The sequence below is a fragment of the Hemiscyllium ocellatum genome, chromosome 16, assembly GCF_020745735.1.
Source record: "Hemiscyllium ocellatum isolate sHemOce1 chromosome 16, sHemOce1.pat.X.cur, whole genome shotgun sequence".
In the NCBI taxonomy this organism is placed as follows: Eukaryota; Metazoa; Chordata; class Chondrichthyes; order Orectolobiformes; family Hemiscylliidae; genus Hemiscyllium; species Hemiscyllium ocellatum.
Window position 1 is genome coordinate 25,894,400 of NC_083416.1, and position 72,089 is coordinate 25,966,488.

The 72,089-nt window shown below is 40.5% G+C and overlaps 1 protein-coding gene across 2 annotated transcripts; it reads left to right on the forward strand.

Annotated features, from left to right (window-relative positions):
* The first annotated feature begins 5,486 nt into the window (after positions 1-5,486).
* On the forward strand, positions 5,487-44,458 carry bod1 (biorientation of chromosomes in cell division 1). 2 transcript variants are annotated; one of them, XM_060837088.1, is made up of 4 exons: positions 5,487-5,607; positions 16,462-16,586; positions 36,719-36,918; positions 38,608-44,458. In XM_060837088.1, the coding sequence occupies exons 1-3, from the start codon at positions 5,488-5,490 to the stop codon at positions 36,915-36,917; spliced, it is 444 nt and encodes a 147-aa protein (XP_060693071.1). In that variant the 5' UTR covers position 5,487; the 3' UTR covers position 36,918; positions 38,608-44,458. The 2 variants fall into 2 exon arrangements, with proteins under 2 accessions (XP_060693071.1, XP_060693070.1); XM_060837087.1 differs by having other exon boundaries at positions 36,719-36,906.
* Positions 44,459-72,089: the final 27,631 nt, after the last annotated feature.

Consider the following 72,089-nt stretch of genomic DNA (forward strand, 5'->3'; position numbering starts at 1 on the left):
TTGCTTCTCTGTGCTGTTGTATTAGATCTGCATTTTTATGGTCATAAATGAGGTTTCTTTCCACAGTCTAAAGCTGTGCAAGTTAGGTGGACTGACCATGCTAAATTACCCAGTGTTCAGGGATGCATAGATTAGGTGCATTAGCTAAGGGAAATGTAGGAATAGGGAGATTGGTCTGGGTAAGATACTCTTTGGAGGATTGCTGTGGACTTTTTGGGCTGAATGGCCTGCTTTAACACTGTGGGGATTCTACTCTATATATAAAAAAGGAAGATTATGACCTTTTGCAGCTAAGACAGAGGGCTCTTCCCTTTGCATGAAAATGAATGGTCAATTTCATAGCTTTTCTAGCCTAATAAATTATTCCCATTCTCTTTAATAGATTTATCAAATAAACACTGATGCTTGATGTTTTAAAGATGAATTCCATTTGCTTAAAAGATTTCCCTAGATGAGTCATGCTGCTGGCGCTGCTGCTAATAATGCCATTTCCCTTCCCCAGGCGCACACACACTCCTACACTCACACATACACCCTCTCACAGACTTAGACCCCTTTACACTCACACATACACACTCTGTCTCACAGACACTCACAACTCCCCACTCCAATCACACACACACACACATACACATTTGTGGGGTGACTTTGTACTTGCTGAGTTACATTGTATTTTGCTCAAAAACTGCATGAATCCATTTAGGACTCTGTTAACTCATTTTTTAGATTAGAGTCAATCTAAACATTATGGCACAGACAACAGGACACAGGGGGCTAACACCCTCAACATCTTATCTGGGCTGACACCAATTGTTACAGTTAACCTGAGAATGTAACTTTTAAAAAAGGTTTTGTGATTTACATATGAAAGAAGTGAAGCTATCATACTCTTTTAAACAGATGAGAGACTTAACAATCAAGGTATTTTAAAATGTATAATTTCAGTTACATCACACTGTAAACTTTTGCTATAAATTCTGTCTGTTACAATTGTGTACTCCACAACCACCTGATGTAGGAGCAGTGCTCCGAAAGCTAGTGCTTCCAATTAAACCTGTTGGACTATAACCTGGTGTTGTGTGATCTTTAACTTTCCCTTCTAATTTTAGTAACCATTCCTATTCCCATTAATGGCTCCTCCAAATAAATCTTGGTTTCTGTGCCTTTAGTAAACTCTTCCTGCCTTAACCACAGCTTCAATTATTGGTCTTCCACCTGTAGTCCAAAGATGTGCAAATTAGGCGGACTGGCCATGCTAAATTACCCATTGGTCTCAACAGTCTCCTTATTTCCTTCCTCTGTTGGAATCTGTCCGCTTAGACTCCTAAATCATCCTTTTATCATTTTAATTCTGGCTCTGCGATGTTCCACGTGCTACAACCTCTGTTTAAATTACTTCTATGTACCTGTCACAACTCTGTCACATGATATCTGTTCATTATGGGTATTTTTTATTTTGATTTGTGAGCATGTTTTTCTTCTGGCCATTTTAGCCTGTAACTGCAAAGTTTATTTGAAAACTTTTTATCCTCCACCAGAGATTTTAGGTTGGAGGTAAAGTTAAGCTCATGATGTTTCTGATCACATTTGTTAACTGACACAACACAGCCTAACAAACAAATCATTTTAGCTTATTCAAATTTGATATCACGATAAGGCAATACAAGTCCAGGAGGAACATTTCATTCCTTTATTTTCCAATGAACTGATTGAGTTCATAGCAAGCAAGCAAAATTCCTTACCTATAATGTCAGAGCAGGCTCAAATGGCCAAATTGCCTACTCCTAATACCAATAATGACTGTGTAAACAAGTTGTCCTCTGCAAAGGACATCCAAGAAATTTCTTAAAAGTTCACTCAGGGAGCATGGGACATCACTGGCTGGACAGTATTTATTGCCCATGAGAAAGGTGGCAGTGAGCCTTCTTGAACTGCTGCAGTCCACATGCTCTCGATCAATGCATGATGCCCTAAGGAGGGAATTCTGGGATTCTGACCAGTGACAGAGAAATAACAGAGATATCTGTCCAAGTCAGAATGGTGAGTGCATTGGACAGGAACTTGCAGGTGGTGATGTTCCCACTTACTTCCTGTCTTTGTCCTTCTAAGTGGAAGTGGTCATAGGGTTGGAAAGTGCTGTCTCTAGATCTTTGGTGAATTTCTGCATGTGTATTTTGTATACAATATACACTACTGAGCATTGGTATTGAAGGAAGTGGATGCTTGTGGATGTGGTGCCAGTCAAACTGCTGTTTTGTCCTGAATGGTGTCAAGCTTCTTCAGTGTTGTTCGACTTGCACACATCCTGGCAAATGGGGCATATTCCATCACACTCTTGACTTGTATCTTGTAGATAATGGACAGGCTTTAGGGAGTCAAAGTGAAATAGTCACTGCAGTATTCCTAGCCTCTGATTTGCTGGCCTCCACTGTCTTCATGTGGCCAGTCCAGTTGAGTTTGGGTCAATGTAACCTTAAGGATGTTTACAGTTAGGGATTCAGTAATGGTAACATCATCGAGTTCAAGGGCTGGTGGTTACATTGTCTCTTCTTAGAGATTGATCATTGCCTGGCATTTGTGTGGTACGAATGTGACTTGCCACTTGTCAGCCCAAGTCCGGATATTGTCCAGCTGTTGTACATTGGAACATGGACTGCTTCAATACCTGAAGAGTCAAAAGTGGTGCTGAACATTGTTCGCTAATGATTGCACATCTTCCCTTCTGAGCTTATGGTGGAGGGAAGGTCATCAATGAAGATGGTGGGGCCTCAAACACTACCCTGAGGCCTTTTAGTTCAAAGAGATTTACAGATCTCAAATGATTAAGACCAGAATTAAGGTCAACAGTCCTCAAGCCAAAGATCTGCTATTTTTCTGCAGTGTTAAGAATACACCTCAGTACTGCTTCAATTTGCAAAGTCAAGAGAGTTGGTGAGGAATCCCAATCTATTGTCATAACTGAAGTTTCTCATTCCTGGATTATGCTTGCAATTTTTTCTTCACTCTCCAATGCATTCACATCCTTGTGTGGTGGCCAGAACTGTATATAATACTCCAGCTCAGGTCTTAAAAATGTTGTGTGTAACTTCAGAATAATCTTGCTGTGGTGCTCTGTGCCCCTATTATTAACCGCTCTTTCCATCTGCCCAGTCATTTTAATTGATCTATGCACATATGAAACCAAGTTCCTCTGTTCATTCACCCCCTTAAGTTTCGTACCCTTATTTTATGCTGCCTGTCCATGTCTCAATTTCTCACACTGAACTTCATTTGTTATCCATTTGTCCATTCCAGCAATTTGTCAGTCATTGTCTAGATTAGAGTGGTGCTGGAAAAGCACAGCAGTTCAGGCAGCATCTGAGGAGCAGTAAAATTGACGTTTCAGGCAAAAAGCCCTTCATTTAATCCTGATGAAGGGCTTTTGCCTGAAATGTCAATTTTACTGCTCCTCGGATGCTGCCTGAACTGCTGTGCTTTTCCAGCACCACTCTAATCTAGACTCTGGTTTCCAGCATCTGCAGTCATTGTTTTTACCTATTTGTCAGTCATTCTAAAACAATGAAGACAATTTGCTGGAATGGACAAACAGATAACAGATGAAGTTCACAGTTCACAATATTCCAAGTTTTATATCATCTGCAAACTTTGAAACTGTCCCCTGCACACTAAGATCCAGATTATTAATCTGTCAGGAAAAGCAAGATCCTAATTTTGACCCCTTGGAAACAAGACACACCTTCCCCAACCAAATACCCAGTAACCACTATGCTCTGTTCCCTACCACTCAGGTAGTTTTGTATCTATTTTGTTATCATCCCTCTTATTGCAAAAGGTGTAACTTTGCTCACAAGTCTGTTATGCATCACTGTATCAAATGTCTTTGAAAGTACATGTACGTTACATCAACAAAATTCCCCTCATCAAGCCTTACTACTTCAAAACACTCCATTAAGTTATTCAAAGATGATATCACCTTTAGCAATCCAGGCGTGCTTTTGCTAAGTTTAGTGGTTGTATAAAAATCTCTTTACGGATTATACTGACTCCTAACTTAAATCATGGGGGAGTAAAAACTTGTGCATATTTAAGTTTGAAAGTTGACTAACCGAATGTGGCAAAAAATGGTTTCCAGTAAAACAAACCACAACAATCTCATCATTCAAAAGTTAAACTGGGCATAAGATCTGGTAAAACACAGTGACAAATACAGGCAGTCTGAAAATTTGAGAAATTAGAGCTTCTATTGACTGTAAAATAGCCCACTCTCCATAAGCATGTTATATCACGTTGTCTGACAGCCTTTTCATTGAGAACAGAGAAAATTCACAAACTCATGTTGCAGCATTTACCCCTAAAACCTGACGAACTACTGGAATGGATTAGCGGGGGTGGAAAAGCACAGCAATTGTATCCATTGCTCCCGATGCAGTCTCCTCTACATTAGGGAGACTGAACACCTCCCAGCAGAGTGCTTTAGGGAATATCTCCCGGACACCCGCACCAATCAGCCACACCACCCAGTGGCCCAACATTTCAACTCCCCCTCCCACTCTGCCAAGGACATGGAGGTCCTGAGCCTCCTTCACCACCCAACACCTGTAGGAAGAATGCCTCTTCTTCCGCCTCGGAAAACTTCAACCCCAGGGCATCAATGTGGACTTCACCAGTTTCCTCATTTCCCCTTCCCCCACCTCACCCCAGTTCCAAACTTTCAGCTCAGCACTATCCCTATGATTTGTCCTACCTGCCTCGCTCCTTTTCCACCTATCCGCTCCACCTTCTCCTCCCTGACCTATCACCTTCATCCCCTCCCCCACTCACCTATTGTACTCTATGCTACTTTCTCCCCACCCTCCTCTAGCTTATCTCTCCACCCTTCAGGCTCTTTGCCTTTATTCCTGATGAAGCGCTTTTGCCCGAAACGTCGATTTTACTGCTCCTCGGATGCTACCCGAATTGCTGTGCTTTTCCAGCCCCACTAATCCAGAATCTGGTTTCCAGCTTCTGCAGTCAGTTTGTACCTCACCACTGGAATGCGTCAGCGTAAAAACGCGCATGCGCTGCCTTGGAGCCCATTCTCTTGCTGAGCACAAACATTTTAATTCGTTATCTATTATACTATATGGTCGGTTTCAGTTAAGTGACGCTTAAACTCATCAGGTTGTCTACATTCATCTACAAGCTGCGCGTAGGACTGCACTTCACATTCTCCCTCTCCTGACCCTGGAAAAGGAAAACCCACCCGCGGCGACAGTTGTTCGGCCATCTTTCAGCGAGCTGGAGGTCACGCCTGCGCAAGACGGACCTCAGATGAATATTCCAGTTCCTCTTCCGGTTCATGAGTCCTCGAAGGGTTATAGCTGAAACACCGACTTCACCACTTCCTGGTGCTGCTTGGCTTGCTGTGTTCCACTTCCCAGCAGTCCCAGCGCCGGCTCTGTACGCACGCGCACTGCTACTTTCCTGTTGCTGCTGCGCTTGAGCGCCATGGCGAAGAAGCTGGCGGCGGATGATCCGAATCTGATCGCTATGATCGTCGACCATCTCAAGAGCCGCGGCCTTTTCGATGAGTTCCGCAGAGACTGTCTGGCTGATGTTGACACCAAGGTGAGAGAGGGCGACGGCTTCCAGCCCAGCCGTGTACATCGGACCCGGATAGTCTCCTGTCGCCCTGTGAGGACCCGAACACACTGTGTCCGTCGCAGCAGCCGAGGCTTTTCAAAGGGAATGCAATTCCCAACTACCCCAAAAATGGTCCCATGTCCCGTCCTATAGAGATTGAGAAGTGCCGCGTCCCCGACTGTCGTTTTGAAAAGGGAGACCGAGTAAAAGAGAGAACCCCTCTGGCTTAGAGAGGGAAAAGTGAGAGGGGATTTCTCTGGCTCAAGGAGGGACAATGCAGTAGGAGACCTCTCAGGGAAAGAGGCAGGAGGCGCCTGGTCTAGTGAGAATAAGAGGGATGCACGTTCTCCCTGTGTCCTCCAAGCGCTCTAGTTTGTTTCCACAGTCCACAGATGTGCACGTTAGGTGGATTAGCCATGGGAAGTGCAGGGTTTGGGTAGGGGAGGTGGGGTGCTCTTTGGAGGGTCAATGTCATTCGATGGATCAAATGGCCTGCTTCCACACTGTTTGGTCCACAGAGAGAGAGAGAGAGAGAGAGAAAGAGCAAGAGAGGCCGGAGGTGTCTTGTCCATCCAGGCACTGAGAGGCTCTGGTCCACAGAGTGAGAGGGGATGCACTGGTCCAGAAAAAGAGCGTGAGATAGGAAGCCTGTGGTCAACGGAGAATTGCTATTGGGAGGATTGCTGTGCACCAGAGAAAGAGAGAAAACAAGAGGGGATACCTCCAGTCCAGAGAAAGGGAGTGGGAGAAGCTGGAACTCTCTGGGCCGAGAAGCAAGAGAGACAAAATAAGACAGACAAGAAACTTCTGGTCCATCCAGGGAGGGAGGACATCCCTGATCCAGAGAGACAGCAGGAAGGGATGTCTCTGCTTTATAGAGAGCACAGGAGGGGCTGCCTCTACTCTAAAGAGAGCAAGAGAGAATGTCTGTACTCCAGACAAAGAGAGAAAACAAGAAGGGATGCCTCTGATCCAGGGAGAGCAAGACGGAGTGTCTCTGGTCCAGAGACTGGGAGAGTGAGAGTGCGAGACAGGATACCTCTGGTCTTGACAGAGAGAACGCAAGTGGGAGAGGGGTTTCCTTTGGTCCATAGACAATGAGCTATGTGGCATGTTACTGGTGCAGGGAGAGGGTGCAGGAATAAGAGGGGATGCAACTGGCCTAGTGAGAGGGCACAGGAGAGGCAGGAGGCCTTTGATCCTGAGAGAAAGGGCAAGCAAAAGAGGAGAGCCTTCTAATTCAGACAGAGTGTGAGTGGGTAGGAGGGTGCGTCATTTGTCGGGAGAGAAAGAGAACATGAGAAGGGATGCCTGTTAGCCAGACAGAAATCAGTGCAGGGGGACCCTTTACTTGAGGTGGGCAGAACCTTCTGCCCCAGAGAGTGCACGAGTGCAGTTGGACCATGTGTCCAGAGAAAGCTTGTCTGCTTGCCAAACCCAACATAAGCTTCTCCATGCTCCACCCTCATGCATCCCATTCATATGTTTGTATGAGTGGTGCTGACCATAGGCTAAGGTTTTTCTTGTGGGCAAAATTTATTTAGAATAAGGGGATGACTTTGGAGTTGAGAGGAATCATATTGTACTGATGCTCAGCAACTTGAGAAAAAAATGATCAAAAACTGAAAATCACTCATGGACCAATTGTACTCAGCAGGGTGGTGTGAAAGTGGAAATTTTAATATCTAAATTCAATTGCATAGTTTGACTGAAAACTGACAACTGTAATGCTATTTGTTTAAACTTCACAGTTTAAGTATAAATAGTCTTGGGCTGCTGTTAATGACTTGGAATGTAGTAATCCAGTACGGAGTTCAGCTGAGACTTACTGTGCGTTGAGTAGAGTGTGGGAGATGGAGAGGTGACCCTTTAGAGTTTTATAAATCACAAGGGGCATAGATAAAGTTAATAGCAAAGGTCTTTTCCCCTAGGGTAGAGGAGTTTAAAACCAGGAACATATTTTTAAGATTGAAAAGGGGGTGAAGGGACACCGTTATCTCACACAGGGTGGTTTGTATGTGGAGAGAATTGCCAGAGGAAGTGGTAGATGTAGGTATAGTTATAATATTTAAGGCCATTGTTGTGGTTCTGTTCGCCGAGCTGGAAGTTTTTGCTGCAAACGTTTCGTTCCCTGGCTAGGGAACATCATCAGTGCTATTGGAGCCTCCTGTGAAGCGCTTCACAGGAGGCTCCAATAGCACTGATGATGTTCCCTAGCCAGGGAACAAAACGTTTGCAGCAAAAACTTCCAGCTCGGCGAACAGAACCACAACAATGGACACCCGAGCTACAAATCTTCAACCAGACTTTATTTAAGGCCATCTAACACGTATATGAATAGGAAAGGTTTAGAGGGATATGGGCCAAATTAGTCAAATGGGACTAGTTTAATTTGGGAAACTTGGTCGGCATGGACGAGTTGAACTGAAAGGTCTGTTTCCATGCGGTGTATAAACTGTTTTGAGCTTTATTGTTACAATTTAGCATTTCAACTCAATAGCTTTGAGGATGATATGTTGCCATTTGCTGACAACAGTCCAGGATCCTCTATATAATAGCATTTTTTATAGAAGATTTGTAGCTCAGGATGACAAGTCTGTAAGATAGTTCACTGAGCTTGAAGATTTGTTTTTAGACATTTCATCACCAGTAACATCATCAGAGAGGGTCTTTGGTAAAGCGCTGATGGTATGTCCCACCTATCTATTTATAAGTCCTGGTTTCTTAAGGTGGGTGATGTTATTTCCGTATTTTTTTTCCAAAGCAAGGTAGATAAATTCAGATTCTATGTGTTTATTGATGGAGTTCTGGTTCAAATGCCATGCCTCTAAGAATTCTCATATGTGTCTTTGTCTTGCCTGTCCTAGGATGTCTGTGTTGTTCCAGTCAAAGTGGTGTCCTTCTTTGTCTGTATGTTTGGAAACTAGTGAGAGTGGGTCATGTCTTTTGGTGGCCAGTTGGTGTTCCTGTATCCTAGTGGCATGTTTCCTGCTAGTTTGGCTGATGTAGTGTTTTCTTTTATACAGTTCTTGCATGGTATCTTGTAAATTACGTTAGTTTTGCTGGTGGCATAGAATGGATCGTTTAGGTTCATTAGTTGCTGTTTGTGCATTGGTGGGTTTGTAAGCTACCATGATGCCAAGGGGTTGGAGTAGTTATAGAGATGTACAGCATGGAAACAGACCCTTTGGTCTAATTTGTCCTTGCCAACCAGATATCCCAACCCAATCCAGTCCCAGCTGCCAGCACCCGGACCATATCTTTCCAAACCCTTCCTATTCATATACCCATCCAAATGCCTCTTAAATGTTGCAATTGTATCAGCATACACCACATCCTCTGGCAGCTCATTCTATGATTCAATGACTCTAAGTCCATACCGACCCTCCGAACAGTAACCCACCCAGTCCCATTCCCTTACCCAGTATTTACCCCGAGTAATGCACCTAACACTATATACATTCAACTATCATGTCTAGAAATGGTAGTCTGTTGTCATTGTCATCTTTTGTGAATTTTATGCCTGTCAGGATATTGTTGATGGTGTTGTATATTTCATCTGGTTTATTCTATTTTGTGATGATGAAGGTGTCAGCTACATAGTGGACTCATTCCTAGACATGACAGTTGAACATACATTTAACGGAGAGCTTCAAACCAGCATCTACAGAAAAATAACACACATACACCATATACTTAACTTCAGAAACAATCACCCTAACATCCACAGATGGAGCTGCGTTAAGACATTATTTCAAAGAGCCAAGCCATACTGCAGCACCCAAGAACTCAAAAAGTAGAAGAAAAATATCTATACAATGTTTTCAAGAAAAACGGATACCCAAAATACACAATCAGTCGACTCCTCGGAAACAAACTCAAATAGGCAGACACGACACAACCAAATACTCTAGCCACATTATCTTACATCAAAGGCATATCAGAAATGACTTTCAGACTATTCTGACCCCATGGCATCACTGTAGCCCACAAACCTACCAAGACACTTTAAACAGCAACTAATGAACCTAAAGGATCCATTAGATATCACCAGCAAAACTAACGTCATTTACAAGATACCATGCAAGAACTGTATAAAAGAAAACACTACATAAGACAAACCAGTAGGAAACTTGGCACCAGGATACATTAACACCAACTAGCCACCAAAGGACACAACCCACACTCGCTAATTTTCATACATACAGACAAAGAAGGACACCACTTTGACTGGGACAACACGCACATTCTAAAGCAGGCGAAACAAAGATATGCACAAGAATTCTTTTGGGTATTGCATTCTAACCAGAACTCCATCAGTAAACACAATGACTTAGAACCTTACCTTGAAGAATAAAGAATCGGAAATGACATCACCCACCTTAAGAAGCCAAGACCTATAAATAGAAAGGCGGAACATATCATCAGCGGTTCACCAGAGGCTCTCTCTGATTATGTTACCTAGTATGGTGACGAAATGTCTGAAAATAAACCTTCAAGCTCAGCGAGCTAACTTAGATTTATCCGCTATGCATGTTAGACATGCTTTTAAAGTATTGAACTCTTGTAGATATATGAATGTAGATAGTGATTGTTTTTAGCAAATACCGCAAAATTCTTTGGTGAACCAAAATGCTATACTTTGGCATCTTTTTAACACCAGTAGAAACTGAGAATTTTCAAAGAAAATTGACTTCCCAGACAGCTAACTAAATTTTTTTTTTGTTTATGACAATAGAATAACTTTAAGTGCAGATTTTAATAAAGAGTATCAAGAATTGTTATCAGGAATGGGGCTGCTGTGTTTACACATAGTCAGTTGTAACAAACAATAATTCAACAGTGTGAACCACTATACAAACTGTTCAAGGAAAGCTGAAGTGTTTTAAGAGTGTCAGCAGAGCCTAAAGATTAAAATATTACCTTGAAATTTAGAGCCAGCTGTTCTCCTCAGTTCGTTTCCACATTGTTTAACAAAGTCTTTGACGTAAACAATCCAGAAGAATCGATGAACATAGAGATGAAACAGAAGAAAACTAATTCTTAAACCGAAGTTCCCAGTTTCTTTGTTTTCTTTAGTATTTGGATTGTTGGATATATGGGAGATAATACTATTTCAGTTGGTAATACTAAAAATACAACATAAAAACTACAGACTGACTTGTCAGCTTTAATGAGTTATTTGTTTTGCATCCTGTCCTCATAGTGTTTTATTTATCGTTGTTTGGGACAGCTTTCACGTGTGTATATAAAACTATAAAGTCACTTTTGGACCCATTGCACAATGATGATAACCTGTCAGATGCGGCCTAATTCTGTCTGTGTTTACCCATAGTTGAGTTCATTGCCTGGGCTTTCTGTCAAACATTCATAAAAATTACTGGATGGTGACCAATGCAGTCACCAGGGAGCAGAGTTCCTACCTGGGATCTGTTTTGTAAAATAGAATTCTGTAATGCCTTCGTTCATTCCAGGAAATGAGTCTGAACTCCCCAAATGCATTTAAACCTTTAATTTGCATAATAAAATATTTTTGTGAAATGTATGCTGTACACCAAAACAACAGTCCATTGTTCTGCCCTTGGGTAGAAGAATTTCTTTTAAATATATCAAGACCATCTAGAACCAGAGCACTTAGTCTCAGAATAAAGGAGTGTTAATTTAAGACTGAGATCAGGAGAAATTTAATCTCTCAGATGACTGACTGTCTTTTTAGAACTCCTGGCCACAAAGAGCTGAGAGTACTTGTGTGTATTTAAGACTGAAATTGGTTCTTAAGTCGAGGAATCAAAGATTATGGGAGAAAACACAGGACAGTGGACATGAGGAGTTTCAGATCAGCCATGATCCTATCGAATAACTGAGCAGGATCGAGGCCAAATGGCTTACAACTGTTCCTACTTCTGGTCTTTTAAATTGCAAACAGTCTCTCATGGGCATTTTGGATCACTAGTTCAGGCAGTAGCTGAAGTGGATTCCTGGTGCCACCTTGACAGTTTTTGTCTTTTGAAGTATCTTATGGCTAAGCTGCAACTCAAGACAAACTAACCCCACTCTATCATTTACAATGAGGACTGCCTCTGCATCCAACAGAAAGAGTTTCCCCACAGACCTGCTTCATAAACTGATCACTGAAGAAGTTGTTATTGGGATATGAACCCAGCTATTCTGATTCAGGTAAGAATACAACCACTGAAAATGGTAGGAATCTAACCACAGGTTAAGTGGACACTGAGTATATACGTAGGAACCTTGATTATTCAAATACCAATTATCCGAAAGTCAGATTATCCAAAGGAGATTTCGAGGTCCCAATAGAAACATCACATCAAAGATGTGTTTCCAGCAGTCATCATGTCTTTTGTTTACATTGATTAAACAGGCACAGTCTCCAAATGACTGACCTCCCGCCCCTCTCTCTGTCCCCACACTTGCCCTGGAGTTCTACAGAGGGGTGTACCCTAAACCCCCCTTCCCCAGATATTATCTCTAACGTTGTCCTGTACAGGACAAACATGGAACCTGTCAAAAAGTTGCAATACAAAGTTGTGTGTGTGTTATTTGGAGACTTACCCCACAGAGGCGGCAGCAGCAGTCTTGTTGTTAGTGTACAGTCCGGCCGCCCCGGGGGGGGGCATGTATGAGTCTTCCAGAACTCATTATCCAAATTCATACATGTTTTTTACTGATTAACACCAAGGTCAGTGCCATGAAAGGACAATCTTTGGCTGAATTATACAAATAAATAAAGCCCAACCTGCTGCCGTATCTCTGCTCCCATTGATGCCTCCGCTGGAGAGAAAACTCTATTCCCTGGGATGTGGGGCATGCAGACATCATAATATACAAGAACAATAGGCTTGCAATAACTCCTGTGATGTAACTCTACTATTGGGAAGGTCTGGATTAGATTCATGCCTGGAAGCACAATGTCGCTTCAAAGCCGGTAAATCACAATAGACTGATCTTTTATGTCCGCTTCAAAAGAAGTAGAGTGCAGGAAACAACAATGCACCTTGTTTTGGTGGATCTCACTAAAGCATTTGTCACCATGAGTAGGGTAGGCTTCTATCAGCTGCTAGAGGGAGTCAGCTGGTCTGTCAAGTTTTGAGTATTTTTATCTCCTTCTGTGATAACAAGCATGCCACCTCTGGCCGTTTTGAGATCAAGAATGGAGTGAACGAAGACTATGCCAGAGTCTCTGGTACCATTTTTGTCTGCTGTCCTGATTTTGCCCATCCTTCTGTGGAGAAGGAAAGTGAGAATGGTAGATTCCTGAACCTTGTGAAGACGGAAAGACAAAAGTGTGGCATGTCCTGTTCGAAGCATTTCCGAATACTAATAATACTGTACTACATGCCCAGGCAGAAGATCAGCTCTAAGGTTTGTGGATCATCTGTCCTATGAACATGTCATGCTTGCCCTCTTCATCATCCGTCATGAAAATTGTAGCTATGGAACAGGGTGATGCTTCCACTTGTGATCAGACCTGACACACCACTGGAAGCAGGTAGTAGCTTCTGCTATCTTTGATCTACAATGACACACAGCCTGTGCCTTGACAAAGAGCTTAGCACATAAAAAAGCAGCCATCAACTTTGACAAACACAAAGTGCTGGAGAAGCTTTGCAGATCTGGCATCATCTGATCTGATAAAGAATCACAACTGGAAAGGTCAACTGTTTTTCTTTCGACAGATATTACCAAGCCTGTTGAGTTTCTCCAGTACTTTCTGTTGTTATTTCAGATCTCCAACAACTGTAGTTCTGTGTTTTTATGAACAGCAACATACTGACCTCCAAGACCAAGATACTTATGTTAAAGTCTGGAGATCGTCTTGAAGTTTGGACACCTTACAATTTCCAAGAAAAGTCAATAACTGTAGTGTCTATAAAGCCTTGTTATCCCGTGGAAGACCAAATGAAAAATGAAGCTGTCGTTTTGAGGGAAAGCATCACTGTTTGTGCTCACCACAGAAAGAAGATTCCACTAGTTTGGGCATGTGGATTAAGTATAAGATATTAGAATCATAGAATCCCTAGATCCAAGATGGATCAGCTTGGGCTGATTAAATGGATTTAACACATTTGTGCCATACAATTGGCAAACTGAGAGCAGTCTCCAACAAGAGAAAATCACACAATTGCCCCTTGATGTCAGTGACATCACTGTCATTGATCTAGCAACAATCTTGGTGATTGCTATTGACCAGCAACTGAACTGGACCTAAATAACTCATTATCTGTTTCCCCAGTGCCTATCCATAATCTAAGTGACACAAGTCAGGAATGTGACTGAGTACTCTCGGTTGGTGGGTGAGTACAGCCCCAAAAAAACTCTAGTATCTTGATTGGTATCCTATTCACCACCTTAAGCATTCACCAGATGGTACACACTGCTGCCACTGACATAACTCGTTCCTTTTAACAGAACCTTCTAAACCTGTGAACTCTTAACACCTTGAAGGACAAAGGAAGCAAGTATATGGGAACACTACCGCCTGCAAGCCACTGCCTCCAAGGCAAGCCATCATCTTGACTTAAAACTAGATCACTGTACATTTTACTGTTGTTGTGTCAAAGTCCTGGGGCTGTCTCTTCCTAAGAGCAGTGGGTGTCCCTATGCTCCACAGACTGCAAAAGTTCAAGAAGACCGCTACCAGCAGCCCTCCAGGGCACTTTGGGGTGAGCATTAAGTGGCTTAGCTGGTGATGCCCACATTTGTAAAAATTTTTTTAAAAAACTGTAAGGAACTACTTCATGGGTTCGCTATTCTAGAATCAGCATATTCATCCATCAAAAGAAATGTATCAGATGATCTCTGATCTTATCAAATACTGTTGTTCTGAAGTCATCTCTTATAGATTGAAGGATGCCAAATTTGAATTTGTGTCATTATGTAGGTATATTTATTTGTAGTAACATTGATAGGCAAGACATCATGAGGAATTTTGACAAAGTAAAAATGGTTGCTATCTTTTGATATCTAACCTCCAGTTTTTGTGCATTCCATTTATCCATCACTATTTGAAATTATAATCAGAAGCCTGAGTGCATGTGAGTAGTCCTCATTTGACATTGAAATTTTTCTTTCTGAGAATTGCTACTTTTAAGTGAAAAAAAACCTGTGTAAAAGCTGGTTAAATTTCAAACGACTATTACAAAAAATAGACTGTAAATTGAAATACCTGACATAGCTGAGTTCCTACAATGCTAAAGAAACAGCTTAGATGTGAATGGGGCGAGTGAAAATATTTTTAAGGTATTTAGCACACTTGCCTTCATTGCTCAGATTTTTGAGTGTAGGGGTTGGGATGTTATGTTGAGTTGCTACAGGACATTGATGAGGCCTCTTTTGGAGTACTGTGTCCAGTTCAGGTCCCCCTGTTATAGAAAATATGTTATTCAGTGAGAGAGGGTTCAGAAGAGATTTACCAGGATATTGCTGTGTTTGAATTATAAGGAGAGGCTGAATAAACTAGGACTATTTTATTGGAATGTAGGAGGTTGAGACATGAACTTGAACTTGTACAGGTTTATAAAATCATGAAGTAGATATCGATTAAACGGATATAAATAAGGTGAATGGCAGGTGTCTTTTCCCTAGGATGGGATATTTAAAGAATAGGCAACATATTTGTAAGGTGAGAGGAGAAAGCTTTTTAAAAAAGCCTTCTTTTGCAGAGTGCTCCAGGGGAATAGTGGTTTTGGACAAGTTACAATGTTTAAAAGACACTTGGTACGTACATTGAATACAAAATGGTTGGAGGGATTTGCAGCCAGGTTGGACAAGTTTAGGATTATGGTCAGAAAGGACTGGTTAGACTGAAGGGGTGTGTTTCCATGTTGTATGACTTGGCGTAGCTTTCTACTTAAAGAGAATTTGTCAAAAATAAAGGGCACCTTTCTTTTTCAATACCATCTCACTACTTCATTTCTTGTTCCGCTATGGCTACATCTTCAGCCATTGCAAGGTGCTGTCATTTCCAGGGACTCTTTCCTTCTCTCTTCACCCCCCCTTCCCCCTCCAAGTGTCTCGAACTGTTTAAGCTGCAGTGTTCCTGGAGTTGTGCTGAAGCTGCTAATAATCAATTATATGCTTTTGTTACTGTTGCTCTTTCCTCTTCGTGGCAGTCCTCATATTTGAACTTCGGCAATGGATTGGGGAGTAGTTGCAACTTAGCACAAGAGGCCGCAAGTAAGGAGTGGCAGTAGTTGGAGAGTTAGAGAATGGGAGAGGACGTGAGTCAAACATTAGAAGTGGGAGACGACATAATATTAATCTCCTCCTGATGCTCCGACTATAGGTCCATTAACTTTATAGTGTGAACGCAAAGTTACAGTAAACATGACAACAAAATGAGGGTTACTGATATTTGGAAGTATTCCAGAGTTGATGGGCTTGTTCAGGAAATTTTGGGATGAAGTTATAATGTTTTGTTCTGTTGGGATGGTTGTAGACTGTTGTCCTTCTGCAGTCGTTTATTTTGTAATTTTCACTCCTCTTCTGCATTGCCTTTTTGTGTGGCTGAGGAGATGTCAATATTACTTGGTTTTAGGCATCTTCCACTTAGTTGTCACAAGAGGTAAGTGAGAAGGTTTGCTGACTTTTGTAAGATTTTGTGATCTATCTGAAGTTCTTAGCTCAAAGGCAAGCACTAACTGTGGGTCAGTGAATTAGTGTCCATGTATAATAATGTATTGCTCAAAAAAGTGCCATTTGTATAAAGCATATATAAATTGGATTTTGATTATGTTCAATTTAGAAAAGGTATTGTTCACAACTTTCAAATTGTAAATATTTATTTGCCTTATTTGAATCTTTTGTTAACATTTCCAGCCAGCCTATCAGAATCTCAGGCAAAGAGTTGATAATTTTGTATCCAATCACTTGGCTAATCATGAGTGGAATCCAAGCCTTAACAAAAATCAGTTGCGTAATGAACTTCGACAGAGGGTCTGTAAGTGAGTATGCTACTTAAATACTTTTATGGTTTCAATGCTTTTATCCCCTAGTCTAGATAGTACAAAAATATCTGATTTGCATTTCCATCAAATTTTGAAGTGCAACTTTTCTGTTCAGTTTATGACCAAATTATTTGTTAGGATTTTACTACAGTGTTACTTTTAGTGACAAATGTTCAGCACTAGATTTTAAAAGTAGCTGGTTAGATGCTATGTAGATTACTGTTCAGTTTTGGACAAAGTACCTTAGGAGGGATAGGTTTGAATGATGGCCATACAATGCAGATTCACCAGAAGATACTGAGGTTTGTAGAGTTCATCATTAGATAGACAAGCAGGACACTGGAAAAACACACAAGCCAGGCAGCATCAGGAGGTGGAAAAGTCAATGTTTTGGTTGTAACCCTTCTTCAGAACTGGGGGTGGGTATAAGGAGATCTGAAGATAAAGGGGAGGGTGGGGAGGGGGTTGCGGGTTGGTGAAGTAGGGATCGGTGAATACAGGTATGACCTGGCTGGTCGATGGGAGGAATGAATCTGGTTGGTAACTGGCAGGGTCGGTCAGAGGAATGGAAGTGTGGGGGTGGGGCTGGAAAGGGAGTGGGCATATGGAAGGGAGGTTATTTGAAATTGAAGAACTCAATATTGAACCCTCTGGTCCGTCGGCTGCCCAGGCGGAAGATCAGATGGTGTTCCTCCAATTTGAGATCTGATTTGCTGTGGTATGGATGAGGCCAAGGATGGTCATGTCGGAAAGGGAGTGGGAAGGGGAAATAAAATGGGCAATGACTGTGGGCCCAGCTGAGATGCTCAGCAAAACGTGCCCTGAATTTACTTTTGGTCTCTCTGATGTAGAAAAGACCACATCGGGAGCACCCGATACAGTAAATTAAGTTGGAAGAGGGGTAGGTGAACCTCTGTCTCACCTAGAAGGACTATTTGGGGCCCTGGATGGAGGTGACAGCAGGTTTCGCATCTTTTCCGCTTGCAGGGGAAAGTGCCAGGGGTTTTGTGGGGGTAGTGGGGGAGGGGTTGGTGGGGAGAGTAGCGCAAACCAAGGGTTGGCGAAGGGAATGGTCCTTGCGGAAGGTAGAGGGATGGGGAGGGGAAGGTGTTCTTGTTGGTGGGGCCTAATTGGAGTTGGCAGAAGTGTTTAAGGATTATACATTGATATGGAGACTGGTGACGACAAAGGAAACCCTGTCTTTATTGCATTTAGAGGGGACAGGGTTTAAAGTAGTGAAGCAGGGAATGGAAGAGTTGCAGTGGAGTGCTATCTGGATTACAGAGGAGAAGATGAGCATTTGTTCAAAATAGGTGGACATCTGGGATGCTTGGAAGTGGAATGTCTGCTCGTCCGAGCAGATGTGGCAGAGGTGGAGGAATTGGGAGTTCTTGAAGGATACTGGGTGGAGTTATTATGGGAGTCTGGTTTTATAGTAAACGTCCATCTGGAAATGGAAATGGAGAGGTCAAGAAAGGGAGGGAGTTGTCTGAAATGGACCAAGTGAATTTGAAGGCAGGATGGAAGTTGCGGGTGAAGTCTGTGCGCTGTTCCAATTCAGCATAGGTGCAGACCGCTACACCGATGTAATGGTTGCAGAGTATTTACTGAAGAGGGACTGACGTAGCTGACAGAGGCAGGTGTAGCTAGGGCCCCTCTGAGTGCCCTTGGTCACCCCTGGATTCGGAGGAAATGGGAAGAGTTAAAGGAAAAGTTTTTAAAGGTGAGGACTAGTTCAGCAAGGTGGAGGAGGGTATTGGCAGAGGGGGACTGGATGGGTTTTGTTGGAAAGAAAGAAGCTGAGGGCCTGAAGGCCTTCCTTGTAGGGTATGGACATGTATATGGACGGCACATATGTAGTGAAGGTAAAGCGTTGGGGGCTGGGGAACTGGAATTTACTGATGGGGTGGAGGGCATGGTTAGTGTTACGGATGTAGGTGGGAAGTGTCTGAACCAAGGGGAAATAGGGTGGAATCAAGATAGGAGGAGATGAGTTCAGTGGGGCAGGATCATACAGAGACGATGGGTCACCTGCGGTAGTTAGGCTTGTGGATCTTGGGGAGCAGGCACTGTGGGCCTGGGGGGCATAAGGTTGGAGATGGTGATGGGGAGATCACCATGTCATCCCGTTTCTGCCTCAGTCAAAGCAAAATGCTCAGTATAGTTTTACCTCCTTCACCTTTATTCTGGGCCTTCGAGGGAGCGAGAACGATCGCCTATGCACAGAGGAACATAAGTTCTCTGGCTTTTCTTGAACAGGAGTTTCTTCTTAAATAGCAATTTGCAGGGAGGGGCATCCAGATTAAGCAATATGCATATTGATTGGGTAACCATTACAATCAGTGAGTGTCAATAGTAAAGATTAAGCCATCTGCTGTTACACAATAGATGTTCTTAACTGGCTTTGTATAATGAATAATTTTCACCTTAGTTAACGGACTTTACATACTGAATGCTTCTTCATCTTGTTAAACTGCTTTACATAATGAATGATTTTCCACCTTGTTAACCCACAACCCTTGCCTCCAGCATCCCATTGTTTACTCCAAATTCTTATCTTATTGGAGTCATGCTAGCTGAACCTTTTTTGTTTCACAAAACTCAAAACTTAACACTCTCCTTACCTGCTCATACCATATACACTTTCTCATTTCCTCCTTTTTATCATTTCATGATAACCACCTAAATGGCGCTACCAGCTTGCGTAAGACTCTGACAGCTAGTATTTAAGCCAATTATTGACACACAGCATACAATAATTATAACAATAAAAATTACTAGTCCGTTACAGTAAATAGAATTTGAAGAATCCTCTCATGGAAAAAAAATTCACCAGTAAAGTTCTTAAATCAACAGTCCTTAGTGACCACTCTGTCCCCTCCAAGTCGAGTGGAAATTAGCCAATTCTCCAAAATCTCCTTCAGTAAAGTCCAACCTGAAAACAAAATCTAGTCTGGTCCTTCTACATCACTTGTGGAGAAATCTGAATTCTTAGAAAAGGGCAGTTAAATACTTAAACAAAACTGATGAGACTTCCATCCTTCCGAAGGTGCTTCAGATGGAAGAGACCAGCGCATCTAAGTGTGCAGAGCTGCAGCTGTAGGAGCAGGCAAAGTGAACACAGTATTCTTTGCTATATCTGCTCCTCCTCTGCTGTTAAGTGTAACAAACCCAACTGGTTGTTTTGATGTTAGCTTGGTCTGTGTACCATCATATCCCTTTAAATGATCGAAAGACAAGGTAAAGCTCACGTGTGTTTATGTCCATTAGAAGGCCACTGACAAAAATCATACCGACCTCTTCACTTTTGTTTAGCTTCTTCTCTTTTCGTGCTCATGACTGGGGAGCTGATTGGATCACGTTGTGGAAGGGCAGGCTGTGGTCCAAAGGCACGCTTTACCTATGAATAGAGAAACTCTAGAGACTATGTCAGCTGCTGAAAGTATCTTTGCATTTCCTTTCTCATTCCTTCCTTGCCAAGGTGGTTATCAGTATGAAGACAGTCACACTAAATTGTGTCAACCTATTTCAACATTTTTTGAATTCTTGAAGTCTATTACTCTGTTCACTGTTTATGACATTGTCACGTTTTATACAATCCATAAACTTCTAAATTGTACTCCCTGAACAATTCGGTCAATTATAAACAAGTCAATGGTCCTAAAATCAAACCCTTGGGAGATGCCATTCAAGTTATAGCGTCATAGAGATGTACAGCATGGAAACAGACCCTTCGGTCCAACCCGTCCATGCCGACCAGATATCTCAGCTCAATCTAGTCCCACCTGCCAACACCCGGCCCATATCCCTCCAAACCCTTCCTAATCATATACCCATCCAACTGCATTTTAAATGTTGCAATTGTACCATCCTTCACCACTTCCTCTGGCAGCTCATTCCATACCTGTACCACCCTCTATGTGAAAACGTTGCCCTGTAGGTCTCTTTTGTATCTTTCCCCTCTCACACTAAACCTATGCCTTCTAGTTCTGCACTCCCCAACCCTAGGGAAAAGACTTTGTCTATTTATTCTACCCCTCACAATTTTGGAAACCTCTTATAAGGTCACCTCTCAGCCTCCAACGCTCCAGGGAAAACAGCCCCAGCCTGTTCAGCCTCTCCCTATAGCTCAAATCCTCCAACCCTGGCAACGTCCCTGTAAATCTTTTCTGAACCCTTTCAAGTTTCACAACATCTTTCCGATAGGAAGGAGACCAGAATTGCATGCAGTATTCCAACAGTGGCCCAACCAATGTCCTGTACAGCCACAACATGGCCTCCCAACTCCTGTACTCAATACTCTGACCAATAAAAGACCGCATACCAAATGCCTTCTTCACTATCCTATCTACCTGCAACCTGAACATGCACTGCAAGATCTCTTTGTTCAACAACACTCACTGGGACCTTACCATTAAGTGTATAAAGCCTGCTAAGCTTTACTTTCCCAAAATGTAGCACCTCCCATTTATCTGAATTAAACTCAGATTAAACTTCTCAGACCATTGGCCCATCTGGTCAAGATCCTGTTGTAATCTGAGGTAACCCTCTTCGTTGTCCACTACTCCTCCAATTTTGGTGTAGTTGACTACACCAAACTTCCTAACTGTACCTCTTATGCTCACATCCAAATCATTTACATAAATGACAAAAAGTAGACGACCCAGCACCGATCCTTGTGGCACTCCACTGGTCACAGGCCTCCAGTCTGAAAAACAACCTTCCACCACCACCCTTTTGTCTTCTACCTTTGAGCCAGTTCTGTATCCAAATGGCTAGTTCTCCCTGTATTCCATGAGATCTAACTTTGCTAATCTGTCTCCCATGGGGAACCTTGTCGAACGCCTTACTGAAGTCCATATAGATGACATCTACCGCTCTGCCCTCATCAATCCTCTTTGTTACTTCTTCAAAAAACTCAATCAAGTTTCTGAGACATGATTTCCCACACACAAAGCCATGTTGACTATCCCTAATCAGTCATTGCCTTTCCAAATACATGTGCATCCTGTCCCTCCGGATTCCCTCCATCAACTTGCCCACCACCGAGGTCAGGCTCACTGGTCTGTAGTTCCCTAGCTTGTCCTTACCACCCTTCTCAAACAGTGGCATCACGTTTGCTAAACCTCCAGTCTTCCGGCACCTCTCCTGTGACTATCGGGTACACCTGATCAGGTCCTGGGGATTTATCCACTTTAACCATTTCAAGACATCCAGCACTTCCTGCTCTGTAATCTGGACGGTTTGCAAGATGTCACCATCTATTTCCCTCCAGTCTATATCTTCCATATCCTTTTCCACAGTAAATACTGATGCAAAATACTCATTTAGTATCTCCCCCATTTTCTGTGGCTCCACACAAAGGTCGCCCTTGCTGATCTTTGAGGGGCCCTATTCTCTCCCTTGTTACCCTTTTGTCCTTAATGTATTTCTAAAAATCCTTTAGATTTTCCTTAATTCTATTTGCCAAAGCTATCTCATGTCCCCTTTTTGCCCTTCTGATTTCCCTCTTACGTATACTCCTACTTCCTTTATACTCTTCTAAGGATTCACTTGATCTATCCTGTCTGTACCTTACATGTGCTTCCTTTTTCTTAATCAAACCCTCAATTTCTTTAGTCATCCAGCATCCCCTATACCTACCAGCCTTCCCTTTCACCCTAACAGGAATATACTTTCTCTGGATTCTTGTCATCTCATTTCTGAAGGCTTCCCATTTTTCTAGCTGTCCCTTTACCTGCGAACATCTACCCCCAATTAGCTTTAGAAAGTTCTTGCCTAATACCGTCAAAATTGGCCTTTCTCCAATTTAGAACTTCAACTTTTAGATCTGGTCCAACCTATTCCATCATTATTTTAAATCTAATAGAATTATGGTCGCTGGTCCCAAAGTGCTCTCCCACTGACACCTCAGTCACCTGCCCTGCCTTATTTCCCAAGAGTAAGTCCCTTCTCTAGTAGGGACATCCACATACTGAATCAGAAAATTGTCTTGTATGCACTTCACAAATTTCTCTCCATCTAAACCATTAACGCTGCGGCAGTGCCAGTCTATGTTTAGAAAGTTAAAATCCCCTACCATAACCACCCTATTATTCTTACAGAGAGCTGAGATCTCCTTACAAGTTTGTTTCTCAATTTCCCTCTGACTATTAGGGGGTCTATAATACAATCCCAATAAGGTGATTATGCCTTTCTTATTTCTCAGTTCCACCTAAATAACTACTCCTCCCAAACACCAGCTCCTCAGCCATGCATTCATCTGCTCCATCCTTCTATTCCTGCTCTCGTAGCACTGGGAGTAATCTATGTTATTCAAAAAAAAATTTATTTTTAACAAATTAACCAAGTATCAATGTGAAAGCTGTCAGGAAAAGTATTTCAAAAGTCTGGGACAGCAAGAAAACAAATATTTCCTGTGCTTTAGCAATTGAGGAGGCAGTTTCAGTTCAGATGTACCTCTCAAATATTCATGGGAAACAAATGCTGAATACTTTAAAATCGGTCCTTCAAATGAAACTTTCCCAAAAAATAATCTGAATGTGGCAACTTTGGTAGAGATTAACATTCTTTGAATTTGCAGTATGAAGGGGGCCAATGAAGTCTGAACAATAATTGAAATAATTTAAAACTGTCAGCCTCAAGTTCTAATAGCCTCTAGAAGATCTTAACAAAACATCAAACTAAAAATGCACCCTTCTTTTTGTGAACATTCTGCATTAAAAACACAGCAGCAGCAAAGATATTTTAATACAATACCCTCATCTTGCTAAAGCATGACCACTGACCCATTTTTTTTAAACAGGCATTGTAGAATTTCAGACCAATCCGGGGCTCAAGGCACTCAATCAATTTGTTTTAAGATTACAAGTTTGATAATTTTAAAAAGACCATGATGTTGTACAGTTTCAAAGGAAAAAACAAAATCTACTCTATTATATAGTTCACAAAACACATTGAATTGAAATCCTGATTCAAACGAAGCAAAACAGTTATTTAAAGGATTTTCTGAACCAGTATTTTAACAAACAAAATATTTAACTATCAAACACTCACATGGCGCAATTTATGTTGAAACTGCCTTTTCTGACGGAAGTACGAGTGCAACCTTAATTTCAGCATTTTATTTTGGCATCCTTTCGATGAAATTATACTTATAAAAAGAGAGAGCTCTCCAAACGGACCATGTGGCACCACAGTTCAAGCCACTCTCTTCCTCCTCCCACCCCCGCAAAAAAAAAAGACTCGCAAAGCTTCAAATTTTGCCACTGGGAGCTTTAACCCCTTCCTCATTTTACTCCTCACGGGGGCTCAATTCCCACCCAAACACAGAAGACTCAAACCCCAGTACTGTGTGGAGGACTTGAACCTCAACTTAACCCAGAAGACTCAAACCCCAACAAGACACAGCAGACTTGAACCTCAGTTAACCCCAGGTGATTCATACTCCAATACAGTGAGGTAGACTTGAACCTCCATTAAATCCCCAATACAGCGCAGAGGGCTTGAACCTCAATTAAACCCCTTCCCCCAAAACAGCGCAGAGGACCTTAACCTATGTTCTTCAGTGCGCTTACGAAACTGTTTCTCAGCTGAAGTAATTATCGTTCAAGGAGTCCGTAGAATAGAGAGAGATTGAACGAGGGAATCATTTCTGACACACAGGAATATCGAAAGGGACCAAGGTTTAAAATCTTACCTTGTGGGCCAGTCCATCTCGAGATACCAGTGTTCCGGACAATCGCTAACACCATCTGATCATAACTATTCGTTTGGATACTGCCGACTACGCTAATATTGCCATCCTGTTCCTGCCTCTGTGTAAGCAAAATGCTCAGACACACAGTATAGTTTTACCTTCATCTTTATTCCGGGCCCTGGAGGGAATGAGAACAATCACCCATCTGCACAGGGACATAAGTTCTCGGTTTTCTCTCGAACAGCAGTTTCTTCATTAATTATATAGTCATTTGCAGGGAGGAGCATCCAGATGAGGCATATTGATTGTGTGACCATTACAATCAGCGAGTGTCAGTAGTAAAGGTTAAGCCGTCTGCTGTTATACAGTGAATGTTCTTAACCTTGTTAACTGGCTTCACATAATGAATACTTCTCACCTTGTTAACTGAGTTTACATACTGAATGCTTCTTCATCTTGTTAAATGGCTTTACATAATGAATGCTTTTCCACCTTGTTAACCCACTACCCTGGCCTCCAGCACCCCATTGTTTACGGCAAGTTCTTACCTGATCCGAGTCATACTAGCTGAACCTTTTGTTTCTCAAAACTTTCCCCACCTGCTCATATCTTTTACACTTTCTTAACCGGAGGTGATGAAGTCATAGATTGTGCGATTGAATTTTGGCCTGATGGGTCATGAAGGGGTCGTGGTCAAGGGGGAGGTAAGATGTGTCAGACAGCTGGCATTTGACCTCTGGAGCATAGAGGTCTGACCTCCAGACTATCACCTTTTGTCAGTGAGTTTGATGGTGAAACGAGAGTTGGTCCGGAGAGAATGGAGCGCTGCTTATTCGGAAGGGTAAAGTTGGAGTGGGTAAGGGGTGTGGAAAAATTGAGGTGGCTGATGTCACGTTGGCAGTCAGCAATGAAAAAGTCTAGGGTGGGTACAGGCTGGTGGCGGTGACAGTTGGAGGTGGGAGAAGCCAAGTGGAGGAGGACCCACAGGGGCCAACCTGACGTCCCAGTCATCACCCGTTTTAATTCCCCTTCCCACTCCCTTTCCAACATGACCATCCTTGACCATCCTTGGCCTCCTCCATTGCCACAGCGAATCAGATCGCATATTGAAGGAACAACACTTCATCTTCCACCAGGGCAGCCTGCAGCCCATTGGACTTAACGTTGAGTTCTCAAATTTCAAATTACCTCCCTTTCAAGCAACTCCCCCTCCTTTCCATTCCTCTGATCAACCCTCCATTCCACTTACCAACCGGATTCATTCCTCCCATTGACCAACCACGTCATACCCTCTACTTGAGTTCACCTATCCCTACCTCACCACCCTCTTTTCCCCCTCCCCCACCCCACCCACCACCTGCACCTCCGCTTCTAGATACTTATATATACCTCCAGCCCTGAAGAAGGGTTAACTGGAAACATTGACTTCTGCACCACCTCATGCTGCCTGACTTGCTGTGTTCCTCCAGCCTCCTGCTTGTCTACCTTGGATTCCAGCATCCACAGTTTTTGTTTTGTCTCTGAGTTAACCATTAGCACAGTTGCATAAACGTGATTTTACATTATATTTTATCCCTGCTGTTATAGACCCTTCTATTCTGTTCCTATGTCTTTTTTCGTTTCTGCCTTCTCAGGTAGTCTTTTCCCAAATCTCTGCATCAACTGTTCAATACTCCTCAATCTTCGTGCTCTTTTGCTGTTGTGCCACAAGGATCGGTGCTGGGTCCACTGCTTTTCATCATTTATATAGCTGATTTGGATGTGAATATAAGAGAGATGATTAGTAACTATGCAGATGACACCAAAATAGGTAGTGTAGTGGATGATGAAGAGGATTATCTCCGAGTACAATGGGATCTTTATCAGATAGGCCAATATGCTGAGGAATGGCAGTTGGAGTTTAACTTAGATATATGTGAGATGTTGCATTTAGTAAGGAAAACCAGGGCAGGACCTGTACAGCTAATAGAGTAATACAACATGGCACCAGGCCCTTCAGTCCAGACTGGTCCATGCTGTTAATAGTGCCTAGTCAGCTAGTTCTAATTGTCTACGTTTGGAATATCCCTCTAAACCCTTCCCATCCATGTGCCTATCCAAAAATTTTTTAAATTTGCTATTGTACCAGCCTCAACCACTTTTCCTAGCAGCCCATTCCATATGTGCACCATTCTCTGCATGAAGAAGCTGCCCCTCAGGTCCGCTTAAATCTTTCCCCTCTCACCTTAAACCTATGCCCTCTGGTTTTCAGTTCCCCATCTCTGGGGGAAAAAGACTGTCCATTCAAGCTATCTATGCACATCATGATTTTACAAACTTTGAAAGGTCACCCCTCATTCTCCTATGTTCCAAAGAATAAAGTCCTATCCTGGCCAACGGCTTCCAATAACTCAGGCCTACTAGTCCTGGCAACAACCTCGTAAATCTTCTTTGCACTCTTCCAGTTTAACTTTATCTTTCCTATAATAGGATGACCAAAACGGTACAGAATACTCCAGGTGCGGTCTCACCATGAATGATACAACTGTAATCTAACATCCCAACTCTGTACTTAATGCCTTGACTGATGAAGGCTGCCTTCACCACCGTCTCCCGGTGACACCGCTTTCAAAGAACGATGTACTTGTACTCCTAGACCCCTCTGTTCCACATCACTCTTCAGGGTCTTACCCTTTACTGTATAGGTCCTACCTTGGTTTGACTTTTCAAAGTGCAACACCTCGCATTTGCCTGTATTGAATTTTATTTGCCAATCCTCAGCCCACTTTCCCATCTGTTCAGGATTTCTTTGTAATTTTTGATAACCTTCCTCACTATCAATGATGCATTCTAATTTTGTATCATGTGCAAACTTAATAATCATGCCTTGTACATTCACATCCAGACCCTTTATTTAAATAACAAAGATTCCAGCACCAACTCCTGTGGCACACCACTAGTCACAGGCTTCCAGTCTGAGAAATAACTTTCACCCATCACCCTCTGCTTCTTACCATCAAGCCAATTTTGATGGTAGGGCCCAACAGTATCTTGCAGAACAAAAAGACCTAGGAGTGCATGTGCGTAGTTCCTTGAAAGAGGAGTTGTGGGTAGATAGGATGGTGAAGAGGTCATTTAGCATGCTCGCCTTCATTGGTCAGAACATTGAGTATAGGAGTTTGAGTGTCATGTTGCAGCTGTACAGGGCATTAGTAGACCATTTTTAGAATACTGCGTACAACTCTGGTTGCCCTTGAAAAGGAAAGACATTCCCCCAGTGCTAGAAAAGTTAAAAAGTCTTAAAATTGATGAATCTCCTGACCCCGATGGGATACACCCTAGAGTTCTGAGAGAGGTGGCTGAGGAAATAGCGGAGGCATTGGGTGAGATCTTTCAAGAGTCACTGGAGTCAGGAAAGGTCCCGGATGATTGGAAGATAGCTGTTGTAACCCCCCTTGTTCAAGAAAGGATCAAGACAAAAAATGGAAAATTATAGGCCAATTAGCCTAACCTCGGTTGTTGGTAAAATTCTAGAATCCATCATTAAGGATGAGGTTTCTAAATTCTTAGAAGAGCAGAGTCTGATTAGAACAAGTCAACATGGATTTAGTAAGGGGAGGTCATGCCTGACAAACCTGTTAGAATTCTTTGAAGAGGTGACAGGTAGGTTAGACCAGGGAAACTTAGTGGATGTGGTCTATCTAGACTTTCAAAAGGCCTTTGATAAGGTGCCACACAGGAGGCTGCTGAGCAAGGTGAGGGCCCATGGTGTTCGAGGTGAGCTGCTGGGGTGGATTGAGGATCGGCTGTCTGACAGAAGGCAGAGAGTTGGGATAAAAGGTTCTTTTTCGGAATGGCAGCCGGTGACGAGCGGTGTCCCGCAGGGTTCAGTGTTAGGGCCACAGCTGTTCACATTATATATTAATGATTTGGATGAAGGGACTGGGGGCATTCTAGCGAAGTTTGCAGATGATACGAAGTTAGGTGGACAGGCAGGTAGTACTGAGGAAGTGGGGAGGCTACAGAAGGATCTAGACAGTTTGGGAGAGTGGTCCAGGAAATGGCTATTGGAATTCAACGTGAGCAAATGCGAGGTCTTGCACTTTGGTAAAAAGAATAAAAGCATAGACTACTTTCTAAATGGTGAGAAAATTAGTAAAGCCAAAGTACAAAGGGATCTGGGAGTGCTAGTCGAGGATTCTCTAAAGGTAAACATGCAGGTTGAGTCCGTGATTAAGAAAGCGAATGCAATGTTGTCACTTATCTCAAGAGGGTTGGAATATAAAAGCAGAGATGTGCTACTGAGATTTCATAAAGCTCTGGTTGGGCCCCATTTGGAGTACTGTGTCCAGTTTTGGTCCCCACACCTCAGGAAGGACATACTGGCACTGGAACGTGTCCAGCGGAGATTCACACGGATGATCCCTGGAATGGTAGGTCTAACATATGAGGAACGGCTGAGGATCCTGAGATTGTATCCATTGGAGTTTAGAAGATTAAGGGGAGACTTAATAGAGACTTACAAGATAATACATGGCTTGGAAAGGGTGGACGCTAGGAAATTGTTTCCGTTAGGCGAGGAGACTAGGACCCGTGGACACAGCCTTAGGATTAGAGGGGGTCAATTCAGAACAGAAATGCGGAGACATTTCTTCAGCCAGAGGGTGGTGGGCCTGTGGAATTCATTGCCACAGGGTGCAGTGGAGGCCGGGACGCTAAATGTCTTCAAGGCAGAGATTGATAGATTCTTGATGTCTCGAGGAATTAAGGGCTACGGGGAGAACGCGGGTAAGTGGAGTTGAAATGCCCATCAGCCATGATTGAATGGCGGAGTGGACTCGATGGGCCGAATGGCCTTACTTCCACCCCTATGTCTTATGGCCTTATGGTCTAACCTTGAGAAGGTACAAAAAATATTTACAAGCATGTTACCAGTACTGCAGGATTTAAGTTATAGGGAGAGGCTGAATAGGCTGGTGCTTATTTTCTCAAAGTATCAGAGGTTGAAGGATGACCTTTACAGAGCTGTATAAATCATGAGGAGCATGGATACAGTGTATAGCCAAAGTCTTTTTTTTCCCCTAGGGTGAGGGAGTCCAAAACTAGAGGGAATTGGTTTAAGGCGAGAGAGGAAAACTTTAAAAAGAATCTGAGGAGTGACTTTTTTCACGCAGAGTGATGTGTATATATCTGGAACAAGCTGACAGACAAAGTGGTGGCGGGGAGTACAATTACGGCATTTAAAAGACACCTGGATGGATAAATTTAATAGGAATGGTTTAGAGGGATCCAGGCCAAATGCTGGCAAATGAGACTAGATCAGATGTCTGGTCAGTATGCATAAAACAGATTGCAGCGTCTGTTTCCATGCTGTATGACTATACAACTTCCTTTTAGGTAAGTTTACAACTTCCCTCTATAACTCTACTTTCTCCCAAGCATTGAAACACTTGCCACTGTTTGTATTTAACCAGCAACCCCCTGCCTTATCAGTTTGTCTTAACTTTCCCAATCAGTACACTGACTAGAGGCTGATTTTTGTCAGTCTCCTCCCTGTCCAATGCTCACTCTTATTGCTGACCTAGTACACAATCTGTCAGTGGCATTTTCGCCTCCTTTAGAATCTTCTTATTCCACACTTCTTGCCTCTCATTTAAAGCACTCTAACATCAGTGGTGGGTAGTTACTTGGAAGAATTAGGGAACAAACAATATCTCCACCTGGCGAATACTGATTAATCAGGAATAGTTAGTCAGGATGGTTAGGTTCAAGGAAAGTTGTGATTGACCAATTTAATTACAATTTTGAAGAAATAACGAGGAGTGTTCATGAGGGTAAATGTGGTTTACATGGACTTTAGAAAGGGATCTAATCATTGTCCGTCGGAGCATACTGGTCCACAAAGTAAGAAGTCATGGGATTCATTTGTTATGTTGGATCCAAAATTGGCTGAATAGCAGAAGGCAGAGTATGGAGGTAGAAGAATGCTTCTGTGACTGGAAGTCTGTTTCTGTTAGAGTTCTGTAAGGCTGGTACTGAGGCACTTACTGTATGTGACAAATATGACTGATTTGGATTTAAATGGAGGGGGTATGATTGAAAAGTTCATGTGACACAAAATTTGAATTAGGAGGATAGCTGTAAACTGCAGAAGGATGTTAACAAACTGATCAGCCGGGCAGAGCAGTAGTGAATGAAATTCAATGCAGTAAAGTGTGAGGTAATGTTCTTGGGCAGGCCTAACAAAGCAAGTGATTACACAACAAAAGTAGGACCCTCAAATGTACTGACGATCAGAGGGATCTTGATGTGCATATCCACAGACCCTTAAGGTAGCCAGGGTGGTAGATAAAGTGATTAAGAAAGCATATGGAATGCTTGACTTTAATAGCTGAAAGAGCAAGAATGACTTGGAGGTGCTGGTTTAACAAAGTTAAAAATCTCACAATACCATGTCATAGTCCAACAAGTTTATTTGAAAGCAGTGGCTTTCAGAGCATCTCTCCTTCATCAAATGGTTGTGGAGAAAACAAGCAAGGAGGTTATGCTGGAACCATAGAAAATGCTGATTAAGCTACAAGTGGCATATTACATGCAGTTCTGGTCTATTATAGGAAGGATGTAATTGCTCCAGAGGGGCTATAGAGGTGACTTATCAGAATGCTGCTTGCATTAGGGGTGATCTGAGTATGAAGATAAATTTAGATAGCCAAAGGTTGCTTACCTCAGAGCAGTGAAGGTTGAAAGGGGGCCTGACAGAAATGTATAAATCATGAGGGACATAGGTAGGATGGATAGAAAGGCAGTTTTTCTATTAGCAGATGATGAAATAGCCAGAGGGCTTAGGTTAACGGTAAGGAATCAAAGGCTGAGGAGGGTTGAGAATTTTTTCGTGGACGGTGGTGAGAGACCAGAACTCCTTTGTCTAGGGATGATTGAGTCAGAAACACTTGCAACCTTTTTAAGCAATATTTAGATATTCACTTGTGTCACCACAGCGACCAGGGCTATGGGCCAAAAGCTGGAAAATAGGATTTGTGCAGTTCAGATTCGTTGACCCACATGGACACAATGGACTGAATGGCCTCCTGTGCTGTGAATATCTGACACTATCCATTCTGACACTAAGGTTCCTATTTGTACCTCCTTGACATCGTCTATATCCACCCTGCCTCAGCTCTTCTACTGCTAAAATGCTATTTCATCCTTTTGTTACTTCTTGCGTGTCATATTAAGCGAATCTAAGACTTCTGCCCATGTCCAGCTTGCACTAATCACCACTGTGCTACACTGACTGCAGATTAAACGATTTTCAAAATTTTCATAGGATCAAAAGCAGGCCATTCAGCCTTTTTGAGTCTGCTGTGCATTCAATGAGAATATTGCTAATCTGATAATCCTCATCTCCATTTGTTGTGGTTTTGTTCGCCGAGCTGGGAGTTTTTGTTGCAAACGTTTCGTCCCCTTTCTAGGTGACATCTTCAGTGCTTGGGAGCCTCCCGTGAAGCGCTTCTGTGCTGATTCCTCCGGCATTTATACTGGTTTGAATCTGCCACTTCCGGTTGTCAGTTGCTGTCCGCTGCAGTGGTCGGTATATAGGGTCTAGTTCGATGTGTCTGTTGATAGAATTTGTGGATGAGTGCCATGCCTCTAGGAATTCCCTGGCTGTTCTCTGTTTGGCCTGCCCTATAATAGTGGTGTTGTCCCAATTGAATTCGTGTTGTTTGTCATCTGAGTGTATGGCTACTAGGGATAGCTGGTCGTGTCGTTTCGTGGCTAGTTGGTGTTCATGGATGCAGGTTGTTAGCTGTCTTCCTGTTTGTCCTATGTAGTGTTTTGTACAGTCCTTGCATGGGATTTTGTACACTACGTTGGTTTTGCAAAAACCGGAAGCGGCAGATTCAAACCAGTATAAATGCCGGAGGAATCAGCACAGAAGCGCTTCACGGGAGGCTCCCAAGCACTGAAGATGTCACCTAGAAAGGGGACGAAATGTTTGCAACAAAAACTCCCAGCTCGGCGAACAGAACCACAACAATGAGCACCCGAGCTACAAATCTTCTCACAAACTTTGATCATCTCCTTTTTCCCTATAGCCTATGTTTTTTTTAACTGTCTGTCTCATCCTCAAATATACTTAATGAATTATGGTTAAAAAAAAAATCCACACAGTATTGTTTGAGAGACTAATTCCTCATCTTTGCCTTAAAAGGGTAACCCCTGATTTTGAGATAATGGTCTCTGGTTCTACAGTCTTCCATAAGGGGATACAACCTTTCCACATTGACCTACCGAGTCCCTAAGAATTTTGTATGTTTCAGTGAGTTCATCTCTCATTCCTGTAAACTCCTGTGAGTATGTGCCCAACTTACTCAACATCTCCTTGTAATATAGTCTCGCCACATCTGGGATCAGCCTAGTGAACCTTCTATGGATCACCTCTAATGTCAGTATATGTTTCCTTAGGTAAAGGGCTCAAAATTGTTCACAATAAAACAGCTATAGTTTTAGCAAACCTTCTCTATTTTAATACTCTATTCCCTTTGAAATAAAGGCCAAGATTCCATTTGCCTTTCCTGTTACCACCTGAACTTGTAAGCTTTTTGAGATTCATGCGCAAGGACTCCCAAATCCCTCCATTCTGTAAATTTCTGTTGTCATCGATTTGAATAATATTCAACTCCTCTATTCTTTCTGCCAAAGTGCAAAACCTCACATTTTCCCACAGTATATTCTATCTGCCAAGTTGTTGCCCACTTGCTTTACCTGTCTATATCTTTGTGTCGTCCTGTGCACTTGCCTTTCCATCTTGTTTGTTTTGAATACCTTTCAGGACCTTGCTGTTCCTTATCTCTAATTTCCATCAGTTCTTCTAGATATCTGAACTCCTCTAATTCCAGACTTTTGAGAATTCAAAATTTTAAACAGCTGCATCATTGTTTACATAATCAGTTGTCTACACCCTGTACTCTGAAATTCCTTTCCTCTTTGAAGAGTTCAAATGCTTGGCCAAAACGATAGGTTTTAGTCATCAGTCCTAATATCCCTTTGATTTGGTGCTATTTTTCTGGTTGAATAATGCCACAAAGGGGCACCCTAAGTCATTTTATTACATTAAAGTGCTATACAAATATTTGTTGTCGTGCTTGAACATAAATATTGAGGGGTAATCTGGGCTCTTTAAAATATTGAAAATACTTGCAAAGTCAGATGTAGAGAAGCATTCTCCTCTGATCTAAAATTGACCTCTTTTGCTAAAGCATACAACTTTCAGAACCTTTAGAATTGAAGGAACATACATTTGCTACCATTTTAGTATTTTATGTTTTGATGTCTAAGATTATGATCATTGGAAGTGTTACTGAATGTTAGGCAGCATCTAGGTGCTTCAGTCAATAGCTTCTAGATTGTTTGTTTATAATCTAACCTCTTTCCAAATGTTCTGTCCTTTTAAGTTGCAAACTAATATGTTTTGATCAGCCTTATACAGAAAGAAAATAAAAAGGTTGCTCGCAATAGTATTGAGTTTAACAAGCAAGCTATATGGATAGAATTTGCTCCATTGTTAAATTTCTCTGAAAATTCAACAACAATAGTCTTGGATAAATGAAATAAAGAAGGGTAGAACTTTACACTAATTACCATCAAAATAACTTGGCTATAATACATTTAATATCTATTTGGTTACAAATTCTGGTATTGTAATCATTCCTGGAAAGTAATTTCTTATCCTTTTCCAGAATAGTCAACAATCTCAAATGTCTTTTTCACTCTCTTAAATTTTCACTGTCATTGACAGTTGTTGAGAGTATTGCTCATATAACTGTTAGCGCATATCTGTAGATTTGTTAGTTCGTCTATACTGTATTCACTGTCTTCATGTTTGTGAACTTAGTAATAATCTTCATGAAACTACACGAGTATGTGGAAAAATAGAGGGTGATGATAGAAGGTTGTTTTTTGGATTGGAGACCTGTGACTAGTGGTGATCATTACTGGTTCCACTTTTGTTTGCTACTTATATAAATGATTTGGATTAAAATATAGGAGGCAATGTTTGTAAGTTGCAGATGACCCCAAAATATGCAGTACAGTGGACAGTGAGGAAGGTTATCTATGATTACAAAGAGATCTTGATCAATTGGGTCAATGAGTTGAGCAGTGGTAAATGGAGTTTAATTTGGATAAATGTGAGGCATTGCATTTTGGTAAAAGGAACAAGGGCAGGACTTGGGTAGGGCCCTAGACGGTGTTGTAGAACAGAGACACTTGGGAGATCAGGTGCATAATTCTTTGAAATTTGCATCACGGATAGACAGGGTGGTTAAGAAGGCATTTGGTACGTTTGCCTTCATAGCTCAGACTTTTGGGTATAGAAGTTGGGATGTTATGTTGAGGTTGTACAGGATGTTGGTGAGGCCTCTTATGGAGAACTGTGTGCAGTTCTGATCACCCTTGTATAGGAAGGATATTATTAAATGGACAGGCTTCAGAAAAGATTGTTACCAGGAATAGAGGGTTTGAGTTTTGAGAACAGACTTGGTGAGTAAGCTGGGATTTCTTTCGCTGGTGCATAGAAGATTGCAGGGTGATCTTTTTATAGAGGTTTATAAACTCTTGAGGGATGTAGATAAGGTAAATATGAAGGGTCTTTTCCTTCGGGTGGAGGAGTTCAAAACTAGGGGGCATTAGTGAGTTTTGAGAAGATTTGTAGCTCAGGTTGAGGTTCCGGATGTCGGTTTGCTCACTGAGCTAGAAGGTTCATTTTCAGACATTTCGTCGCCTTACTAGGTAACATCTTCACTAAGCCTCCGAATGAAGCACAGTGGTGTAGCCTGCTTTCTGTTTGTGTTTGAATTTCCTGGGGTTGGTGATATCATTTCCTGTGGTGACATCATTTCCTGTTCTTTTTCTCAGGGGATGGTAAATGGGATCCAAGTCCATGTGTTTGTTGATAGTGTTGCAGTTATGCCATGCTTCTAGGAATTCTCGTGTCTCTGTTTGGCTTGTCCTAGGATGGATATGTTGTCTCCCTGAAAGTGGTGTTCTTCCTCATCTGTATGTAGGGATACTAGTGAGAGTGGGTCATGTTGTTTTGTGGCTAGTTGACGTTCATATATCCTGGTGGCTAGTTTTCTGCCTGTTTGTCCAATGTAGTGCTTGTTACAGTTCTTGCATGGTATTTTGTAAATGACATTTAGTTTTGCTTGTTGGCTGTATAGGGTCTTTCAAGTTCATGAGCTGCTGTTTTCATTGTTGGTGGGCTTGTGGGTTACCATGATGCCGAGGGGTCTGAGTAGTCTGGCAGTCATTTCCGACATGCCTTTGTAGGGGAGAGTGGCTAAGGTTTCTGGATGTGTTTTGTCTGTTTGTTTGGGTTTGTTGCTCAGAAATTGGCAGACTGTATTCATTGGGTAATTTTTTTAGGGGGCATATTTTTAAGGTGAAAGCCGAACTTTCCTTTTTTAAAAGGGCTTGAAGGACAACTTTTTTTTAAAGAGTGATTTGTGTGTGGAATTAATTGTGAGAAACAGTGGTGGATGCAGGTACAATTACAACATTTAAAAGACATTTGGATAAGGAGATGAATAGGAAAGGTTCAGAGGGATGTAGACCAAATGCCAGCGAGACTAGTTTAGTTTGGGAACATGGTTGGAGTTGACTAGTTGGGTCTGTTTCCATGCTGTATGACGATAAATAGTATTTCTAAATTAATGTGTAAAACATACTTTTGACGTGAGTAATAAACTCAATATTTTTACCTGCATCTTCTGTCTGATTCAGAAAGGAAAGGATTAATTTGTGCGTACTATAAATTTTCTTGATGATCCTTCTTGTGATCTTTCTTAACTTGAATATTTATTAATAATCTAACTAAGAATTTTTATTAACTGTTTACAAAATTAATTTTTCCTTCCCCAATGTTCCTTCAATATTAATTACACAGCTTCTGTTCCCTTGAAATGTTTTGCTGTTTGATTGTATGAAGGAATAAATAGAATTGTCACAAGTATTAATTCAAACCCCAGGTGCAGTTGTGCAAGTACTTTGTGTCATTTCTAATACAAGATTCACGATAGGAAGTTGGATTTATGTAGCACCTTTTGACATTGGTAAAACCTTGTCAGTGGTAACAAACAACCACATATCACTTAAAGATTGTTTTTAGTTTACAAAAATGCCTACTGTCTTGTGATCACTAAAATTTATTTCTGTAGTTTCTGTATATAACTGTAATCACAGGAACATACTTACAACTATTGATCTCAACTTTACTTTTAGAATGAGGTGTTAAAAGTTAGGAATTATCATTCAATGCATGCAAATTATATTTATAACCTCTTTAAAGCAGTGTGAAAAATTAATATAATATTGATCTAAACAACTGATGCAACAGAAAAGGTTACCTGTGAGGGCACTAAATTAATTTTTATCTTAATTTATAACCCAGATCAGGCATGTTGGAATCAGGCGTTGACAGAATTATCTCTCAGGTTGTCGATCCAAAGCTGTATCACATTTTCAAACCACAGATAGAGAAGGCAGTCCATGAATTTATGGCTACAGAAATGAAAGAGGACGTTGTGCCAAATCCACCTCCAGAGCCTGAAAAACAAGAGCTCTCTGCTTCAGCTTCAGGTACACCCTGAGGTCTTGTATCATCTTTTTATTTTTCTCTTTTTACGTTCATTTGTCATGTTCATTTTTTGGTCCATCAGTTTCTCACTGGGAAACAAAATCATTTAAAGATCATCCTGCAGAATGTGCAAAATTGTAGGTTTATATTTTCTTCAAGTTGCTCATGAATTCATATAGAGTCATGTGATTCACAGAATAAAACTGAGCACACGTAATCAGATGCAAAAAGAAAATTGTCAAGTTCATAAAATGGCAATTTTGAGCAGGAGAAAATATTTGGCCACTTATCACAGGGTATCTATTTTGTGTATAATCTACTAAACTGTGAAATGATTGCATGGTAGTACAGAAATTGAGCATTCATGACAAAAGATGTGTGATGTTGAAGTGTTTCATCTTGCACTCGTTGGACTAAAATTACAAGAATACCAGGGGGAGGTGATGACCTGGTGGTGTTATAGCTAGACTATTAATCCAGAGACCCAGGTAAGGTTCTGGACACTGGTTTGAATTCCAACATTGTAGATGATGAAATTTGGATTCAATAATATTTGGAATTGAGAGTCTAATGATGACCCATGAAACTGAGGTGACTGTACATTCAATCCTAATTGTCCCTTTAATGGGACATCTGCCATTTCTTTTTATTTATGCATTAGCAGTAGTTTGTTTAATTCTTCAGGTTTTCAGTTCTCTAGGTCAAGTTAGTATCAGCAGTAGAAAGTTGTTCTTTTTGCATACATACTGCCTCACACTTTTCCATTATGAGGAAAACTGTTGATCCTGTTTTTAGCAAATGATTGAGAAGCTGCTTGGGCTTAATAATGTGGGACTAATATTTCTTGTGTTTTCAACATGGTAACTTCTAGATTGTTTAATCTTCTAGTTTGATGTATAGTTGTTTATACTTTCCTATTTCAATACGTTTTAAATAATGATGAAGTTCTAATGATGAAGTTTTATCAGCATGTATTTGCAAAATCTCTAAGCATGAATGTGGATCTTGAAAGATTTATTCAATATGCTGCTTGAATATGTTGTCTGTTTTTCATGGAATATTTTCCAACATGCTTGCAATGAAAAGGTGGAGAAGCAATAAATTGAATAAAACAGAAAATGGATTGAGCCATAATGAGAGTTTGAATGGATAAGGAAACTTGAAGGAGAAATAAAAATGAGGATGTTTTTAGAGTAAGAAATGGCATTGGAAATGAATTTGAATGGTGTTTTTCAGATAGAACATGGTAGTTAAAGGTCTGGATGTAGGTTTGTTCACTGAGCTGGAAGGATCCAGACCCTCAACCTGAGGCACAAATCTTCTCAAAATTTGCTAATAGGCAGTTAAAGTTCAATAAAGTAAACGGGGAATACATAAAGGCCTAAGTCTGAGAAGTTAGGCAAATGTAATTCTGGACTATGTTGGAGCGATAGAATGAGCAAAGTCATAGATGTATTTGATGACAGGAAATACTTTTTAACGTGCTATAGAGCATAAGATGCCAATATCAGTCCATGAGAATGGAGTGATGGATGAGTAAGACTTATGTGAGCCATCTGTGGCTGTTTTTGACAAATTTGAAACAATTAGTGTGTACTTACCTAAATTGTTAGAAAACACGAGGATCTGTTGAGATGTGTAAAGTTCACATTAAAGGTCTGTTTGTATTAGAGTTTTTTAAAAAAACATCATTTTTCTTTCAGGTAGCACTTCAAATGCCCTAGCACCAGCATAATGATGACCGGCATAATGTTTTCTGCCCTGAGCAGCAGCATCTTCAACTGTAGTTGCACAATCAGTTAAGAATAAATTTCATTCTGAGGCAAAGTCCTTTTCTAGGATAAACCAAGTTGGATGCTGTCAACTGTTTACAGCAGCATTGCTGCATCATTATGTTAAATAGAGGAAGTCTTGGGAAATGGACACTGAAGAAAACATGAAAGTTGTTGGACCGTAATTGCAGACAGAATTTGGGGACTTCGGGAACCAATGTGAACAGACGCACTGATGCTTTGGGCAACATTTCAAACTTTGAAGAAATATAAAGTGATTAGAATAAATGAGGAAAATGTTATATTATAAATGGACAAATTATGACTTCCATTGAAGAAGAACGTGTACTGAGGAGATGAAGTTTTTAATTTCCAATTTCCTATTTCATGCAAGATAGCCTACCTATCCAAAAGGTAACTCCCTTTTCTAAAAGTGCATTGATTCTTTGAATTTTTTTTTGCACCAAAATATAACATTTACTTTCTTGGGAGTGCTTCAGAGAATACAGAGTAGAAAGAAGATCTGTGCTTATGTTGGCATCTTTAGAACATTTAATGCTCAATTATTTATGGAGCAATGATTTGAATACCCTGTATGTCAGTAACTTAAGGTTGGCTACAGAAATCCACTAGTGAATGGGTTAAATAATTTTCCAAAAACTCTTTTGTTAAAATGTTACTTTAAAAATATTGTATTGAAAGCTTCTATTTGTTCTAAATAATTTATACTGCTGAATTTATATATTTACTCGTTACAATTAAATCAGATCATCGTCCATTGAGAACCCTGGTAATTAGTTAGCTGCATATTTGTCTTGTTTTACAATTGCTGTTTCGTTCTGTCTCTCCTATTCTTGCAAAAGCCTTATGTTGGGGAACAAGAGATGCTATCTTGGTGTACTGACTCCTAGATTTTCTTCTCTTTTTGGCACTGACATAGCCACATATTGCACTGTATTAAAACTTCAAGAAAATTGGACAAACAGAAGCTTAATTGCCATATAATTGAGTACTAAATTGTCACTTGCATGGAACTGATTTGATGCTGTAAAGCAATGCTGGATATTTCTCCGTCTTTTGTTCTGTGTCTTGGCAGAAGTGCTGTCTTCTAATTACCAGCTATGTATATGAACATTTGGAATTTTGTTGGTGTGACCTGAGCAGAAGAAGTTCTAAACAAAAAAAAAGGACGGCCTTGTGAATTTATTCTTTGATTTTTTTTGTCAACTTCTTTCAAAAGTAGTGCACCAAACCCCCCCCCCCCCCCACCCCCACCCCACCCCACCCCATTGCAGATCAATTTACAGAATTGCATTTGTAATAATATAAATTGCAAAATGGCTTTGCATATGCCAAGTAAAACAGGGAATATATTTCAGAACTCAGCTCCATAGTTTGAATGCAGCTCCACTTGCGCAAGAAATGATGGATGACATCCATGAAGCAATCTTGCACTTAAACCTTAAGGAATAGGAATAGAATTCAGTCATTCACCCCATCAAGTCAGATCTGCCATTCAATCATAGCCAATATGTTTCTCAACCCCATTCTTCTGCCTTCTCCCCATAACTCTTGATCCTGTTGCTAATCAAGAACCTATCTCTGTCTTGAACACACCCAATGACTTGGATGCCACAGTGCTGTGCAGAAATTGCAGATTACTACACAATTTCACAGATTATACAGTTACACAGATTAACCACTCTCTGCCTGAAGACATTCATCCTCATCACAGTTGTAAAGGGTCACCCCTTCACTCTGAAGCTGTGCCCTTTGATCCTAGTCTTTCCTATGAGTGCGAACATCTTCTCCATATCCACTCTATTCAGACCCCTCTGTATTCTGTAAGCTTCAATCGGATACCCTTATCCTTCTAAACTCCAATCCAGTACAGACCCAGAGTTCACAACCTTCACCATATGACAAATCCTCCATCCTTGGGGTCACCCTTGTAAGCTTTCTCTAGAGCCCCTTGAAGGCCACCTTGCCCTTGCTTCGATAAGGAGTCCAAGAATCTAATTACTCCAAATATGTTCTGAAAAAAGTCTCATACAGCCTCTCCAATATATCTCTGCTATTGTATTCTGGCCTGCTTAAAGTGAATGCTAACATTGCACTTGCCTTCATAACTGTGTCATGAAAATCTAGTGTGAAGCTTACATGTGCACAACTGCATTGGGTAAGAATTATGGGAGACAGAATTCTATCTCTGTCATTTTTATATTGTCCCTAACCTTGATCTCCAATTCTTTTATCCTGGCATTTGGGTCAGTTCCCTGTATTTGCATTATTAAATTCAGTTTCCTTTATCCCAGTGAAAAACACCAGACATTGCTTTCTCATTGAATTCTAGGTCTACCAGGATAAGGCAACTTGAAGGCTTCAGATTCGATCTGAAGTCAGTGCTAACTTGGGAAATCTTCAACAGGATGGGACACCTTATCTCTCTTCAGAGCCCTTAGTTTTAATAGGTCAGGGGTGCTGCAACTATTTGTCACAACAATTGTAACTGGACTTTTCCATGATGGATGAGGGCAAAACTCTGTGGTGATACTTCCCAAAATTGAATGTGCAACCTCATTGGCTCAGACTATTCAAGTTGGTTTTGATTTGGTAGTCGCTGGATTTCCGTACAGCTCTATGAATCGTCTTAAAACAAAGGGATGGAAGAAGATCTAAATACAGACAAGTTAAAAGTTCGAGGCTTTTGTTTTTTTTAAGCTAATTTTGATTTGGTTTCTTTTCCAGAATAGATTTTTTTTAAACTTCCCTAGAAAGGAGTGTTTTTATTTGCCTCATCTCCTTCCCACAGGTAATGAATTATGTAACTTTGCATGTTTGCTAAATGATTCTGCATTTTCATTTTACTATAATATCTGGGTTCTCCTTCAGAAAATGTTACTGAAATGGGCTGGGAGTGACAGTACCTCTTGGCCTTTGTACCTATTCACCCCTGATCATTTGGTTTGAATTTCAAAGCATATAACCAAGCATAAATTTCAGTAATTTTACTTCATGTTCATCTAAAATTGCACAGATGATGTTCTGGTAGTTTAGACCAGGGAAGTAAAGTATCTGAAGTTAGGATTTTTGCCTTAATTTTTGAAATCCAAGTGACTCTAATCTAAAGCCAAAGTTTGGATCACTGGACATGTGCAATAATTAAGCATTGAGCATCAGCAGCAAAAACCTGAATGCTTGGCCCAGTTACTTAAAAGCATCCTTGATACCTTGAAGTGGCAAGACTTAGTCAGCTATGTAGGATCATATCTGTCTCCAGGGCCAAGTACCCTACAAGTAGGCTGGACTGTACAATGGTCAGTTGAGAAATCCGTTATTTCAGGAGAGGAGGGAAAGAGAACTATTTCATAAATGAAAATGAATTAGAGACTCAGCTTGACCCAGCAGGGTATGGTTTCGCCATTAGCATAGAACGTGGGGAGAACCCAAATATGTTTCATTCTGGATGTGTGTTTTCCCTTGGATCACCCCCACTTTTTATCAACCATATCATTTCAGGAGTTAATTTAGTATTGTTCATCTCAATAATTTGTCCTTCTGCTGGGAATCTTTAATATGAAGTAAAATTTGGGACGGTAAAATCCCAAATGCTCAGGGTTGTGTTTTCTTTTTTCTCCCCTGTTTATTTTGTGGCCAATTTAAGTTGCAGAGAACCATTTATGTTGCATAGAGATCCTTAAAGACAGGTATTTTCCACCTTAAAAATCAGTTAGGTTAAATAAAAAGGTTACACTTTGCCAAGTATCAAGTTAGAAACCTTTTAGTGCTTCCAATGGTTTTGCACTGCCCCCAAGTTTTAGTTGAATCACTGGATTACCAAGACTGATTTCAGAGCATGCTGCACAAAGTAGACCTTTTTTTTAAATTACTGAAAGCCATAAGTATCTTTTTGTCTAGACTAAGAGTCAACAGGGTACCATTTATAAAATTAACAATGATGTAGAATTGTTGGTTCTGTGAACCAATTGCAGGGCTGGTCCCTTGCAAATGTATAGTTACATGTCTTTAGTCCTGTAGAAGGTGCACAGAAGCACCCATTGTACTAGCATTCAGTACCTAAGGTTAAATTTGTGGTGGAATCCTAAATTGAGTTGCTCACTAGGTCTGATTGACCTATATGATTTTTATTGACACTTAATGTATGTGCTAGCTCCTAGATGCCTTGAATACCTTAACCTTGGTGGAACACCTTTCTTTGTTATTTTTCTAAAGTAAATTCTAACATTTCCAAGGGCCATATTTCTGGATTGAGTTCACTTCATTTTTGTATGCTTATGCAATCCATTTAAAAATTAATTGGTTGCAACTGATAGTAAAATTCAATGGTCTCACTTTTTTGATAGTTGTGAATTAGTTCTACCGCAATTCTGGAAGTTACACACAATTTTCTTTACAAAATCTTTCCTGTTATACGCTTTCAGTAAAACTCAAGATATCCTTCCCCAATTGTGTAATTTTAAAATAAAATTTTTAAAAACCTGTTTTGGCTCTGAAGTGGAAGACTTGCAAAATTTAAGTGCACTCTATATGTCTTACAAAATAAGATGGAATTGAAACTACATCAGAGATATCTAATCAACATTTCATGAGTAGTGCAAATGATATCCATTTTGGATTAATGTTATACTTGAAGTGCAATTTGCAAGTTTTGGGCAAGTTTAATAAAATTGATCATTGTAACTTTTTCCTTTCTAATGTTAACTGCAACATGTGAAAATTGATATGATTATTTTTTAAATGTAGACAAGAACTAATGAGTTATATATTTATAGAAATGCCATTAGTATAGATTATTTAGTATTGTAATTTAGGAAGTATCCTTGTGACAGAAATTTATAATTGGCCAAAATATCTCCTGAATAAGTTTAAAATTTAATGGATTTCCACCTCATTCTTAAAAATTGAGTTGCATCATGGGATTGGGGTCGTCATTCTATGAAATGACAATCACCAGAATATGCACAAATAAAAGAATTGAACAGAAAATCTGCAAATTGTGATCAACTTGGGCAGCAGATAAAGAAGCAACAAAATTGAAAAACGTTTTCTAGCATTTTACAATTTGATTTATAGATAAATTCTGAACTAATTGAAATCTTTCAGTCACAACAATTTATTTTTGATAACTTGTGGACCTCTTTTTTTTAAAAAAAAGCCTCACCTAAATAAATGTTATCTTCATGTCTGTCAGTTTCTAACTTGAAGAAAAATCAAACACTGTACTGATGTCTTGATGTTGATGAATAAAATAAATTTACTCAGGTAGATTATGCTATATTATTGTTACTAAAGATATGGTAATAAACCCAAAGATGAAGCATCAATCCTGTTAATTCTGCTCCCACATATCTACTCAGCTGGTCAGAACTCAAATAATAACATTGTCACTTTTTATTTCAACAGAGCAAATAAAAGTATGGAAATTAGGCCCAGGAAAATTATTGGTTGTAATTTAAAAGGAGTCTGATTCTATAAGCATAATAAATGTATTTAATTAACTTTACTGTTTAAAAATAATTAATTTATAAATCTGGAGGGATCTTCTAGAAAGTTAACATTCAATGTATTCTGTATGATGTGTAAAAATTCCATTATTCTTGTGTTTAGGTTTGATGTCCAAATGCTGTATTTTAAGAAGGTGACTTCATTGATCACCAAATTCTGGGGAAAAAAAAACTTTGCAATTCCCTCCTCTGAAATGTATGTTCACCATTTGTGACAGCTGCACTATAACAATGTAAAAATGCATCATGTTTGAATAAATATGCCAATTGTTTGGCTTCAAATTAATGTGTTGAGGCACTATGTGGTTCTTTGAATATGTTGCATTAGATGTTGACTGGATGTTATTCACACCTGTAGTTTTTCAGACAGAATAGGAAGGGTGTAGAGGGATATGGGCCAAATACTGGCAAATGGGGCTAGATTAATTTAGGATGAGTTGGACCTAATGTTGTATTTCTGTTCATCTGTGACTCTGTAGGAAGAGCTAGTTTTGAAACAGTGCCCCCTTGGGGCTTCCGCAACAAATAATCCTCTACACTGGAGAGAAGGAAAGTCCATTAACTACTGCTGTTTCCTATTACTCAGGCAATTTTATATCTGTGTTTCTATTGAAGCTTTTTATTTCATGAGCTATAACTTAGTCCACAAGTTTGTTGTGTAACACCATATTAATTTTTTTTTTAAGTTGTCCTGCATCAAAACATTGCCCTCATTAACATTTATCTCTTATCTCTTCTAAAAACATGGTTTTCCCTTGAGGAACTAATTAGCAGTATTTGTCCAAACTCTTAATTTTGGCCCACGTTATATTTAGAAATTTCCCCACCATCATAATTAAACTGACTGGCCTTGTAGTTGCTGTGCTTATCTTTATATTTTTGTTTTTAAGCAAGGGAATAACATTTGCAACTATCCAGTCCTCTGAGAGCTTAAGTTAGATTGAAAATAACAATTACATTTTGCCTCCAAATGTTCACTTTCGACTCTCAATGCATCTCATCCAGTCCAAGTGCCTCAAAAACTTGAAATATGGTCAGCCTATCCAATACCACCACCCCACACATTTTAAATCTTTATAAAAATAGAAGATGCTGAAAAAACTCAGCAGATCTTGCAACATCTGCAGAGAGTGAAGCAATTAATGTTTCAAGTGTGAAGAAACACTCTCCATGTTTGCTAACAGATCTGCTGAATTTCTACTGCTGATCCTATTTTTTATTTTAATTAAATCTGTTGACTGAATTAACTCCCTTTTTTTATTGTGATAGTGAAGAGGATCGCATCTGTTCGTTGGTCAAGGCAGGTAAGGCCTATCAATGCCCCCTCCTTTTAGATGTATATCCCTTTTTTTATTGTCTCTAAGTGCTATCATTCCTAAAACGTACTATTTTTATATGCATATCAAAATCTTTATGATGCCCTTTTATGCTGGCTGCCAATTTCTTGTCTTTGCTTCTGATGTTTGCTTTTACAATCCCCTCTGAATATTTCAATATTTCTACTTGGGTTTTCAGCCTGGTTGTCCATTGCATTATCTACCTAACAACACTTGTCATAAGCATAATTTTTTTCTTCTATCTTAACTTAATCTTTTTCATAATCCAACAAGCTCTAGATTTGTTTTCCCTATCTGATTTTTGCTGAATTTCATCAGAATATATATTCTGTTCTGGTAGTTTCTACTACCTGCATTTTGACTGTCAATCTTTCTATTGAACCTCCTGTTACAAGTGAGCAATCGTCTCAAAATATGTTGCCAGACATGGTGAACATAATACATCACAAAATTATTTTCCAGATTACCAGTGAAAGTAACAATATAATAAAACCTCTTACTAATCTGCAAATAATTGAATGTATTTCTAAATACAGAGGTGTTTCTGTGACTGCACATGAATCCAGAATAGTGTGTTGTCAAGGTTAAAATGTTGCTGAACAGATGCAAAGCACCCTGCCGGGGGGAGGGTGTACAGCCTGTGTTCTAACAATTTCTTCTTTGAGAATAGCCTATTTGTTCAGGTCCTCATTTTGCCTGCTTTTGAATCCAATTATCTGGCTCTAATGCAGTCTTACTCCTCTCAGTTTAAAATCACACAACACCAGGTTATAGTCCAACAGGTTTAATTGGAAGCACTGGCTTTCGGAGCGCCGCTCCTTCTTTACCTGATGAAGGAGTGACACTCCGAAAGCTAGTGCTTCCAATTAAACCTGTTGGACTATAACTTGGTGTTGTGATGTTTAATTTTGTACACCCCAGTCCAACACCAGCATTTCCAAATCAGGACTCCGCTCAGTTTGGCTTTCCTCTAGTTAATTATTCTTACTCCAGGTAATTCTTTGTCCTATTCCATTGACCATCTAAGTCATTATAATACAATGGAAATTAGTAACGCCATTCTGAAGAACCAGGTCGAGCAATGCCTGCTTTCTCATTAAACAAGAAGGGTAGAACAGTAGGACATTTTCCTGAACACACTTGGATCTCTTGCCACTTCTGCTTTTTACACTACTGCTATCATAGTCTCTGGTCAGATATCTTGAGAAGCCCATTATAACCTTTATAAAACAATTATACAGTTTTTTTTTGTTTAGCTCGAGTCAAGTAGATTCTGTCTTTCTGCCTGCCATTTGTGCCAGTATGCGCCATGATTGCTGGTTGTGTACCCTCCCCCAGCAGGGTGTTTTACAACTGTTCAGAAACATTTCAACCTTGGAAACACACTATTCTGTATTCGCGTGCAGTCATAGAACCACCTCTATTTAGAAATATATTTAAATATTTGCAGATTAGTAAGAAGTTTTATTGTATTGTTACTTTAGCTGGTAATCTGAAAAATAATTTTGTGGTGTATTATGTTTACCAAGTCTAGCAACATATTGCTCACTTGTAACTGGAGGTTCAATAGGAAAATTGACAGTCAAAATGCAGGTAGAAACTACCAGAACAGATGATGAAATTCAGCAAAGAGATGGAAGTAAAAAGAAAAATTGTTTATTTTGAACAAGGATAGGACTGTTGATTGTAAATCAACCCAAAGTTTGTATTTTCTTGAACTCTTCTATGAAATGTGTTGAAATTCCTAATGTATTTTTAACAGTTTTAATGTTGCACCATGAACTAAACTTCATATTTAGATGGTTAACATAAATGCCCTTGTTTTGTGCCAAGAGAATCTCCAACTTAATAAAACAAAAGCACTAATCTCCAGTTCTGCCCCTGAATTAATCCCTGCCATTTTGCTGATGACTGGGTTTCAATTTTCTCGTCTTACCATTCATGAAGGGGACTACAAATGTTAAACATGTCTGATTCAAACATGATTTTTGCTAGTAGGATGTCCAAAATATGACTTGTGCTTTCAACCTGATAGAGAAGATCAAAAGCTGTCAGAGTCCTTTGGGGGAAGTAGAGGTAATTTGAGTATGGTTGTAAGTCATCAGGGTTATCATTGCAGGATTGGTGCTGCAATTGATTTCCACAGCTTATTTCATTGGGGTGTTTGTCAATTCAATAGTATTTGAAGGTCCAAAAGGCTTTTAAGTGGAACTATGAACACAGGTGCTTGTTTTCATAAGAGAGTAAAGGAAGTTAAAAAGTATTGAACCTTTTTGTTTAGAATGAATCTTAGAGTCATAGAGTGTTATATTGATATACAACATGGAAACACTATCTTAGATCCAATTCATCCATGTTGACCAGATATCCATTTGTCTCATATCCCTCTAAAACCTTCCTATTCTTATCGCCATCCAGATGCCTTTTCAGTGTTGTAATCGTACCAGCCTCCATCACTTCCTCAAGCAGTTTCTTCCATACATGCAGTACCCTCTGCAGGAAGAAGTTGCCCCTTAAGTGCCTTTTAAATCTTTCCCCTCTCACCTTGAACCTAAGCCCTCTAGTTTTGGACTACCCCACCCCAGGAAAAAATTTTTATCTATTTACCCTATCTGTGCACGTCATGATTTTATAAACCTCTATACGGTCACCCCTCAATCTCCCGACACTCCAGGGAAAACAGCCCCAGTCTAATTTGCCTCTCCCTATAGCACAAACATTCCAAACCTGGCAACATCCTTGTAAATCTTTTCTGAAACCTTTTCAAGTTTCACAACATCCTAAAGCAGGAAGACTAGAATTGCATTGCAATCAATGGCCTGTACAGCTGCAACATGACCTCCTAACTCTTCTACTCAATGCACTGACCAATAAAAGCATTTCAATTATAGAGGTTGGGGCTGGAAGAGGGTCAGAATATATTACCATTCCACCGTACTGTGGAGAGCAGACAAGACAATGTAGTGGTGGTCTTAATCTATATTCTTGTGGTCTGAACACTGTTGTAACTGTTCTGGGTCGTTGTGGACATTGGTTAGGCCATTTTTGGAATCTTTCATTCAATTCTGGTCGTCCCGCCATAAGAAAGATGTTGTTAAACTTGAAAGGGTTCAGAAAAGATTTGCAAGGATGTTGCTGGGATTGGAGAATTTGAGCTATAAGGAGAGGCTGAATAGGCTGGGGCTATTTTCCCTGGAGCTTTGATTGCTGATGGGTGACATCGTTGGCTGTTTCAGGATTATGATGTCACGATACAAGGACACCTCAGTATTTATCAAGTTGCAACCATACAGGTCGATGGTTAGGCCACTTTTGAAGTACTGCATTCAATTCTGGTCTCCCTGACATAAGAAAGATGTAGAATCATAGAATCTCTGCAGTTTTCAAACAGCTCCTTCGGCTCAACAGGTCCACATTGATCCTCTGAAGAGTAACCAATCCAGACCCAATCCCCTACCCTATTATCCTACATTTACCCCTGACTAATGCATTTAACCTACATATCCCTGAACACTAGGAGCAATTTAGCATAGCTAACCAACCTAACCTGCACATCTTTGGATGGTGGGAGGAACCTGGAAGAAACCCACAGACACACAGGGAGAATGTAGAAGCTCCACACAGTCATAAGAGTCGTAGAATTGCACAGCATGGAAACAGACCCTTTGGTCCAACCCGTCCATGCCGACCAGATATCCCAACCCAATCTAGTCACACCTGCCAGCACCCTGTCCATATCCCTCCAAACCCTTCCTATTCATATACCTATCCAAATGCCTTTTTAAATGTTGCAATTGTACGAGCCTCCGCCACTTCCTCTGGCAGCTCATTCCATACAGGTACTACCCTCTACGTGAAGAGGTTGCCCCTTAGGTCTCTTTTATATCTTTTCCCTCTCACCCTAACCCTATGCCCTCTAGTTCTGGACTCCCCCACCCCAGGGAAAAGACTTTTCCTACTTATTCTATCCATGCCCCTCACAATTTAGGAAACCTCTAAGGTCACCCCTCCGCCTCCAACGCTTTAGGGAAAACAGCCCCAGCCTGTTCAGCCTCTCCGTATAGCTCAAAAATCCTCCAACCGTGGCAACATCCTTGTATATCTTTTCTGAACCCTTTCAAGTTTCACAACATCTTTCCGATAGGAAGGAGACCAGAATTGCATGCAGAGTTCCAACAGTGGCCTAAATAATGTCCTGTATAGCTGCAACATGGCCTCTCAACTCCTGAACTCCGTACTCTGACCAATAAAGGTAAGCATACCAAATGCCTTCTTCACTATCCTATCTACTTGCGATTCCACTTTCTAGGAGCTCCAAGGCTGGAATTGAACCCGGGTTCCTGGTGCTATGAGGCAGCAGTGCTAACCAATGTGCCACCATCAAACGCTCACGCTCTTCCTGGCAGAGAATTAAATCCTGGTCTCCCTCATGACAGGTGGGGATACTAACCATTACATTATCAAAGTCGCAAATAGTTAAACTTGAAGGGGTGCAGAAAAAAATTTGCAAGGATGTTGGAGTGTTTGAACTATCGGGAGAGGCTGAATAAGCTGGGGTTATTTTCCCTGGATCGTTGGAGACTGAGGGGTGACTTTATAGAGGTTTATAAAATCATGAGGGGCATGGATAAGGTCTTTTTTCCAGGGTAGAGAAGTCCAAAACTAGGAGGCATAGGTTTAAGTTGAGAAGGAAAAGATTTAGAAGGAACCTAAGAGGCAACCTTTTCACACAGAGGATGATGCGTGCATGGAATGAGCTGCCAGAGGAAATGGTAGAGGCTGATACAATAACAACATTTAAAAGACATCTGGATGGGTATATGAATAGGAGGGATATGTGTCAAAAGCTGGCAAATGAGACTAGATTAATTTAGGATCTCCGGTCGGCATGGACGAGTTGGACCGAAGGGTCTGTTTCCATTCTGTTCAACTCTATGACTCTAAACCAAATGCCTTTTTTACTATCCTACCTACCTCTGACTCCATTTTCAAGGAACTATGAACTTGCACTCTCAGGTCTCATTTTTCAGCAAACTTCTGTAAATTCATCAATAGATTCTCACATTTTTTAATTTATTTTTAGTATGAGTCCTGAGTCCTGCCAAAGGAATGATAATGGTTAGGTTGGTGTGAGTTATTGTACAGAAAAAGGGAAGGGTTGGGGTAAAGAGTCAGCTTGAGTTAACATAGGGTGATCAGTAGTTAAGAGAAGATGGGAGGATATGGTGTAAATATGGTATTTGTTTTCTTTTTTATGGATTTGATCTTGGGCTGAAATAGGAAAAGAATACAGTGGCATGGTGGTTAGCATTGTTGCTTCAGGGCGCCAGGGACCTGGGTTTGATTTCACCCTTGGGTGACCGTCTGTGTGGAGTTTGCACATTCTCCCTGGGCCTGGGTGGGTTTCCTCCCACAGTCCAAATATGTGCAGATTATATATATTGTTTATACTAAATTACCCATAGAATCCAAGGATGTGCAGGCCAGGTTGATTAGCCATGGGAACTCAGGGTTATAGTGAAACATTAGTGTCCTGGAAGAATGCTCTACGGAGGGTTGGTGTGGACTCGATGGGTCAAATGGCCTGCTTCCACACTGGGATTTCTATGAAATGCCAAGAATTCATATACTTTTTAAAAGCAAGGTACCTTGTACTCATTCCAAGTACTGTTGACACAGCTGTTGGTTCCTGCAGTGGAAAAAGCCCGAGTTACAAATGAGCTGAAGCCAAGAGTCTGGGTACAAATGGAAATTTGGCTGGCACAAGTACCTGTCAAATGGTGAGCAGTTATCAATGACTAAAGTCTTCTGCCTCCCAATGACTGTGAGAGGCTCCCACCTGATGGAACAGCATGGAAGTGTAAAAGTTTGGGGAAGAGGCCATTCAAACCTCTGGAAGGGAAGAAATTGTTTAGCTCTACAGTAGAAAGTACCTCCAGCCTGAATATATCCAATTTATTTCTCCTCATTGCTATAAGCTGTGTCTTTTAACTAATAACTTAGAGACATTTGCGTGTGAATAAGTCACCTTATGCCACCTGCTAAAAAGTAAAGGCACTTGGAGAAGGAAGATCAAGAAACAGCATTCTGTTAGCAAACTTTGTGGACAGGGATGTTTATCTTCCTGTTTCATTCCACACATTTCAACTGTGTGCACATAATTGGGGGGAATTTAAAAGTATATTGGAGTTTTAACTAATAGTGTTGTGGTGGTGGTTATTATTAACTGTTTAGCCATAGATGGAATTTATTTATAATGAATAAATATTATTGTTAAGTAAAGAAACCTGGTCTATGCTTTCTGTGAACTTAGGTTTAAAATATAGGAAAATTGTGGAATTCTGTGTACTTTTCAAAATCTTACACCTGATTGATAATACCATGAAGGGTGGGGCTTGATTTCCAGTGTGTTACCCAGTAAGGAATAACAAAGTTTAGGGGCTTGCCTGTGATTATTACAAAACAGAAGCAGAGGCAATAAGGATTTCGTTGTTTTATTTAGTAAATGGTACAGGTGAGGGTAAATGCCAAATTCTGTACTACCTTTTGAGACAAAGACGTGGGAGATGACTAAGAGCTTCCCGCCAGTGGTAGGGTTGTCCCTGGCAGTCTGAACAGAACCGGGTGGCTTGGCTCAGTGGTTAGCACTACTGCCTCACAGCACCAGGATCGATTCCACCCTCGGGCGACTGTCTGGAGTTTGCACATTTTCCCCGTGTCTGTGTGGGTTTCCTCCGGGTGCTCAGTCCAAAGATGTACAAGTCAGGTGAATTGGCCATGCTAAATTGCCCATAGTGTTAGGTGCATTAGTCAGGGGGAAATGGGTCTGGGTGTGTTACTCTTCAGAGGGTTGGTTAGGCCAAAGGGCCTGTTACCACACTGTAGGGAATCTAATCTGTAAAAGAACAGTGGAAAACTTTCAAAGCCAGGTTGATTTAAGTGATGGGTAAACTGAAGGTAACGTTGCCTTGCAGAGCTAGAATGGCAGAGGCAATTGAAGCACTAGCATAGTTGTGGATAAATTACCACGAGCTACTTTTTAATTCAACTACTTTTAAAAAATTCACACAAACAGGTAGTGAAACAATGCTTTATACTTTAGTGCAGCCAAAATAAGACTCGTCAAGTAAGCAAGTTAAAGTCTCACATCTTAATCTAGTTATCACCCAATGAATGGTAGAATCTGGCAAGAATTCCAACCAGCGATGTCTTTGGAAGTCTCTAGGATTCGGTCCTGATGCAAAGTTACTGGCTGAAATGCTGTCCCTGAATTGTTCCAATGCTGGATTATTATGCAATTTTCTCTCTTCCATGTTTGTAGAGTGACATTCATGATTCAATTGATTCTTTCATTCCCAAATTGATCATACTTCTGGAGACCTCAATTCTGTAGCTTGCCTTCTTATTGGAAGTAACTCCTCTATTCCTTGTTACATTCAGCATTAGCTGTCTGTTTAAAATACAGCTTCTCCTGCAATTAACCCCTTTTATAGAATATTAAGCCTGCCTGCAGAAGTAATTGCCCATTTGTCTCAAAGCAGCGTGTTATCAAGCAATAGTTTTCTTCTCTCGTCCTGGAAACAGCTTGTTTTTCATGTTTGTTCCTGGAGATGGTTAATTCACATGGTGTTTTTAATTCCTTTATAACAGTTTCTCCTTGTCCCTTTCATCTCAAGAAACAGTTTATTCCAGAAAGAATTATTGTTGATTCTTTTTTCAATGTGTAACAGTATCTTTGTTGATTTTTTTTTCAATCCATGGACTATTGTTAAAGTTTGACATTTACATTGTCACACCCAACACTTGGAGTTAGAATAAATACAAGAGTGACCAGGTATCCATCAAAGCATCAGAATCAGGTGATATTCAATTAAAGTTAAAGCAGCTTGAGCATGGGCAGAGAATGAATAAACTAATAAGACAGAAAAAGAGCAGAAGATAAGAAAAGGAAAAATCAACTTAAGGAAATGGTAATTAAAAATACAGGAAATGTAAATTTGCAAATGGAGAAGAGAAAGCCACAGAAAATGGATATCAGCTTAAAAGGCTACAGTTGGTAGGGAGACATCAAATGTTGATGCAGGTTTTGGTGAGGAAAATCTGTGCCATAATTTGAAGCCTAGTAAGGAAATGTTTAAGTTTGCATAGAAAACTTTTTCCAAAAAAAGAGAAAGGATGCAGAGGCATTCTTCCCTTAATAAAGCAGCTACAAAAGTGGCAAAAGAGGACTCAACATTGCTAATACAGTGTAAGTTGACATCTGAAGCACACGCCTTTTAGGTTTCATTATCAAAGGTTTCTTGGAATTTCACACTTAAAAAAACTATATCACCTGCACGTGAGTTGGGGCCTGAGGCATATAGGCAAAAGTTCCAAAGTTCAAGAAAAAAGTTGCGGTAAAGTTAAAGTAATGAGCAGAGTTAATCTACTCTGCTTCTAATGAAGCTGAAACTGCATATAAAGTGCCTAGATAAATTATTTTCCTATAGGAATTTAAAAGCATTCTACCTTCCACAATAGGAACCCATGTTGAAGACCAGAGTATTGAGGCTGCTGGACAATCAGCAGTAATGACTGACAATGATGAGCTATTGCAGAAAAATGAACCTTCTTTCCATCACCTCAAATTCAAAAGAGATAGAAAATGTGGGGAATAGGATAAATGCAAGTAGCCAGATTGATAGCTGGGAATGTCCCCCTCCGATCCGAAGGGAAAGAGATGGAGGTCAAACATCAGAAGCAAAGAGGTTTCTGTTGTAACAAGATGGGACATGTGCTTTCAGAATGAGGGAAACCCACAGGACTTATTTGTGGTTATAATCAGTAAACATTTGAAAGAAAATTCCATGGATCGGATTGTAATTTTAATTGCAACAACAGGTTTGATATGAGTGCAACAGAAGTATATGGTGTAGATGAGAGAAATATGAAGGCTTTCTTTTATCTAAGGGGATGATAACCTAATCTTTTCTGCAGAGGAAGCAGCCAAGCTCATAACTATATCAAGGCACACAGAAGCTATGTAAACACTGGAAGGAATTCCAAATCCTCCATCAAGAGAATTCAGTGAAAGCCAGAATATTGGTAGATTGGATGGGTAGAGAGGATATGAAGACCAATTGGAGTGTCACTTGTTATCTGAACTAGTAGCAGTTGTTTTAGTTAGGAAATTATTTGTGGATAGAGTGGATCTAATTCTAGTAAATAATTGATCCGGAGCAAAAGTTACAGCTTTGCCCATAATCACGGAAAGTCCAATTGAGGGAAAACAGGTGCAACAGTTGCAAAATAAAAGAAATAACCAGACTAATGACTAAACAAAATCCATCACCGTAAGTTAGTGATATTTCAAGCACGTTAGGGTAGTTAAATACTCTATTTAAGAATAAAGATAGTTCAAAAGTGTTTGAAATGCTTTTGTCAATTGAGGTTCAGGAAGCAGATACAGATTTAAGTAAGTTAGCTGAAAGAATTCCAGAGTGGTGTTATTATATAAGAGCAGAGTTAATGAATATGTGGAGACAACCTCACAGACCTGCAGTTGAAGAATGGACAAGTGGTATTGCCCAGCTAGCACAAGGCGAAATTGTTGGAGAAATGTAACAGGTCTAGCATCATCTGTAGGTAGAAAACAGTTAATGTTCAGATGTGAATGTTAATGTTCTGAAAAAGGATCACCAGACTCAAAACATTAACTGTTTTCCCTCCACAGATGCTGCAAAACTTTGTAAGTTTCTCCAGCAATATGTGTTATTTGTTTCGTATTGCCAACCTCTGCAATTCTTTATTGTATCATAATGAGATATTGTGAGTAGCATGTGAAAGTCCACTGTTATGACAATAGGAATAACACATAGAAAACAAGGCAAAGAAGCAGATAATTTACATAGCCAAGACTTCATAGGAATGTGGTACAGTTCTGTAAACCAGGTCATACATATCAGATGATAGATAAACCTCAGCATATAATTCAAATCAATACCTTTGGTACTATAGGAGTTTTTGAAGAATCATTGAATAAAGTGTCAGTGAATTGCATTGAATCATTATTGAAAGTGAAAGCAGGATCTTAGCATATTCTTGCAAATGTGGATATGACAACCTGATTCCCTGGGGCTATTTCTTTAAGGACAGTTAATATGATTGTGGTTGATCTTTGTACACAATATGCTGTTCCCACTTTTATTCCAAACCCTTTGATCCTTTTAGTCCTCAGAACTATATCTAACTTCTTCTCAAAAACAAACAGGCTGAGGCCAAAATGTTCTGTGACAGAAAATTCCACAGACTCATCACTCTCAATGAAGGAATTTCTCCTCATCTCAATCCTAAGTGGTCGATTTCTATCCTTAGACTGACCCCTGGTCTGGACTCCTCAGTCATCAGGAACATTCTTGTGTTTACCCTGTCTAGTCTTGTTAGAATTTTATAGATTTCTATGAGCTCTCCCCTTTTAAACTCTAGTGAATATCGTTGTAACCAATCCAATCTCACTTCATATATCAGTCCTGCCATCCCTGGAATCTGGTAAATTTTCATTGCAATCCTTCCATAGCCAGAACATCCTTCTTCAGATGAGACAAAAACTACACATAATACTCCAGGTGTAGTCTCACCAAGGCCCTGTACAATTGCAGCAAGACATACCTACTTCTATACTCAAATCCCCTTGTGATGAAGACCAATGTACCAGTTGTCTTCTTCATCGCTTATGCACCCTCATGCTGATTTTCAGTGACTGGTGTGCGAGGATACCTAGGGGTCATTATATGTCCCCTTTCCCAGTTTCTCACCATTCAGAAAATAATTTGTTTTGCTGTTTTAGCTGCCAAAGTGGATAGCCTCACATTTACACACATTATACTCCAACTGCATTTCCCCAGTCAGTCAACTTGTACATCTCTGCATTCTCCTTATAGTTCATCCTCCCACCCAGCTTGGTGTTGTCTGCAAAATATGGAGAATTACATTTCATATACTCATCATCATAGGGTGGATAGAGAGACATATAGGGTGTGAAAGAAGCCATAGTGGTTGTGTAGTGGTACATTTTTTAGCCTGGTTGGGGAAGTGAGTGGTAGAGTGCAGGAGGCCATGTTTATTTTTATACTGATTTTCTCATAGCTGCAAGAAAGTGCTAAACACCGAGGCTGTCTTTTTTTTTTCCATTCTGCTTCCACATCTGGCCGTCCCCAAACTCTTTCCATGGTCTGTGGTTCTGACTCCCGCCTCACCCCAGGAAAACAGAAATTGGAACTTTTGGACATGTTTTCCCATGTTTGAGTTTGCAGAGCTGGGAATTCTTTCAACTCTGTACTTCATAGAATAATAAAATCCCTACAGCATGGAAGCAGGCGATTCAGCCCATCTAGTCCATACCAACCTTCTGACAGGCATCTCACATAGACTCACATCCCTATCTTATAACCCTGCATTACCATAGGTTATCCACCTATCCTGCATATCCCTGGAGACTACATGCAATTTAGCATGGCCAATCCACCTAATCCCACATTATTGGAGTGTGGGAGGAAACCAAAACACCATGATGAAACACATGCAGACACAGAAGTCACCCTAAGATGGAATCAAACCTGGGTCCCTGGCACTGCTAACCTCTGAGCCACTATACTGCTTCTGACCTAGGAGTGAAAATTCAAGCCAAAATGTTAATGGAAGACATTGCAAGAAAACATATTTACATTTGAAGTTATTAAAATCTTTTTTGAAAATATAAGTTTCAATTAACCCATGCACAATATCACAGTACTGAATAGCATGGAGCTAACAATGTACATTAACAAACAATGGTCATGTTTTCAATTCTGCAGCTAAATTACAACATTGATTTCCCTTCCTTAAAAGTTAATATTTTTTTTATAAGTCTTTAGTTGTACCTTGAAGGTTTTACTCAGTTTTTAACTACGTTTTGTGCTGACAACAGCTGTCCAAGGGCATTCACTTGAAAGGATCAACTGTAATTACTGCACATTTAATCGAACGGTAATCCTCAATTAATTGCTAGAAAATTGTGTCCAGGATCTATTACAAAATATTAGGACTACAATAAATCATTTCTTCAGGAATGCAAAATACACTCTCAGAATTGCATATTTCTGTTCGTATGAATTTCTGAACTAAGTTTCAGCCACAACCTGTCTCCAGTATTTTATGCTTTCTGCCCTATCCACAAGTGAACTATAGAGGCAGGATAAATTAGGCCTTGACATTAAATTAATATAGCCATGAGCTGCATGCCATTCAGATAAGTTTGGTAGAGTCGTGACAAGTTTTTATGAGCTTGTTATTACCCTATTATTAGAGAACTTCACAAGCAACACCTTCTGCCTGGAGGGAGGTTGACTGATAATTCTTAAAGAAGGCCCAGAATAAAGCAGCTTCTTGGCTTATCAGGGCCATTTTGGAGGGTTCTTAAACAGGGTGTCTTGCTTTCAGAACTGAAGCAAGTCATTTTGAGGGAGAAAAATGCAAGGAAATAAATGGATAGATGAATAACAGTTATATTATTGCCTGGTATTTACCATGAATCATTACTCACAACAGTAAGTTTCTATCAAAAAATATATAGATTTGATTTGTCTTTTATCTTTTCTTAGTTATCCACAGATTAAATCAAAGGTTTCTAGAAGGATTGGTTCATGTTTATTGGCAAAGTTCTGCTGTATGACTAACTAGAAAACTCTCTTGCTTTCAGCACCTGCTATGTTGGAAGGACTTACTAGTCATTAAATCAACTTACTGAGGTGATGTTAAGAACACATCTTCCATAATCAGCAAGTCCTGATATGGGAGTCAAACACAAAGCTTCTGGCCCTAAGTTGGACATGCCACAATTGCATCACAAGATCTCCTTTCTTAACTGTCCTGTTAAACACTTTACAATAAACTAATTGATACATTTAATTCATGAGAAAACATTTTGAGAATAGAATATGCATCTCACATTTGACAGCACACAATTACTGCTCTCCATTGTTCACGTTGCACCTGCTTTCAGACAGGTTGTGGCTAACTCCTGTAAACAGCAGCCAATTCATATAAATTTGTACAAAATATATTTTATTGAGATCAAATGATGTTGAGCTTGATTTTGTAGGGTCGAGAGTGTAGTGCTGGAAAAGCACAGCAGATCAGGCAGTATCCAAGGAGCAGGAGAATCGACATTTCGTACATAAGCCCTTTTTCGAGCACTACACTCTCGACTCTAATCTCCAGTACCTGCAGTCCTCACTTTCTCCTTGATATTGTAGATCAGAATATCTGAAATCTAAAAAAAAGTTGAACTAAAAGTTGTTTTTATTCTTTTCCAATATAGATACTAGAATGGGTGTTTTATAGTTTGATATAGAGAGTCTTAAAATAGAAATCAACTATATTTGGAAAGCACTAAGTGTCAGTGGTTACTCATCAGTATATATCCAGCTTGTAAAGTACATTTCATTCACACATCCAAGGTTATACCCATCTTAAATGCTGCAATGAGGTTTTACTAGGATAATATTATCTTACATGAACTTTTTCTGAGATCTCTCCTATAGAAGTTTTCCAAAGACATGTGATTAATTCAGTGTCCAATTGATTCTAGGTCTTTTTTGAGTCACCACAGAATTGTTTTCTGGTGCTTTTTTTTTGGAAAAGCTGCGGGTCCTTGGTTATGAAAAGTTCTGAAATGATGAATCCCATGTGTTGAAGCAGCAAGCACACATTTCCCATCAGATAGGGATCATTTAACTGTATTGTGTTGACAATCAGAATCTATGTACTTTTCTCCATCCCTCACACAAATATACAGATTAGCTCCCTGAACTTGAAGGTTTGCATTCAAATGTTTCATCACCATACTAGGTAACATCATCGGTGAGAGTCTATGGTGAAGCACTGGTGTTATGTCCCGCCTCTCTATTTATAGGTCTTGGTTTCTTCAGGTGAGTGATGCTCGTTTTTTGTTTCAAGGGAAGGTGGATTGACGTAGATTCTGTGTGTTCATTGATGGAGTTCTGGTTAGAATGCCATGCCTCTAAGAATTCTAGTGCATGTCTTTGTTTCACATGTCTTAGGATGTGTGTGTTGTCCCAGTCTAAGTGGTGTCCTTCTTGGTCTGTACGTATAGAAACTAGTAAGAGTGGGTCCTGTCTTTTGGTGGCCAGTTGGTGTTCATGCATCCTGGCGGCAAATTTCTTGCCAATTTGTCCGATGTAGTGTTTTTTGACAGTTCTTGCATGGTGACTTGTAATGACACTAGTTTTGCTGGTAGTATCTAATGGATTCTTTAGATTCATTAGTGGCTGTTTAAGTGTGTCGGTAGGTTTGAGGGCTACCATAATGCCAAGGGGTGTGAGTAGGCGAAAATGAGGACAGCAGATGCTGGAGATCAGAGTCAAGATTAGAGTGGTGCTGATAAAGCACAGCAGTTCAGGCAGCATCTGAGGAGCATCCAAGTTCTAAGTAGTCTGGAAGTCATTTCTGATATGTCTTTGATGTAAGGTAGTGTGGCTGTAGTTTTTGGTTGCATTGTGTCTGCTTGTTTGGGTTTATTTTTATTGAAAACATTGTATAGATATTTTTCTTCTGCTTTTTATGGTTCTTGAGTGCTGCAGTGTGATGTAGCTTTACCTTCCCTTGAAGAAAAGACCTGGAAATTGCATCATCCACCTTAAGAAACCAAGACTTATAAACAAAGAGGTGGGACATACCACTAGCGCTTAACCAGAGACTGTCACCGATTATGTTACCTAGTATGGTGACACAACATCTGAAAACAAACCTTCAAGCTCAGCAAGCTAACTTACATACTTATCAGCCTGAGCTACAAGTCTTCTCAAAAATCGCTAATACAGATCCATACATTTTCTATATTTATTGGACTAAGGTTAAAGTGGTTGCTTATACTTATGCAATGTAAAAATCATATCTAATCTTTTATTCTGTTTGATGATATTTAATTTGTATATGTTTTGAAGTAATTGGTAATGTGGTGCTTTGAGAGATCTGCATTTACATAATAAAACATTCCTTTGAGGGAATATTGAGGGATTGGAGATCAAAGCTCCTTCAAATTCAATAAGCATACACTCAATTTAAACTATGGCTGAAAACAATGGTAGTTTGCATGTTACATAAATAACACTATAGTTTTACAGTAAACCAATGTTGTTTGTCACCATATAAATTCCATAGCTTGTCTTTTTTAAAAGGGAAAAGGGCATTGCAGGCTCGGCCAGCATTTATTGTCCATCCCTAATTGCCTAGAGGGCAGTTAAGAATCCACCACAATGCTGTGGGCCTGGAATCAGATACAGGCCAGATCAGATAAGGATGTAAAAGGATAATGAACCAAATGTTTTTTCTCAACAATCAATGAATTCATGACTGTTATTAGACTCTTAATTACAGATTTTTAAAATTTATTTTAAATTCAACCATTTGCCATGATGGGATTCAAACTGAGGTTGCTGGAATATTTCCTTGCTTTCTGGATTAATAGTCCACTAGGCCGTCACCTCCACTATCTTCTGGTCTCCAGATAGTTGGAGACTGAATGGGAATTGTTCAGGAAGCTTAAAGTAGCAGTGGGCATTTCATTAGCTCCTGAAGGCCTGTGTGAATGTCTCCAATACAGAGTTAGACAGACTGTCTGGGAACTCAGTAGAGCTTGCACGTCCAAATCAGAATAGTTGCCCATCAAAATCGATATTTCAGGCAAAAGCCCTTCATCAGGAGCTCTTCCTGATGAAGAGCTTTTGCCCAAAACATCAATTTTCCTGCTTCTCGGATGCTGCCTGACCTTCTATGCTTTGAGCAACACCCTCTTGACTCTAATCTCCAGCATCTGAAGTATACTTTCGCCTAGATTATAGCCATGCCTAAGTCCTAGATAACGAGCTGGAAAACTATACATCTAATCCTCCTGACTCTCCAGTGACTTTATATCCAACCTCCCCAAACATCCCAAACCTTAGTAAACCTCCAACTCCCCCAACCCACTCACTGTCCAATAATACTCCAACAATTCAAGCCTCCTGATACCCTGAACCTCTGAATCCTCCATCCTTCTTCTTTCTTCTGGCCTGACCTAATCTCACCACTCTGCCATCTTGCAATCTATTTAGCTGGCATCTTATCCTGCTGGCCTTCACATTCAACCATGCACATCATTCACACATGGCTTCCCCTGATGATCCTACACTACAAAGAAGGAATCCAGAATCTAGTGTGCTGTGCACTTCTGAAGAGGTCAAGTTTGGAAGTCCTGGTCAAAAATGCAATGCGTGGTCACACTATACAAAAGCAGGAGCACACATGTCACTTGAATAGTGATTGCCATTCATGGAAAAGTTGGATGAGTAATTATTGCATTTGTTAATTCTGTGTGTTATGGACTAGGGCAGACTTCTCAAAATTCTTTAAGCAGGTAGCCCTGACCTTAACTTTGCTCTTTCTTTAGCTAGGTGCATAGTGGATATTCCCAGTGTATATTCCCAGTGTATATTACTCAACAATGTATCAACAATCACGTTTTTCTCGACCTGCCAAATTGTCAAATTGAATGGATGCAATAACAAGGTCTGCCTAAACAGTCTGGCATTTTGTACTTAAATTTCTCCAAAAATTTCAATGGGTTACGAGCAGTGTACATGATTGTCACAGATACATTGCTAGTAATATAAATACTGAAATATTGCAGTGCCAACACCAAGCTTAAAGTCTCTTTCTCAACCATTAAATATTTCTGCTGATGAACATTCAATTTCGTGAGGAATACTCAATAGGTACAGCACCGACACCTACATCACTGGCATCGATAGCCACCATGAAAGGTTTTGTGTTATCAGGTGTGACTAATACCAGGGCAGTGGTTAACACATGTTCAGGCTGTTAAATGCCTTCTGACAGTCTGCTGTCCATTGAAACATCTTGCCTTTCTTTAGTAATTCAGTAAGTAAAAATGCCACATTGCTAAAATTTGGCTGTACCTTTCAGCAAAATCCACTCAATCCCAGGAACCGTTGTACAGCTCTTTTTGACAATAGAGTCATAGAGATGTACAGCAAAATTCCCAAATAACTTCCATTTTCACATCCCATGGGACCATTTGTCCAAGTTCAATAACTTGGGCTTTGGCAAATTCACTTTTAGCCAGGTTTATCACCAAGCCTGCCTTCCGAAGTCAGTCAAACAAGTCTGATAAATGTTGTAAATGTTCCTTCCATGAATGACTAAAAATCACAAGGTCATCAATGTACACAGTACAGTTGAGTAATCTGGCAATGACCTTATTAGTTAGTCTCAGAAATGTGCCAGAGCATTTTTCATACCAAATGGCATGACTTTAAACTGAAATAGTGCATGTGACATTATAGAAGCCAAAATTGTCTTGTCCCACCTTTTCAACAGAATCTTCCAACCACGGAATTGGATATGCACAGTCTTTGTAACTGCATTGACTTTGCGATAGTCCACACAAAATCAATGGGTACTATCTGGCTTTGGCACCATTACAATGGGTGAGCTCCAGTCACTGTAACTCACTTTGATTATGTCATCTTGGAGCATGTGTTCTATATCCTTCTGAACCTGTTATGCCTATAAGGATATTGCTTAATTGGAACAACATCTCCTGTATCAACATTGTATACAATTAGGTGAGTATTTCCCATTTTATTTCCACATATTTCCCCATGTGATAGTAATAATCTTTCAGGTCATTTCAATTTTTCTCAGGAATGTAACCCAATAATTTATCCCAATTTTTAACAACTTCCTCATTCCTCAAATTAAATTGGACAATGTCCAATTCAGAATCCTCTAAACTAGGTTCTTCCTTCTGTACTTTAATCATTAACACCTTCAACTCTTGCTTTCCTTTCCTGTCAAATACCTTTTGAGCATATTCACATGACGCACTCTAAGATTTCTTCTTGTCTGGAGTCCTTATCAAGTAGTTCACCTCACTTAATTTCCTTTCAATTTGATAAGGTCCAGTAAAGCTTGCTTTTAAAGATTCACCTATTACTGTAAGTAACACTAATACCTTATTCGCCGATAGCAAAATTTCTTATCCACCTCCTGTTTCATTGCATGCTGTGATACTTTTAAAAGCTGTCTAGTCAATTCACCAGCTCTTTTTAATCGTTCTCTAAAACTTGATACATAATCCAAATGTGTGGTCTTTGAATTCTGACTTGCTAATTTCTTGCTATTCAAATTTAATGGTCCTCTCATTTCATGTCAAAAAACTAATTCAAATAGACTAAATTTGGTCGATTTATTTGGTCTATTGCTGACCTGAAAAGAACAAAAAGAATTCCCTTATCCCAATCATCTGGATAATCCTGACTATAAGCCCTCAAGGTGGTCTTTAGTGTTTGATGCCATCTTTCTAGCGCTCCCTATCATTCTGCATGATATGCAGTAGATTTAAATTGTTTTATGCCTAAGCTGTCCATAAATTCCTTGAACAATTTGAGCGTGAAGATTGACCCTTGATCTGACTACATCTCTTTTGGTAGTCCGTATCTCGTAGAAAATTCCTCTACAGTCCTTATAGCTGTGATATTATGTAATGGAACAACCTGTGGAAATCTCGCCGCTACAAGCATTTTTATTAACAAATACTGATTCCCACTTTTTGTTTGAGGTAGGGAACCTACGCAAACAACTAAGACTCTTGTAAAAGGTTCCTCAAATACTGGAATAGACATTAAAGGTGCAGGTTTTATTACCACCTGTGATTTTCCAATTACCTAACATGTATGTCATATCTAGCAAAATTCAACTGCATCCTTGTGCAGTCCAGGCCAGTAAAACTCTCTTCGTATTTTAGTCCTCTTTGCTAAATGTGTTTTCCTCACTCCTAAATGACCTCAAAGTGTTAGCTCATTCACCACTCACAACACCTCCTTTCTATACACCACTGGCAATACAATTGATGCATCTCTGCTCATTTCTCATCTGCTTGAATATGTGATGGTCTTCATTTCCTCATTAAGACATCATTTTTCAGGTAATAACACACAGGGATGCATTCAGACTCATTTACTGTGTACAGAACCCTCCGGATTCTCACTTTCCATCCTACCAACCTTTGCATAAACCACATCATTTGCCAACATTTCCACCACCTCCAAACAGACCCCACCACCAGGGATATATTTCCCTTCCCATCCCTTTCCGCTTTCCGCAAAGACCATTCCCTCCGTGACTACCTGGTCAAGTCCACGCCCACCAACAACCCACCCTCCCATCCTGGCACCTTGCCCTGCCACAGCAGGAATTGTAAAACCTGCGCCCATACCTCCTCCCTCACCTCCATCAAAAGCCTCATAGGAGCCTTACACAACCACCAAAATTTCACCTGCACATCCACCAATGTCGTTGATTGTATCTGTTGCTCCCGATGCGGTCTCCTCTACATTGGGGAGGCTGGACACCTTCTTGTAAAGTGTTTTAGGGAACATCTCCGGGACACCCGTACCAACATTTCAACTCCGCCTCCCATGCAAGTCCTGGGCCTCCTCCACTGCCACTCCCTCACCACCCGACGCCTGGAGGAAGAACGCCTCATCTTCCGCCTCGGAACGCTTCAACCCCAGGGCACCAGTTTCTTCATTTCCTCTCCCCACACCTTGCCCCAGTTCCAACTTTCCAGCTCAGCACTGCCCTCATGACCTGTCCTAGCGGCCAATCTTTCTTTCCACCTCTCCGACCTTCATACCCACCCGCATCCACCTATTGTACTCTTTGCTACCTTCTTCCCAGTCCCACCCCTCTCCCATTTATCTCACCACCCTGGAGGCTCCCTGCCTTCATTCCTGATGAAGGACTTTTGCCCAAAACGTTGATTTTCCCACTCCTCAGATGCTGCCTGACCTGCTGTGCTTTTCCAGCACCACTGTAATCTAGACTCTGATTTCCAGCATCTCCAGTCCTCACTTTTGCCTCATTTACTGTGTATGCCTTTTGATACAATTGCTTTAAATTTTCATCTTTCTGCTGTAACTCAATGAACTCAGCAAAGCTAAAGATACTTGTATGTTTACCTATTTGCTCCTATATGACCGAACACAGTCTCTGCTCGTGCCACTTCCACTTTCCTTTCTGTGCCCTCTGATCTCTCCTGCTTCAGCTTGTGACTCAGTGGTCTCATTACTACATAATCAGGGAAGATTCCTGGATAAACATCCTGCATTGCTTCAGTTGCCTGCATCTCCACTGGCTTTTCAATGAGAGTAGGCAGCATGCCTATGGTGAACCAGCTATATCATTCCTGGAGCCGAGAATTTGTCCAGTACTCCTACCATAAATTCTCCACTCTTCTCTGGACAGTCTATCCTCACTTTACATAATTAAGTGATTTTTTTTGTCTCACCATGAATTCCTGTTACCAGTACCTTTTCTGGCAATAGTCCCTCAGGAGTACATATCTCCTCATCCTTCAGCATCAGAGGCTAAGAAAATCCTGTGTGCCTTAATATTGTAACCTCTTTACCTGCTACTCCTGGCCCATGTGAATAAACTTTGCAGGTATGTTTTTAAAGCAGTTCCTCCTTAAGCAATGTCTGATCAGCTTGTACATTCTGATACAGCTTTCTAGCTTCCACTGTGCTTTCTGTTACCACTTCAACAAAACTTACAGGCTTATCCTGCCTTCCCATATCTGGCTTTCCTATGCTTTCCCGAGCCCACCATGACTGATTTAGAGTCAGAGAGTCATAGAGACATACAGCATGGAAACAGACTCTTTGGTCCAACCCGTCCATGCTGATCAGATATCCCAACCCAATCTAGTCCCACCTGCCAGCACCTGGCCCATATCCCTCCAAACCCTCCCATCCAAATGCCTTTTGAATGTTGCAATTATGCCAGCTTCCATCACTTCCTTTGGAAGCTCATTCCATACACCCTCTGCATGAAAAAGTTGTCCCTTAGGTCTCTTTTATAACTATCTCCTCTCACCCTAAACCTATGCCCTCTAGTTCTGGATTCCCCCAATCCAGGGAAAAGACTTTGTCTATTAATGTGGCCTCCTTTATAACAATGAGAACACCGGAGCTTTTTAACTTCTTTGCCCCCCCCCCCACCCCCACCCCCAAGTGTTTCCTTTTCACCTTGTGTGCAAGGTCTTCTTATGATCTTCACTGAGATCTACCTTACCATTTCCATGTGAGGATTTCTCTTTTCCCCACCTTCTACCCCTCATGCATTGAAATTGATTCAGGAAGTCAAACCATGGTTGGAGGTGTACAAGATGATTAAGGGTTTAGACAGGGTTGACAGTGAGAACCTTTTTCCGCTAATGGAGTCAGCTGTTACTAGGGGACACAGCTTTAAATTAAGGGGTGGTAGGTATAGGACAGATGTTAGGGGTAGATTCTTTACTCAGCAGGTTGTGAGTTCATGGAATGCCCTGCCAGTAGCAGTGGTGGACTCTCCCTCTTTATGGTCATTTAAGCGGGCATTGGATAAGCATATGGAGAGTATTGGGCTAGTGTAGGTTAGGTGGGCTTTGGTCGGCGCAACATTGAGGGCCAAAGGGCCTGTACTGCGCTGTATTTTTCTATGTTCTATGTTCTATGGTTTAGAGACCAACTCGTAGTCATCAGCCACTTCAGCTGCTAACCTTGCCGTTTTAACTTTCTGCTCTTCCCCATGAGTTTGCACGATGTCAGGAAATGAATTTTTGAACTCCTCCAAAATATGTTGTCTCTCAAAGGGCATTGTAAGTTTGCTCTGTTTTTAAAGCTCTTATCCACATATCAAAATTACTTTGTTTGCTCCTTTCAAACTCAATATAGTTTTGACCGGGAACCCTCCTTAGATTCCTGAAATGTTGTCTGTAGGCTTCTGATACCAGCTCATATGCACTCACGATAGCTTTCTCCACTTCCTTACATTCCCCAGATACCTCCTGTGATAGCAAATACCTCATTAGCTCTACCCACAAGTTTGGTTTGGATCAACAGAACCCACACAGCCACTGGCCACTGCATTTATTTGGCCACTTTTCCCAATGAGATGAAAAAGGCTTCCACATCCTTCTCATCAAATTTAGGCAATGCTTGAACAGACTTAAACAGTTTCTCACCAGGCTTTTGACTACCAAGGGCTTTCTCATTCTCACTCTCTTCCTCACTAAGCCTACCTTCAGCCTTCATCTCCATCATTTTATGCTGTCTTCCCTTCTTGAGTGTCAATTTCTGAAGTTCAAACTCTCTCTTTTTCTTTTTCTTCAGCTAAAGCCCTTCATTTTCTTCTGATTTTGATCATAACTCAAACTGTTTCATTTCTGCTCCCTTTCCTTCTCTCTCACCTCTAACTTGTGCTGCTTTATTTGCAATTGAATTCTTGCCATTTCTATAGATCCTGATGGTGTTTCCAGCAAATTTAAATACTGAGTTACTGCTGAAATCATCTCATCTTTCCTCAAATTAGGAGGTAAGTTCAACCCCAGCTTGTCTATTAATTCCTGCAGCTTGGTCTTATTTGCCTTTTGTAAAACCTCCAAGGTCGCTTCTTCCACCTTCAGAGAAACAGCGCCAGACATTTAAGTACACATTTCAGAATACTTACAGTATGCTCATGCTGTGAAGAAAATAATACTAGGGGAGGACCCACTCTTTGTGGTCAACGAAAGAAGTTAAGGAAAGCATCATACAAAAGGAAAAAGAATATACTTGTGCAAAGATGGTTGGCAGATCAGATGATTAGACAGAATATAAAGAACATCAAAGAATGACTGAAAGATTAATCAGGATAAAGTAATGAGAAACAGAAAAAGGCTAGCTAGAAATGTTAAAAATAGATAGCAGGAATTTCTCCATGTGTTTAGAAGGGATAAGAAAGTAGTATAATCGATAGCCACAGCTGAGGTGCTGGAAGCCTGGAGGTTGACTAATGTGGTGCCATTGTTTAAGAAGGGTGGTAAGGAAAAGCCAGGGAACACTAAACTGGTGAGCCTGACATTAGTGGTTGGCAGGTGGTTGAAGGAAATCCTGACGGACAGGATTAAGAACAAAAGAGAAGTACAGCAATGGAGCAGCCACTTTAGCCCTGCAAGCCTGTACTGATCATCATGACCGAATTAAACTAAAAAACAAACCTCCTTTAGTCCATATCTCTCTCTTCCCTCCCGAGTCATATAATCATCTTACTTCCACCACCTCTTTTGCCAGTGTATTCCAGACTCCTCCCACTCTCTGTGTGAAAAGCTTCCCTCACACATCTCCCTTAAATTTGCCCTCTCTCACCTTCAACCTGTAATTGAAACTTCAACCCTGGGAAAAAGCCTCTGACTGTCCATCCTGAAAGGCATTAGGATAGTTCATCAGAGATTATAACTACACACTTAGAGCTTTAGGTAACTATAAAATGTCAGCTTGATTTTGAGAAAGGGAAATCGTGTTTATCTAACTTAATAGAGTTCTTTGAAGAAGTAACATGCAGCTTGCATAAAGCAAGCATGTAGACTTAATGGACTTAATGAAGTGATTTAATGGAGTGCCAATGTAATGATCATATCCTTTATTTTTTCTATATTTTTGATAATGGGAAAAGAACTCCATTTTAAAAATTGAGTATTTTTAAAGAATTGCTGCCTTTGTCAAAAACAAGTAACCTGACATTCATTGTAAATGTTATTTACACAGCTGTTTGTTTAAGCAGTAGACAAGTTAGGGTCAAGGGATTTAGCGTATACAAGTAGAGTCTTGACTGGCATCAAGTGGCTTATTGGTAACTGGTCACTCATCCACAGGTCAATGTCAAAGGCCTTCTGTGTGTCAACTATTTTATTGACTCCCAAGTAGCTGAATGTTTTGAGATGTGAATGTTCAAGGCAGAATCAATCAGCGATCCACAAAGACAGAAGCTGTCTCTCTTCTCTGCAATAAAGAGCATCTCAAGCCTGAACATAGTCAATTTATTTCCACTTTCCATTTGTTATGGGCTGAGATTTTTAATTGATAATCTTAGACCTGTGCCTCCTGCAAACAAGCATCAGGAGAAGATGAAGGGCTTGTGCCCGAAACGTCGAATTTCCTGCTCCTTGGATGCTGCCTGACCTGCTGCGCTTTAACCAGCAACACATTTTCAGCTCAGGAGAAGAAAGATCAAGAGACAGTGTTCTGATCAGCAAACCCTGGGGAAACTTAGCACTGAACTGCTTTCCCTGGCTGTCCTTTTGTCCATAATACCTGTTGTTTTGTGACGATGTGTTTCGAGAGGAACTTTAGAATTGCAGTTAGAGTTTTAACTAGTAGAGTCATGCCAATGGTTTATAATTGTTTATCTGTAGCTAGAATCTGTTTTTCTATTAGGCAGTCATTCTTGTAAGTACAGAAACCTAGTCCATATTTTCTGTCAACCTAGATCTAAAAGATAGGTAAATTGGAGAATTTTGTGTACTTCTAGAAAATCTTTAACTGTTGTGATGATTCCAAGAATAGTGGGGCTGGATTTTCAGCACGCAAAGTGAGGCATAACACTACATGAAAGGTAATTCCATAGACTAGGAGCTTATGGTGTAAGGAGCAAGTTATTATGATGAATAGAGGAATAGTTGGCATCGTAGAAGTAGAGATCACATACAAATTAGTCTTTTTTGATTGGTAGGATCCTGCAAGGGTCTGTACCTGGGTATCAGCTTTTTGTAAAAGCTACCAGTGACTTAAATAAGAGGAGCAGAGTCTTGGTTGCTAATTTTGCATTTGACACAGTGCAAGTAGAAATGTTCGTTGTGAAAAGGACACATGAAGGATGCTGATGGATATAGATATATTGAGTGAGTGGACAAAACTGGCAGATGGAATATAATGTCAGAAAATATCTCACTGTCAGGAAGAATTTTTAAAAGGGGCATTACTTTAACAGAGAATAGCTGCAGAATTCTGAGATGTAGAAGAATCTAGGTTATCCAGGGCATGAGTCACAAAAGGTTAGAATGCATGTATAACAAATGATAAAGGTTAGCATTCTATTGATCAACTTAGGATTAGAAGAGATGAACATAAAAATAAAGATACGTCAGTAACTAGGTGTCCCATAATTAAGATTGTCAGCAAGAGAGCAAAGAGTGAGATGAGGAGAAACATGTTTACACAGAGAACTGTTAGGATTTGGAATGTGCTTTCTGGGAGAGTGGTGCAAGTGGATTCCACAGGAGGTTTCCCAAAAAAAGCTGGGTATATGTTTGAAAATGATGAATTGAGAGAGCTTTGGAGATAAGGTTGGAAAATAGGACTTGTTGAGTAGCTCTTTTGGGAGCCAGTACATGGGAAAAATCACCTATGATTCTATGTTATACTTAAGTCATACTGCAAGGTTAGGTTGGACTGAAATTTACAGAACATGGAAAGGCACAGATGCAGTGGTCATGGTCGAGATGGTTCCACTAGTGGGAGAGACTAGAACATGTTAGTGTAGCCTAAGAGTGAAGTGATGACCCTTTGGAACTGAGATGAAGAGAAATTTCTTCAGCCAAAGGTGGTTAATCCATCAAACTCATTGCCACAAAAGGGCTGTGGAGACCAAGTCATTGAGAGTATTTAAGGCAGAGGTGGATAGGTTCTTGATTGGTAAAAAGAGCAAGGGTTACAGGATGGAGGCAGGAGGATTGGGTTGGAAAACGTATCAGCCATAATCAAATGGCAGAACAGACTCTATGGGCCTAATGGCTTATATCTGACAGCCTTATAGCCAGCTGAGATTTCCTGAACCTGGGCACCAAGCAATACAACCTTCGGGACTCTCAATCCTGGACACAGAAGTATCTATTCCCCTGACTATACCATTCCTGATGAAACTCCATTTCTCTTCTCTCTCTCTCTCTCTCTCTTTCCCCCCCCCCCCCACCCCCCCACCCTTCAAGTGGCTCACTTTACCACAGTGCTATGGTCAATTTGTTCATTTTCCCACAGCCACTGCGCTCATCCACACAAGGATCAAGAATCTCAAACCCTCAAGGCAAGCTCAAGGGCTGAGGGTCCTTCAGCACTACCTCCTGGATGCCTCTACCAACCTCACTGGTAGAGCCTCCTTATGAAGGGCTTATGCCCAAAACATCAATTCTCCTTCTCTGCAGATGCTGCCTGACCTGTTACGCTTTTCCAGCACCATGCTGTAGACTCTGATCTCCAGCATCTGCAGTCGTCACTTTCTCTTACCTTACTGGTCATTATATCATCCTTCCCTGACCAGTGACCCAATTAATCTAAGTTAATTTCATCTATGGGATGTGTCCAGTTAACTCTCCCCTTCCCTGATTGATTGAGGTGTTTGAAGCTCAGACACACCAACTCTGAGCCGGGGTTCCTCAAGCAACCAATACTTGCTACAGACATGGTCACTGTGAACCACAATAGGGTTGTGGTTCATATGATTCCCATGTTGTGGGCCAGAACAAGCCTCTTCAACATATATTCAGAAGATAGCCTAAACCCTAATGCTTTCTTACTTTAAAGGCAAGGGTAATATGTTGCATTCCAGATGCAATTTGATTGGTCAAACTAGAGCTGAAAATGTGTTGCTGGAAAAG

Excerpts from the sequence above, each read along its gene's own strand:
- bod1 (XM_060837087.1), top strand. The coding sequence starts at position 5,488 with ATGGCGAAGAAGCTGGCGGCGGATGATCCGAATCTGATCGCTATGATC. Across the intron at positions 5,608-16,461 it reads TGGCTGATGTTGACACCAAG|CCAGCCTATCAGAATCTCAG; the intron begins GTGAGAGAGGGC and ends TAACATTTCCAG. Across the intron at positions 36,907-38,607 it reads GCTCTCTGCTTCAGCTTCAG|GTAGCACTTCAAATGCCCTA; the intron begins GTACACCCTGAG and ends TTTTTCTTTCAG.